General features: G+C 33.2%; 1 pseudogene; it reads left to right on the top strand.

Annotated features, from left to right (window-relative positions):
* The first annotated feature begins 23,042 nt into the window (after window positions 1-23,042).
* LOC126886998 (heat shock 70 kDa protein cognate 4-like) lies at window positions 23,043-68,296 on the top strand (annotated as a pseudogene).
* Window positions 68,297-72,089: the final 3,793 nt, after the last annotated feature.

Raw genomic sequence — 72,089 nt, 5'->3', positions numbered from 1 at the left:
TTTAGAAATAAGCAAAATTCAAGTTCAGGACATCTCAATCGTCAGGTATTTGACACTTTTTTCGTTAATATTATAACTATAGTATTAGTCCATTAAAATGTTACATTTAGGTTGCATTTCTTAGAGGAGTCAATTTTATTTTTTTAGTATGTAGGAGGGTTCAGTATAGAAGCTTAAGTTCAAGTTTTTGGGGTCGCCACCCTTGTCCCCCGGCCGCCATATTGGAAAAAGGGGTGCAAAGGGCTTTTGCGTTGTATCTCCTAAACTAGCAATCCTACAGAAAATTTCATTATGCATAAAATGTAGCAAATTAAATTTTCTACAATTTTATATCTATTACTTTTTATCGTCAAGTGACCAACAAAAAAGTTATGCACAAAAATATGAGAATATTGTGTAAGAAGTTTCCTTTTGGAGGTTATAACTTTTTTTCCGTTCATTTCACAATAAAATAACATCATAGCGGTTTTGTAGAGGACTTTTCAGTGAATAATTTTCACTATAAAGTTGTTTAATTTTATTTATTATCTAGGTTTTACAGCGCTCCAATCTTGACCAGATTCTCGAATTCTCATAGGAATACAATAAAAAAAATACTTTTCTATAGTCGAGCGGCAGCAATCGTTACGCCGACCGCGAAAATCAAATTTAAGGTGAATGACCAATTTTGGTCTATTTTTATGTTTTCGAGGTCGCTGAATCCGAATATGAAGTTTATTTTTATCTAGATTTGGTGGAACATGTTCAAAAATCAGATTTTATACAAAAATGCCGAAAATAAGTTTTGATGATTTTTCAAATTTACCTCGTTGTATCCTTGGTCGCTGTAAATATTTCCTTTTGAAAATATTACTGTGTCATCTTTGAAGTATATGTAACTAACAATGGAATTTGTCCAAAATGTTTAAACACATTAAAAAAGGAGTTGTTAGTTTTTAAACATTTTGTCATCATATTTCGTTAGTTTCATGTTTAGGTACTTAAAAAAGTTGAGAGACAAATTTTTTAGTTTATAATTTTAACCAACACAACAATAAAATATAATTCATGAAGAAGTTTTTGGGAAAATTTTAAGTCAAAATATACAATAGGAAAAAAGTTATGTTACTTCATAGACAAGCGGCACACCCCAAAAAACGGTTGTATCTCGAGATCCTGACCACGGTGTGGTGAATGGCTAATTTTGATCATACTTTATGATTTTGATATCAAAAATTCGTTTTTTGCTCTTCTTAAGAATTTTGCGTTTTGCGGTTGCGTCATTCTTCTTCTGAACCGGCAAACAACTTCTTGGGTCTTTTCTATATAATGCTTAGGGTTATAAGTTTTATAGTGGGGAGAAAGGTCCAAAACAGATTAATAATAGCATAGGAATGTTAAAATCATAATAAACTGTATGAATAAAAAATATGTATAGATAGAAAAGTAAACCTAACTTTTTTTTTATTGTATCCCTATGAGCATTCGAGAATCTGGTCAAGTTTGGAGCGCTGTAAAACCTAGATAAACAAATAGAATTAAACAACTTTATAGCGGAAATTGTTCGCTGAAAAACCCTCTACAAAATTGCTATAATGTTATTTTATTTTAAAATGAACTGAAAAAAAGTTAAATCCTCCAAAAGGAAACTTGTTAAAAATTTTTTACATATTTTTGTTTATATCTTTTTTGTTGGACACTTTACGATAAAAAGTAATAGAAACAAAATTATAGAAAATTTAATTTGCTACATTTTATGTTAAATTAGATTTTCCGTAGGGTTGGTAGTTTACGAGATATAGCGCGAAGCCCCTTTGCACCCCATTTCCAAGATGGCGGCCGGGGGACAAGGGTGGCGACCCCAAAAACTTGAACTTAAGCTTCTACTGATTCCCCTTACACATTAAAGAAATAAAATTGACTCCTCTAACAAATGCAAGATATGGCTTAAAAAATTAACATTTTAATGGAGTATATATATTATACGTATAGATTTTTCTGCGCGGGTCTTTAATTTTTAACAATCTAGTGCGAAATATGCGATTTTTTCGAATTTTTTGCTTTCCATTAAAAAGGTATCTACTTATCTTCTTCACGCGCTATATCACAATTATCCGACGTTTGCGATCATCATTGCGAAGAAATAAACAATACTGTATACAACTGTACGTAATTTAGATCTACTGTGTATATGTACATATTTCATATTTTTGCAATTACTTATAATGGAGTTTATCTGTAAGTATTTTATTAATTTTTACCATATTCTCCGGCTAACCCGGATTTTCGATAACTCGGATCGGCCGCGGTCCCGATTAATCCGACTTATCGAGGTTCCACTGTAATTCCATGCAACATGGAATAATTCTGCTCAGTTATTATATGCTAAAGCAGAATAAGAAAATTAAAAAAAACTTACTGCGAATTTATTTTTGTTTCACTATTCTTGCTTGGACTGTAGACTTTTAGTAAGAATTATTATTAAACTAGCTGACCCGTCGAACGTCATACCCCCTTAGAAATATATAAACTTCTGTCAAAGTTCAATAAAAATTTTTTAAAGAAAACAAAAAAGAATTAATAACATTAAAAATAGTATGTAATAAAACATAATTAATTTAGTTATTTCTCATACGCAATGTTTTATTTGCGGTGTGCAAATCTACAACGATGGCGGTTTTCCAACGCTCGATTAATTTGCGATGTCCGTAACATTGACACTCTTAAGTTCCAACAACTTGTGATTTGTTTATCATGTACAGTAAGGGACCTTCTTACTGTATAATATAATATGTATCAAAAGATGTATATAATTTTAAATAATTTCAGTTGTTACAAAAGATATTGTTTCTAAATATGCAAACAAAACGAAGGTTGATTAATGCAGTTTTGTTTGTGTAACCTCGTAGAGACGCACGTATAGTTTTACTTTTCAAAGTCCAAATTATAAGGAGATATAAATAGCCCACAGAGGGATTGATAGGATTATTATTATTATAGTATTGTTATTATTCAGATCGTTACTATGCTAGTAAGCCGTCCTGCGAGAAGGGTGTCCTAAAGGACCACCCCGTGAAACAACATCTTAGTAACCTTATGTTGATTGATGTTGTAAATCGTATATAAAGTTATAAAGTTAGAGTCAGTGTTTCAACTCGACATTTCAACCCCGCAAGATTATTATGGCAATCTACCCACGTAACAATAGCAACATAACAATCATCATGGCAAAAGCCAAGGGTGAATTGGGATACACAGCATCTCAGTAAACATCATATTAAAAATAAACCTTTTAATAATTAAATGCCCGTGGTAATGTTTGTTTTTAATAAATACGATTAACCTAGTTTTTGCATCGATGCATGCTAGTATTTGATACAAGGTCGAGTTGCAATAATATTCAGTGGGTGTTTATTAACAGTCAGCACTTTTGAATCACGTTCACCTTGGCTTACCAAAACAGTAAATAAACAATAATCGACTTTAATTATATTTTTACGAGAACAGATAAATGAATTAGCAGTTGAGATTCCAGGGGGTAACATCGATTTCAAGTAAATACTATACCACCAGTTACTTTCTGTGATATATTTAACGTGTAAATAAATGTATTAACAACGAACGATATTTACTACATCAACCCTCATAGTCGGGGTAACCACCCCTAAGTATCCAGGGTGGCTCAGAAGACAGGAGCCACCATATGGCGATCTAGACCAGGGAACAAACAGGACTGGTAGACGGGATGAGTATAGAAATGGAGAAAAACGTCAATGTTCCGGCACCTCGACCACCCTAGACAACAGTGTGGTACCTACATGGAAAATAATGGAGACGTCAGGCTTGACATGGAGCTGAATGGAATGGAATGGAGACGGAACTACCATATGGAACATCGTGGGACAATGGAAAGTGGACAGTAGTACGGAACGTGCAGCGAGAACTTTTGGGTGATACGAACAAAGACGTTTAAAGTGGTAAGTCCATATTATCTATTTTTATGGTATTTCCTGATTCGTATAAAGTATAAAGTATAAAGTAATATTAACGTAATTATAATTTAAGACGCACATTACCTTTTAAGTTTTACCTATTTCTACTTAATTATTCTATTTTAATTTCCTTATGATACCAATATTTACCAAAATATACAGAATTTTTTTTTAACCCTGATATTAGTTATTATAGGACGTAATGATACATTTTTATTTGATACTGATTTTTATATGATTTTTTTATATATTTACCAACATATTTTATCTTTGCTGATTCTTATCCATTTATTATTGGACTACTGATTTTTATTACATTTTTATTGGTCTACTGCTTTTAATGGTGATTTATATTGAGTGATATACTGAATTTTTTTTTATGGCAATTTACTATATTTTTTACTATTTTTGACATAATATTTTTCATATATATTTACTATACCTCGTAAGACTGTCAAATTTATGCATTCGTTACGGGTACAAGAATAAGAAAATTATGAATAAATGAGTAGGAACAAAGTTACTTGGGAAGACTTCGTCAAAATAGTTGAGGAGATTACGCAAGAAGTAACAACGCAAAGCAAAAGGGTCTTGAAGAAGAAAGTACCTAAATCTAAGGATATACAAGAAGAAGTAACGACACAGTTAATTAAATTGTATAACAAATTCACACATTTAACGAAGAAAAATTGGGAAGCGCTATCGGACAAACAAAGAGAAGCGTGCAACAAATATTTCGGAAAAATAAGAGACAAAGTTATACGCTCATTTCAAGCTGTAAACTTAAGAACAGTAGTTCCAAGTTCAATACACCAACCAATCGACAAGGAAATAGAGGAAGAACAAAGCGACGAAGAAGTAGAAGAGGAAAAAAGTGATGAGAAGATAGAGGAAAAAATTGACGAGGAAATAAAAGAGGGAAAAAGCGACATAAAACAAGATATAAAAATATTAAACATGGCTCTGACAATCAACGAATTTTTGAATATTGCAAGCAAGGTATTGCCCAACGAGTTTGATGGAAGCGCAGGGAAACTACAACCATTTTTAGACGCATTAGAGTTACTTGGAAAAATAGCAGAAGGACATGAAGAAACAGCAATAACATTAATAAAAACAAGATTGACTAATAAGGCTAGAAACCTGATAACCACAGAGGATACGATCCCACTTATAGCAGCGGCACTGAAGAAGGAATTAAGAGGCGACAATCCGAAAACGATAATAGACAAGTTAGCAAAGAAAAGGCAAGGAAACAAAGATGCAGCAGTGTACGCATCCGAAGTAGAGGAATTAGCGGAACAGTTGAAGGTAGCATACATAGCGGAAGGAATGCCATTGGAGCTAGCGAAAAAATACACAACGGAAACAGTTGTAGCAACAATGAAGCGAAACGTTAATACGGATAGAGCAAAGTTAATACTGGAGGCAGGTAATTTCACAACACCGCAGGAAGTAGTATCTAAATTTTTATCGATTGGTACGACAGAGGAAAACACACAAGGAAGAGTGTTCAATTATAGGACGAATTATGAAAATAGGAGAGGACAACAGCAATACCGAAGAGGATACCATAACAAGTACGACAGAGGAAGAAGAAATAACTTCGGACAACGGAACGAAGGAGAAGAAACAGGAAACCAACGGAATTATTCCAACAGAGGATATAGACAATTCAACAACCAAACATACAGAGGAAACCAGAGACGAGGACGAAACAGAAACGTAAGGCTACTTGAGTTAGAAGACAGACAAGAGGAAACAGAAAACCAGCAGTTGGGGTTTTGAATGAACGAAACAAGGAAAGTACACAGTCAGAAGTGGAATATAATATTTACAACTTCGACTTAAACCTAACGAATTTTGTACAAATGAAAACAGGAATCCTAGAAAACACAAATACCTTTATCATAGACACAGGAGCTGATATTTCAATACTGAAATGTTCACAAGATTTTATGAAGGAACATGTGAAACCAAACACAAAAGCGAAAATAAAAGGAGTAACTAAAGGAGAATTACAAACAATGGGAGAAGTTGAAACAACGCTAGAAGTAAGAGGATCTCGATTTGAGCATATCTTTCAGTTAGTGGAACCTAGCTTTCCTATTCCAACCGACGGAATCATTGGGAGAGACTTTATTTCAAATTTTCAATGCATACTAGACTACGCTAACCTTAAAATGCACATTAAAGAGGACAACGATTGTTACATTAGTACAAACATTTTGGATAATATAGATAATGACACGATAATAATACCGCCTAGATGTGAAATTTACAGAGTTGTAAAAATTTTTCAAACGCTGAAGAACGACAGGATAGTGGAACAACAAGAAATACAACCAGGAATATTCATAGCGAGAGCAATTATTTCAAGTAATAATCCGTACATCAAAATTTTGAACACAACCTACGAAACAGTAAAAGTAGAGACAAACGAAATCAAAACATTAGACATTAAATTATTCAACATATATAGACTGATCAACGACAGCAAGGATAGGAAAAAGGAATTACGGGAATCATTGAAGTTAGACATTCCAGAATACATACGCGATAAGTTAGTATCTTTATGTGAAGATTATTCAGATATATTCGCCCCAAGGCATGACATGCTTACATGTAACAACTTCTACGAGCAGAAACTGAGAGTTAAAGACCAAACTCCGGTATACATTAAAAACTATAGGACACCTCATGCACAAACAGAGGAATTAAACCGGCAAGTACAAAAGCTGAGAGACCAAGGGATAATAGAACCGTCTACATCAGAATACAACAGCCCAGTAGTACTGGTACCGAAAAAGGCGATAGATGGAAATAAAGCATGGAGATTATGCATAGATTTTAGACAACTGAACAAGAAAATAGTCACAGACAAATTTCCTTTACCAAGGATAGACTCGATACTAGATCAACTAGGAAGAGCAAAATGGATTTCAGTTATAGACTTAATGTCAGGTTTTCATCAGATACCATTAGAAAAATCATCGAGAAAATACACATCGTTTAGCACAGAAAATGGAGCATTTCAATTTACCAGATTACCTTTTGGATTAAATGTAAGCCCAAATAGTTTTTCAAGGATGATGTCAATAGCATTTTCGGGATTAACACCGGACAAAGCATTTCTTTACATGGACGATATAGTAGTGATAGGAATATCCGAAAAACATCACCTAGACAACCTTAAAAAGACATTCGAGACATGTCGAAAATTCAATTTGAAACTTAACCCAGGAAAATGTCAATTTTTTAGAAGAGAAGTAACATATTTAGGACATGATCTTTCTCAGGAAGGAGTATCACCAGACAAAGCGAAATATGCAACGATTGAACAATATCCGACACCTAAGACAGCGGAAGAAACAAAAAGATTCGTAGCATTTTGTAACTATTATAGACGTTTTATTCAAAATTTTGCTGAAATATGCAGACCACTCAACAGATTATCAAGAAAAGGAATAGAATTTTTTTGGTCAGAAGAATGTGAAAAGACATTCAATAAGCTTAAATCATCTCTGATGAAGCCACTGATCCTAAAATATCCAGATTTCAATAAACAATTCATCCTAACAACAGACGCATCCAACGAGAGTTGTTCAGCAATTTTAAGTCAAGATTATAACGGAATAGACCTACCAATAGCATACGCATCAAGAAGTTTCAATAAAGGAGAATGTAATAAACCTATAATCGTTAAGGAATTACTAGCGATTCATTGGGGAATTAATCATTTCAAATGTTATTTATATGGAGCACCAACATTTTTAGTCAAAACGGATCATAAACCACTAACATATTTATTTGCAATGAAAGAACCAACTTCGAAACTTACAAGAATCAGATTAGATTTAGAGGAATACGATTTCGAAATAGAATACATAACAGGGAAAAATAACTATGCAGATAGTCTTTCAAGAATAACATTACATCAACTAAAGAACCTATACATAGACAATACCCATATATTAGCTATAACACGAGCTCAAGAGAAAAAAAGAAGGAAGCAAGGCAAACGAAGGCAGAAAGAGAACTCGCACTACAGCCAGAAGCCCACAAACAAACAGTAAGAAAGGTACTAAACAATTTAGAGGCGCATAGACTACCAATTTTGTCTTTTGGAGCAGAACTAATCTCACCAAGGCTGAGCATTAGGGTCAAAAACAAAATAAAGTGCAGCAAGAGCATAGCCACAGGATTCAATCATTTCGATTTAAACCAAACGTTGGCACAGCTTGATAAGCTGGCGGTAGAGAATGCAGTAGGTACGTAAAGTAAAAATATACATACGTAAACGATATTATTTTTAAAGTGTGCACAATTGAGGAATTTATTAAACAAGGAAACAAAATATTAAAGAATGTTGAAATATACATATGTGAAGTACCAGAAACAATAGAAGATGACAAAGAAAAACACAGGCTAATAGAAGAATATCACAATCATCCGATGTTCGGAGGACACTTAAGGAAAAATAGACTAATAAAGAGGCTAAAAGCAAGATTTAGATGGAAAAATTTGGAAAAAGACGTAAGAAAATACGTTAAACAATGCCATGAATGTCAAATTAACAAACCGAATAGAACACATGTCAAAGAAGACGTGATATCGGACACTTCTTCGAAACCAGAGGACACAGAATACATAGACACGATAGGTCAATTCACTAGAAGCAATGGAAGCAAGGAAGACAAAAAAGAGCGGCAAGAAGAAAATAAGCCCAAAGCAACACCACAACACTTTGAAATAGGAGACCTAGTCCTGGTAAAAAGGGAAGAGAATGGTAAGTTTGATAGTCTTTATGTAGGCCCTTTCACAATAACAGAGGTAAATAATGTTAATTGTAAGATCAGATCGGAAAACAATAAAATCAAGGAAATACATAAGAATAGATTATATGCTTACAATCCGAGAACACCGTGAGTGACAAGTGAAACGGGAACAGTGTAGATAACGAACATTTTCACTTTTATTTTTTGTATTTAATTAGTATTTATAGGAAAAATGTATATATTGTACTTCGTAAAACGCAGCAAGTAATTAGTGGTACTATTAGAAAAATTTTCTTCCTTTTCCGTAGTCAGAAAATTTTCGGGGGAAGGGGAAGATGAATTGGGATACACAGCATCTCAGTAAACATCATATTAAAAATAAACCTTTTAATAATTAAATGCCCGTGGTAATGTTTGTTTTTAATAAATACGATTAACCTAGTTTTTGCATCGATGCATGCTAGTATTTGATACAAGGTCGAGTTGCAATAATATTCAGTGGGTGTTTATTAACAGTCAGCACTTTTGAATGACGTTCACCTTGGCTTACCAAAACAGTAAATAAACAATAATCGACTTTAATTATATTTTTACGAGAACAGATAAATGAATTAGCAGTTGAGATTCCAGGGGGTAACATCGATTTCAAGTAAATACTATACCACCAGTTACTTTCTGTGATATATTTAACGTGTAAATAAATGTATTAACAACGAACGATATTTACTACATCAACCCTCATAGTCGGGGTAACCACCCCTAAGTATCCAGGGTGGCTCAGAAGACAGGAGCCACCATAAGGGCACGGGAAAATGTAGATACTTGAAATCAAATGGCAAATCTGTTGGAATCCTCTGAATACGCGGGATAAAGATATCCTATCCCTTGAATTTATCCTTGGTGATTGTGGCCCCGCAAATTAATAATAAATTTATTTGAGAGTTACACTGAGAAGGTAAAATGACAATACTTGCAATAAACGCCACTACTATTCTCGATGTATAAAGGCCACTACTGTTCTCTAACATAAACACCTATATTCTATATTACTTTAGGACTGTATGTATCTTTTGATTCTACATCATATAAAATTAAGAAAAAACAGTTTGAACAAAAAAATAAAAAATAATTATGGGGGGGGGGGGCAAGCCCCTTTTCACTTAGGTTGGTCGTATTAACTCAGAAACCTTCCCGGGTTCATGTACAACAACTTTGATGAAGGTTATCATATGATGACCTTATTCATTCATTCCATGAATTTCGTCGATTCTCGATAATCACACCGCCGCCGCCGATTAAGATCATCATACGATCCAATGCATAGTTTGCGAGTCTATAAGATACATACATACTTACATACATACATACATACATACAAACATTCATTTTTATTTATATAGAAGAGGCAAATTTTAGATGGCTATTAAAAAATAACGGTTGGTGACAGCAAAGTGAAAATTTAGGACTTTATGTACCTTTTAATTATACATCATATAAAATTAAGAAAAAACAGTTTATCCAAAAAAAAAATAAAAAATAATTATGGGGGGGGGGGCAAGCCCTCTTTTCAGTTAGGTTCGTCGTACCAACTCAGAAACCTTCCCGGGTACATACATACATACATACATACATATAATACATACATACATACATACATATAATAACATACATACATACAAACATTCATTTTTATTTATATAGAAGAGGCGAATTTTAGATGGCTATTAAAAAATAACGGTTGGTGATAGAACCGTGAAACTTTAGGAGTGTATGTATCTTTTGATTTTACACCATATAAAATTAAGAAAAAACAGTTTGTCCAAAAAAATAAAAAATAATTATGGGGGGGGGAGCAAGCCTCGTTTTCACTTAGATTGGTCGTACCAACTCATAAACCTTCCCGGGTTCATGTACAACAACTTTGATATCATCATATGATCAAATGCATAGTTTGCGAGTCTATAAGGTACATACATACATACATAATACATACAGGGTGGAGCATTAGTGTGACAAAGTCCAATTACTCATTTGTCGTAAGAGATACGAAAAAAAGTTATTTAGGTAAAAGTTGGGGCACACATAGTACCATAATTTAAAAATATTTTTAAATATACAGGGTCGTCCGTATTGACAGGGTGACACAAACATATGTTTTTTTTAATGGAACACCCTGTATATTTTTACATTTTTGGATTTTCTCGATGTTTCCTTTCTTAAAATATATGGTTTTGTAATATTATACGAGGTAGTTTAAAAGTTAATTACGTTTTTTTGTTAATTTCTTAGCAAAATCTACACCCTGTAGAATTTTAGTGATTTGACATCAAATTGTTATTTTATGTTCAAACGATTTTTAATATAGTCTACTATTGTTAAACATTAACAGTATAGCGAAATGTTTAATTTTAGTATACAGGGTGGGTCGAAACTCGGAATGAGTATTTTCTGAGTTTTCTTAAATGGAACACCCTATATTTAAGTATTGTAATGAAATGATATTTTATGATACTTTTTTATTTCTTAAGCATTCCCTATACCTAAGTGCTTTAATTTGTAAGTTATTCGTGATTCTTTAAGCCAAACATTAATTGTAAGAAAAATTACGTGAAATTTTATTAGGTGGCTGTGAAAATATTTAATCAAAAATAATTTTTGGAAAAGAAAATACATCATAATCTAGTCTGATCCTTAATTTAGTACTATTGGATGAAATATCCAAATAAATTTGTAGTTACGGTTGTTGGTGCGCAAAATATTAATAAAAACATACAATATTCTCCCTAGTCGGCTATGACACTAAATTTCCTTAAAAATTTGACATTATACTATTTTTATAGATCCAGTTGCTTTGTTACCATTACTAATATGTATTTTTCTTATGAGAAACTGATTAATAAGATTTTGGTGCTAGTGGAATATAACAAAAATGTGCTACTAGCAATAAGAATTTTTCATCAGAAATTCCCTGATAGACGACAACTACAAGAAGAGAAACGTTTAAAAATATACTAGAACGGTTTCAACGGACTGATCATTTAGATTATGATAAATCTGCTCGAATAAAAACTATTGTAAGTGAAGAAAACAGCAATTAAATGTAATCCTTAGTGTCACTAAGGATCTGCATATTAGTACAATCGTTCTTACAATCTAAGTATCTAGTCTGTTGAAACCGTTTTAGTATACTTTCAAAAGTTTCTCTTTTTGATTGTCGTCTATCAGGGAATTGCTGATGATAAATTTTTATTGCAAGTAGCTAATTTTTGTTATACTCTCCTAGCACAAAGCCATTTTAATCCGTTCCTCATTAGAAAAATTAATATTAGTAATGGTATCAAACCAACTGGAACTATATAAATAGCATAATGTCAAATGTTTAAGCAAATTTTGTGTCATAGCCAACTAGGCAGACTTTTGTATGTTTGATTCATATTTTAAGCACCAACAACTTTAACTACGAATATATTTAGATATCTCATCCAATATTAATAAATTAAGGATCAGGCTAGATTATTATATATTTTTTTTCGAAAAATTACTTTTGATTAGATATTTTCACGGCTACCTAATGAAATTTTACGTAATTTTTGTTGCAATTAATGTTTGCTTAAAGAATGACGAATAACTTACAAATTAAAGCACTTAGGTATAGGGAATGCTTAAGAAATAAAAAAATACCATAAAATGTAATTTCATTACAATACTAAAATACAGGGTGTTCCATTTAAGAAAACTCAGAAAATACTCATTCCGAGTTTCGACCCACCCTGTATACTAAAATTAAACATTTCGCTATACTATTAATGATTAACAGTAGTAGACTATACTAAAAATCGTTTAAATGTAAATAGAAAATTTGATGTCAAATCACTACAATTCTACAGGCTGTAGATTTTGCTACGAAATTAACAAAAAAACTTAATTAACTTTTAAACTACCTCGTATAATATTACAAAACCATATATTTTAAGAAAGGAAATATCGAGGAGAATCCAAAAATGTAAAAATATACAGGGTGTTCCATTTAAAAAAACATAAGTTTGTGTCACCCTGTCAATACGGATACCCCTGTATATTTGAAAATATTTTTAAAATATGATACTATCTGTGCCCCAACTTTTACCTAAATAACTTTTTTTCGTATCTCTTACGACAAACGAGTAATTGGACTTTGTCACACTAATGCCCCACCCTGTATACAGTGCTAGTCAAAAGTCCGTACCCCCCCTCGTATCTTTTGAACGGTTATACCCTAATAGTGAAATTTGGAGGAAGGAAATAAACGGACGTAAGCTTCTTAACTAGTTATGACAGGTGACGTAATAGTGACAGATGACGTTACAGAGCCACTGTGACCGATAATTTTAAATAGGACCTTATGGTAAGTGATACCTCGTTTGAAAGGTATTTAGAATACCTATTCAGTCATACTAATTTTTTTGAGTTTAGGTTGATTTTGATTTTGGTGAATAAATTAAATAAATATAATATTGTAGTTTCGAATTTAATTAATAAAAATTCAAATGTCCGCCTATGAATTTTTTGGCAAAAAAGTTGACGTTTTTTAATTCTCTAGTAGTTTTTACGTCAACGTCAACCTGTTTGACAAGTAATCATAGGCGGAATTTTGAATTTTTATTAATTAAATGCAAAACTACAATCTTATATTTATTTCATTTGTTCATCAAAATTAGCTTAAACTCAAACACAATTAGTATGACTGAATAGGTATTTTCAATACCTTTCAAACGAGGTATCACTTGCCATAAGGTCCCATTTAAAATTATTGGTCACAGTGGCTCGGTAACGTCATCTGTCACTATTACGTCACCTGTCATGACTAGTTAAGAAGCTTACGTCCGTTTATTTTCTTCCTCCAAATTTCACTATTATAGGTATAACCGTTCAAAAGATACGAGGGGGGGTACGGACTTTTGACTAGCACTGTATACATTCATACATACATACATACATACAAACAAACATTCATTTTTATTTATATAGATAATAATTAACAAGAGAAACAGTGCTTCTTCTAATAAAAGAAGCACTGTTTTATGATCCTGGCAGTACTTACCCCAGTACTTGGGTCTAGGAGGTACACAGGGTTAGCGTGTAGGAGTGCTCGCCGTGCAGATGGAAAACTCCTCGTGAAAGCATCTCAGTGAATTTTGCTTCGTTCTTTGTGATGACTTTCGCAAATGAGGTGGGTTTGTTAGATTTGAATATTATCCGCCAGATACAAACTATGCGGAGGCATCCAGTTCTGTTAAGTCCATTTTAAGGTGGCTGTCAGTGTAGATTTGAGTTACACCTTTCAGGACGACCATACAGGTGAGAGTGGATGGATGGGTTGGGTTTTTCATTGTTGTTTGCGCTTGGGTGTGAGCGTGGTATGAGGATTCCTTAGTGTATCACGAAGGTTCTTTATCTCTACATGGTTTATAGGGTGTAGGGTGGAGAGGTGAGCTCACCACTGATAAGTTTGAGTGGAAAGGGATTTAATGAAGGATAATTGATTTGCCAAATCCTCATTCCTGACGAACTATAAAATACGTATACTTCTTTTGTAAGATAAAATAACCAAAGTTTATATTGGTTCTATCTTTAGAACATATCAACAACAATGAAGTATGCACAGCATATACCTCTTACTAGTTTCTGTTTTTATTTTGCTTTCCTTAGCAATATTTATTTTCCGTGAGTCACCTTTATTGAAAGATTTTTGCAAATTATATCTAATAAATTATAATAATTAATTGTTAATCGTATCATAATTTCTTATCACTGTATCTAAAAGTTTATCAATTCGCTTGGAATTTCAAGGTAAGTAAATACAAGGTGTACAATAATATTAGTCTTGTTTGTTATGTTATTAGTGTAGTCAATGGGGGTATTTGGTTCCGATTTCCATCCTAATACATCAATTTACTTGATATTTTCACGACAAGTAAAACATAGCTCAAGAAACAGAGTCTACCCTATGCCAAAATATACTTTTATCTTAGGCCTTCTCGGAAGTAGAAATTTTTTTGGTCAAAATAACCCCAGGACCTAATTATAAACAAAAAATGTTTTATAAAGATTTTTTTTAAATTACACACTTTTTGGGTTATTCGGGATTGAAAATTTGGCATTTTCATTGAAAAATGATTATCTTTTCGAACGTTTTTTTGCGAATAGCTTAACTATGCATCTAAAAAAAAAGTTAAGTGTATACTTAAATTGTATACTTACCTGAAGTTTTTTTCTTTTTTTTTTCTTTTGTATAGGCAGTACTGCCTGTTTTTCTTCAACGGTGCCAACGGTTATTCGTTAGCCTGCCCCTAAATTGTCGTTCCATCTCTTTCTTGGGCGTCTTATACTTTTTTTGCTTAACGGTGACTTGTCCCTGGCTGTTCTTACTATCCTTGATTCAGACATCCTGCTTATGTGTTGATTCCACTCTTCTTTTCTGATCTTTACCCAGGTATTTATATTGTCTACCCCATATATGCGTCTGATCTTCTTACCCTATCCTGTAATCCTTTTAAGCAATTAAACAATCCTTCTTAAGATCTTCATTTCGTTGGTCTCCAGATGTCTTTGTATTTTGCTTCTGTCTGCTCTTGTTTCGGCTGTGTAAGTCATAAACTCGCCTAATAGCTGACTTATATATTCGGGCCTTTGGTTCCACTCTTAGGTGTTTGTTTTTCCAAATTGTGTCGTTTAGGCATCCGGCCGTTCTACTGGCTTTAATTATTTGGTCTTTTACACCTCTTCTTCGATATTGTTGTCGGCTGATAGATTAATTCCTAGGTATTTGAAAGTCATTACCTACTTGTTGTATAATTTGATTGTCTAACTCCAATTTGCATCTTATTGGTTCTTTTGGCTATTATATTATTAAGCTTTTTGTTTTTGGGCTGATATTTTCATATTCATTTCTTTTGCGTTAATGTTGAATTCGTGTAGTAATCTTTGTAGGTCGTCTTCGCACTCTGCTAGTAACATGGTGTCATCAGCGTAACATAGTATTTTTTATCTCTCTATCGCCCATTTTGTGAGCTCCTTTTATCTTCACTTGCTTTATTATTGCACCCAACATTATGTTAAACAATAGATGACTTAGTGAATCTCCTTGCCGGATTCCTGTGTTTGCTTCTATGGGTTCTGTTATTACAAGCCCAATTACAAGACGAGAAAGTTAAGGAATCAGTTCAAAGACAACTGAACGAAAATTTAATTTGGGAAAATATTGGTGAAAATGTCGATGAGGGCCTAAATAAAATCGTAACAACAGTAAAACAAATCTGCGTGAGAAATTTACAAGGCAGGCCAAAGCTAAAAAAGCAGACTTGGATGACAGATGACATATTGAATTTGATGGAACAACGGCGACTAGCGAAAAACAACGAAACACTTTATAACAGCATACAAAAAGAAATTCGACGCAGAATACGAGAAGCAAAGAGTCAACATCTAGCCAAACAGTGTCATGACAATGAAGAACTTGAAAATAGATACGACACGTTTAACATGTATAAAAAAGTGAAAGAAGCGGCTGGTATCTTCAATAAGAGACAAACTGCATTGCTACAGGATGAACATGGTAAAGTAATATTTGAAGTAGAGGACAAACTTAAAGAATGGGAAAATTACGTCACGAACCTATTCGAAGACGATAGGAGTAGTTCACCTCCCGATATTAATAACTGCGACGGACCCCTAATAACACGCTCTGAGGTTATAAAAGCCATACAATCATCAAAAGATGGCAAAGCGACTGGTCCTGATGAAATTCCAACTGAAATATACAAGCTTATAAATGATAGCAATGTTTTAGAGGCTATAACTTCGTTTTTCAATACCATTTATACCAGCGGACAACAACTACCTAATGGTTGGTCTAATTCACTGTTTATAGCTCTACCTAAGACAACAGCAAAAACCTGTGCTGATTATAGAACCATCAGTTTGTTAAACCACTTATTGAAAATTTTTCTGAAGGTAATACATGGTCGTATCTATAATAAATGCGAGGAATACCTAGATGACACACAGTTTGGTTTCCGTAAGGGGTTTGAAACGAGAGAGGCACTGTTTGGAATGAACGTACTTGCTCAAAGATGTCGAGATATATCTGTAGACATATACTGTTGTTTTATTGACTTCCAAAAGGTATTTGATCGTTTAAGCACTCTATATTGATCGAAGCTCTAAAAGACATTGGCTTGGACGACCGAGATGTTCGAATAATTGCAAATTTATATTGGAATCAAACAACATCAGTTTTAGTAGATGGTGTGAAATCACAGGCTCTTAATATTAAAAGAGGAGTACGGCAGGGATGCCTCTTGTCACCCCTGCTTTTCAACGTTTACTCCAAAAGAATTTTCAGAAAAGCACTTTCTGGAAAAACAAGAAGGAATATTTGTGAACGGTGAAGTCATCAATAATTTGCGATATGCGGACGATACAGTACTCCTAGCTTCTAGTCAAGAAGATCTGCAAACACTACTTGATAGTGTCGTTGAGAGTTGTAGGGAGGCAGGTCTGGATCTGAACATACGGAAAACCAAAATACTCGTAATAAGTAAACAACAGCATATAAAACCGTCTATATATGTAAATAATACCAAACTTGAGCAAGTTGATAAAATCGTTTACCTTGGACAGCAATTAAATTGTAACGCAGAAAGTCACGGCGAAATTAGATCTAGGATAGAGCAGGCTAGAGCGGCTTTTAGAAGGATGTCCAAGGTGTTATCTAACAGAGACCTAAAATTGGCATTGAGGATCCACCTACTTCGCTGCTACGTGTTCTCGGTCTTACTTTATGGTGTCGAGTCCTGGACTGTGAATAAAATCGATCACAATCGCCTTGAGGCTTTCGAAATGTGGTGCTATGGAAGAATTTTAAAAGTTTCCTAGGTGGAGAAGATTCGAAACTCCACAATACTAGAACGTCTCAGCAAGACTACTGAGATCATAAAAAGCATCAAGCAAAGAAAGCTGGAGTATTTCGGACATGTAATGAGAGGTCTCAAATATAGGTTGCTACAAAATATCATGCAAGGAAAAATAGCAGGCAAACGCAGTCCAGGACGAAGAAGAACCTCATTGTTGAAGAACTTGCGAGATTGGTATGGTGTTGATACAAGTATGCCATTTAAGGTGGCAGTGAATAAAATTAAGATAGCTATAATGCTAACCAACGTTCTGAAAGGACATGGTACATGAAGAAGAAGGTTCTGTTATTATTCCATTGACTTTCATTTCTATTTTATTTCTTACATATATGTTTTCTATCAGTTTTATGATACCCAGTGGTATATTTTTGTCATGTAGTCTACTGCTACTTGTCGGCTTATAACATTCTCGCCATTTTCCGACTTCCAATCGCCACTTCGTCCGGTTGTTCCATACGTCCTCTTCTATGGCCCTTTCTCTCAGCTCTTTATTTATTCCTTCACTCCAACTTTTTCTCAGTCTACCTCGTTTTCTCTTTCCTTCTGGTTGCCATTTTAATACTTCTTTTGGTATTCGTTTATACCCATTCTTTGTATATGTCCGAACCAGATAAGTTGTTTTGCTGTTAGGTCATCTGTGATTGTTCGTTTGATTCCCATTATTTCTCTTATGCGTTCGTTGGTAATCCTTTCTCTTCTAAATCTTCCTGCGGCTCTTCTCCAAAAATCCATTTCCGTTGCTCTCAGCGTTGCCAGTGTTCTTTCTTTCAGTATAGTAGGTGTATTACATATTTTAATTGTATTCTATCAAATGCTTTCTCTAGGTCTATGAAACAGAAAAAGGCTAGCCTATTAGGTCTGGATCCCGCGTATGAAAAAAAAAAGTTGATTAATAGCAAGATTGATATATGGGAACACTGGAACAGGGGAAGTTTTAATTGTGGAACAGGTTAAAAATTTGGAACGGTCAGACCACGAAAACGGCACATGTATTTTGTCCGACAGAACAGACTTAAACTCTCCGAACAGAGATTAAACTCTCATGCAAAAATCAGACTGCCATTTATCACCAAATGAGCGTTTTTAATGAGTGGAACATGTAGAATATGTCAAATGACAAGAAGTATGACAGGTGATAAATAGCAGTCTGATTTTTGCATGAGAGTTTAATCTCTGTTCGGAGAGTTTAAGTCTGTTATGTCGGACAAAATAAATGTGCCGTTTTCGTGGTCTGACCGTTCCAAATTTTTAACCTGTTCCACAATTAAAACTGCCCCTGTTCCAATGTTCCCATATATCAAAGTTTATCCGACTAGACACCCTTAAGCTATTAACACATTTTCAGCTTGCTATTAATCAACTTTTTTTTCATACGCGTGATCCAGATCTATATTATATTCTAATGATTTCTCTGCCATTTGCCTTCACAAAAACTACATCGTTACATGATCTTCCACTTGAAATTCAGTTAAATTGTGTTTTTGACTAGGAAAGTGTTGTGGTAGTTCTTACTTTCATTCTATATACAGTATGTCCCTGTAAGTTGTATCCATATGGAAAACTTTTTTATTATTAATTTTACGAAAAAAAGTTATTCCTTATAAAAAGCTCTGCATGGTCCAAAACCTAAGATTTAACCATCAAATATCAAATTTTTTGAATATTATACGAGGTATGTCAAAAAGTTTGAATTTCACTCAAGAGTAAAGTAGCTTTATTTTTCGTAATATTGGAAATTGCTATTATGAAAAGTTGTTTTTAATTAAAAACTATATTCTAATATGCAATTATATCCTTCTAATTGAAAAAAACTTTTTTTTGAGAAATTATGGATAACTGTCATTATTTTTTTCAGTTATTTCAATTCTGATAACTCTTTTATTATAAATTTTACGAAAAAAAGTCTTCTTCTTCTTCTTCTTCTTCTTCTTCTTCTTCTTGTAATAGGACTATGTCCTGTTTCTTCTGTTACAGTCTTTGCTGCGATCCGGAGCTCCAACTCTCGTACCATCGTTTTTTGGGTCTTCCTATGGGTCGCTTGGTGTTGGGCTTCTGTGTTTTCGCCCAATGCGCCATACGTTCAGGGTCCATCCGATCTACGTGGTCTCTCCACATGCGTCGTCGCGCTCTTGTCCATCTCACTACGTCTTGAACGCCTAGCTCTCTCAATATGTCTTCGTTTCGTATTCTACCTCTGAGTGTGATACCTCTTATGGATCTTAGGGTTTTCATCTCTGTTGTTCTCATTATTTGTTTGGTCTTTGTTGTCTCGGCCCTTGTCCCAGCTGCGTATGTCAGTACGGGTCTAACACATGTCTTATAAATGCGGACTTTGCTTTCGGTGCTCATATATTTATTCCGCCAGATTATATCCCTCAGGAAACCAGATATTCTCGCTGCTTTCGTTGCCAGCTGTTTTGATTCTTGCCACAGATGCCTGTAGCTAGATATTTCCACACCTAAGTATCTGCAATCCATTACCTGTTCGATTATATGGTCGTCCACTACTAATTTACATCTAATTGGGTTCCTGGATATTACCATTGATTGGGTTTTCTCTTTGGATAGTGTCAGGTTATATTTTTCGGTGGTTATTTTGAATTTTTGTAGTAGGCGTTGTAAGTCATCTTCGTTTTCGGCTATTAAGATTGCATCATATGCGTAGCAAAGTATTCTCATGGTTCGGTTACCCATTTTGTATCCCTGATTCATTATGTTAACACTACCTATAACTTCATCCATTATTAAATTAAATAGGCATGGACTGAGGCTGTCCCCTTGTCTAATGCCTGCATTGATTTTGATTTCTTCCGTGAGCCCGTGTGTGGTTTTAATTCGTGTTTTGTTGGATCTATTGAGCTCTTTGATTATGTTTCTATACCTCTGACCTATGTTTTTCTTTTCAAGGATAGTGAGCACGTCCTTTAATCGTACTCTGTCGAATGCTTGTTTCAGATCTACAAAGCATGTGAGGCTTGTCGAATTCTATTGATTTCTCAACTAATTGTCGCATTATGAAAATAGCGTCTATTGTAGATCTGTTTGGGCGAAAACCCTGTTGTTCTTCCGATACAACGGCTTTCTTATATAGTTTTTGGGATAGAATTTTTGTCAATAGTTTTGATGTAGAATTGAGTAGTGTAATTCCTCGGTAGTTGGTAGGATCTGTCTTTACGCTTTTCTTGTAGATTGGTATTGTTATACTCTCTCCATTCCTCTGGTACTGTCATGTTGTTTAAATTTTTTGGAATAATGTTGTTATCTCTTCTATTATTTTGTACCTCCGTATTTAATTAATTCATTTGGTATATTATCCTGATCTGGTGATTTTCTATTTTTTGATCTTTTGATTGCTTCGTTTACTTCTTCTTGGGTGATGTTGTCATTCTCTGTTTCTTCTTGGTGAATGTTTTGTAGGTCATTTCTTTGTACTTCATTATTATCGTCGTTATCGTCTTTGTATAGATTCTCGAAATGAGTTACCCATTCTTCTGGTTTTATTGCGTTAATTTGTAATTCTTCGGTAACCGGCTTCTTCCTGTTCCTCAACATGTTCCATACCTTCCTTTGACCTCCTCGTAAATCATGTTCCATGTCATTTGAGAATTTTTCCCAATATATTTGTTTTAGATCTTTGATTCTGTTAGTTGTTCTATTTCTTTCTGATTTATATCTTTGATACTCTTCTGGGGTCCTATTGTTAATATATCTCACGTATGCATCTTTCTTCTCTTTTGCTAAATCTTTGACTTCCTGTGTGAACCATGGTTTTTGGTTTCTGCCGCTGTTTAAGTCAATCGTTCTTTCTCCAATGGCTTCTTTTGCACTACTAGTTATATGATTTTTTATTTTTTCCCATGTTTCGTTTATATTGTCTGTGATTTCAATAGGGCTAAGATTGATCTTTTCCTCAAGTCTATTTTGGTAGAGATCCTTAGTACTTTCGTCTTGTAGGGATTCTATGTTGAACTTGGTGATGTAGTTAGGTGGTTTCTTTCTCTCTATTATGTACGCGTGACGGTACTTAAATATAACCATTCCGTGTTGCGTTCCGACATTCGCAGACGTCATTGTGCGTACGTCAAGTACTTCCCGTGGGTGAACTTTTCTGTTGGTTATCACATAGTCAATCATCGATCTGTGGCCCCTTGTGTTAGTGAATGTATATTTATGTTGTTCTTTGTGGTCAAAGTATGTATTGTTGATACGCAACTCGTGTGCACATATCTCTATTAGTGAATCTCCGTTATCATTTGTTGGTGCTTCGTTGAACTTGTGCATTATTCCTTGGATGGGTGTAGTGTATTTCCTATTCTTGAGTTGAAATCTCCCAACAAGAATATTTTTTCTGTTTGTGGCAATCTATCTAGGGTCTCTTGAAGTTTTTCGAAAAAAAGTGATTCTTAATAAAAAGTTCTGGATGGTCTAAAACTTAAAATACAACCATCTTATATTAAATTTTATCAATTTTATACGAGGTATGTCAAAAAAGATACATTTAGATCAAAAGTAAAGTACCTTTATAGTTCAGAATATTTCAATTAGAAGAATGTAATTACATACTGAAACATAGTTTTTAATTCTAAATAACTTTTCATAATAACAATTTTCGATATTGTGAAAAATAAACTTATTTTACTCTTGAGCGAAATTAATATTTTTTGACATACCTCGTATAAAATTGATAAAATTTGACAAAAGATGGTTGTATTTTAGATTTTAGACCATGCAGAACTTTTTATTAAGAATCACTTTTTTTCGTAAAATTTATAATAAAAGAGTTATCTGAATTAAAATAACTGAAAATAATGTTAGTTATCCATAATTTTTCAAAAAAAAAAAAAATTTCAATTAGAAGGATGTAATTGCATACTAGAATACAGTTTTTAATTCCAAACAACTTTTCATAATAGCAATTTTCAATATTGTGAAAAATAAAGCTACTTTACTCTTGAGTGAAATTCAAACTTTTTGACATACCTCGTATAATATTCAAAAAATTTGATATTTGATGGTTAAATCTTAGGTTTTGGACCATGCAGAGCTTTTTATAAAGAATAACTTTTTTTCGTAAAACTAATAATAAAAAAGTTTTCCATATGGATACAACTTACAGGGACATCTGTATATTTTGGGGTGCTGAATCCGAATATGAGGTTTGCGGATAAAATTTCGTAACGCAACATCGAAAAAATCGCGAAAAAAGTGAAAAATTGCTGTTTTTTCCTGCTTTTTGCTTAAATCTCGAAAACTTTTAACTTTTAGTAAATGGTCTGTTAACAGAAATTAAAGTACTTAAAATTCTCTACAAATACCACAATTTAGTTTTTTTTTCAGACTAGTCGTTCCGTCTGAAGTGCGAGTTGAAAATGGGTAATTTTCAGCGGTTTCTGCAAAACCCACTGTTTAGGTAGGAGAAATCTTCAAATCTTATTGGTTTATTAAAAAAAAAAAAGAAGAAATGGTTGTTAGGGAAACGAATCAACGTTAAATTTTGGAAAAAACGCAAAGTTCCTTTATCGAATTATTTACATGTGGTTTTTTATTTAAACTGTTACGAACGGCGCACACCACCGCATAAAAACGACGCAACGCGTACGAGTACGAAATTTCAATAGCTCACAAATCACAAAAACTTGTGGATAGCACTGCACACACAGACATGGAACTTGTCTCAAGACGGGTCGCAAAGCCTCTATACCTCTCATCTGGCTGCTCAAAAATTCCTAGTGGACCAATTCCTACATGTGATGAGTGGTGGTGATACTACTTTTCCATTGTTTAATTAGCGGAAACTGAAATATCTTAAAGTTCTGCAGAAGAACACAGACTTGCAACCAACCATTGAGGCTTTCAAAGACCCTAATGCACATCAAGATGAGATTGCCAGAGCAGGAAACATGTTTCTCATGGCTCTATATGGAAAAAAAGAGACCAGTCTGAACGATTTAAAATACAGACAATACGTATATTCATCATACAAAAATAAGACCAACATTGCCTCATTACTCCCTTCCGAAGCTGCTGCACGAGAGCATTCACTGAGAGTTTACTATATCAGGTGCAGCAATGGTTACCCTTATATCAAGCCACACCTAACGAGCAACAAAAAGGTCCAATTGAGAGGGGGTGGAAAAAACTACTAGTGGTCTCGTGCCAGTGCCAACCACTTTGGACCCTGCACCAAAGTCAATACTCCGGTATATTTCATGTAAATGTAAAAAGGGCTCTCAACGCAATTGTGGATGCAGGAAGGCGGGCCTCCGTTCGTGCCCAATTTGCACATCATGCGAAGAACTGTGTAACAACGTTGAGCCCCCGGAATACAGCTCTGACATAGACGTAGAAGAAATCTAAGAAAGACACAAAGGTATGTAGAATTTCACAAGTTATTTTGTAGTCATTCATCTCTCCTTGATATATGGTTACAATTCAGTATCTCACCATCTCTTTTATTATCCAGGAGAACGACCCTGACGCTGACGATGGAGCAATCAGACCCTGAGCCAGGATCCGATGCCATCGAAGAACCTCAGTACAATGCGGAAGGTATGTTTAATCTCACAATCTATTATTACGATCTGAAATTACTTCTTGTTATGAGATAAAGATGCCTTATATTAATTACATTAATTAATTAATAATTTTAATTGCTACTCATAAAACAAAACAAAATTTAATAAACTTTTTCCATAAAACATATTCTCAGAGCTAATTCATTATATGTATTACCTTTATTTTGTGGCTTCTAGTATTTCTCGTTGTTTGCTTTATCCAGGACAAACAGGGAAAATAAATATACTCAAAAACTCATATAAATTTTATAACTACTATTTATTTTCAAAATTGGAAAGAAATCCTTTGTAAAAGGTATAACATTTTTTTTATTAAAAATCCCTTAAAAGGGCTACATCACAACAAAACGTTTTCGATTTTTATAAAAAATCATCATCAGTGTTCGATAAACTGGATGCTAGCTGAGTTTATCGAACACTGATGATGATTTTTTATAAAAATCGAAAACGTTTTATTGTGATGTAGCCCTTTTAAGGGATTTTTAATAAAAAAAAAAATTTATACCTTTTACAAAGGATTTCTTTCCAATTTTGTGATTGATGGTATACAGCCAACTACAGGAAAACTTTTTCTTTTCCTTGTGGATTTTACTATTTATTTATATACTATACCATAAATTAAATAAATTAAAATGTATGCTAAACTTTTTTTGTTGTAAAATTTCTTATCTAATCATAAAGAAAAACCTTTTATTCTATTATCTCTTTTGTGAACCAAATTCATTCAATTGAATCGGTAGATTGTTCTTATTATTATTATAAAAAGAAAACAAATTTTATTTTCCATTTTTAAATCGATTACTTATATCTTCTATCAATTTATGAATGAACAATTTATGTTGTAATACTATTAAGTTGACGCGGCTTTCAAAAAAAAAACAAATATGGTATGTAATACAGAACAACTCTCTCTTTTCACAAATAATCTGATTAACCTTTGTCGACGTCCTTATTTATTCTACTGTATTGTGTTGTCCTAGTTCTCCCATGACGTGCTCCTCTGATTCTGCCAAATGTGCTTCTCCTTTTAACTGTTTCAAGCACTCGTTCGAATTCTCTCCACAAATTAACATCTCCGACTCGATAAAAAACAATATCAATCTTTAGAATCCAAAAATTTTTCCCTCAACTAGGCACCTCGTGCAAAGTTTATACAGGGTGTCCCGAAAAGATTGGTCATAAATTATACCACAGATTCTGGGGTCAAAAATAGGTTGATTGAACCTCACTTACCTATATACAATAGTGCACACAAAAAAAGTTACAGCCCTTTGAAGTTACAAAATGAAAATCGATTTTTTTTTTCATGTATCGAAAATTCTTAGAGATTTTTTATTGAAAATAGACATGTAGCATTCCTATGGCAGCACATCTTAAAAAAAATTAAAGTGAAATTTGTGCACCCCATAAAAATTTTATGGGGGTTTTGTTCGTTTAAACCCCCCAAACTTTTGTGTACGTTCCAATTAAATTATTATTGTGGCACCATTAGTTAAACACAGAGTTTTTAAAACTTTTTTGCCTCTTAGTACTTTTTCGATAAACCAGTTTTTATCGAGATATTTTGAATAATTGTCGAATCCACCACATATTTGTATATGGTTAAGTACGATTATCGGGACATCTTGAATATTAGTGCACCCTAATATGTCTGTGTCTTGGAGAAGCTTATTGAAGGAGGCCAAGGCTCGATTTGGGCTGTAGTGCCATTGGATGGATGGAATATGTCTATGTAGATTTTGTCATTGGATCCGACCATCACTTGTAACACCGTTGCCGTATCCTCTATTTTTTCATACTATCACGTTACATTTTTTTGTGATATTATACACGAGCGGAACACCCTCAAAAAAGCGCTTAGTTTTCGAGATACTGACCACGGAGGGGTGAATGGCTAATTTTATTCATACTTTATATTTTAGAGGTTGCTGAAAACGAAAATGAGGTTTATTTTGAATTTTATGTGGAGGAACATTGTCAAAATCGAAATTTAACCTAAAAATAAAAAAAAAAATGAAATCACGTTTTTTGCGTTTACCTCGCTACAACTCTGTTCCATTTTAATATTTTTTTCTGAAATTTTTACAGTATATACCTACCTCTAACATTTCTGAAGACAAAGGTACCTGCTTCAAGTTTTTATTCTTATCATGATAAAGGTTATGAATTTTTCAAAAAAAAAGGTGCGGATTTGTGCATTGCAAAGTTTAATCGCAAAAGTTGTGTGACGAAGTTTAAAATTTAGCTTCTTAATCACGTTTATTTGAAAGTAGAGAGTACAAAGAAGTTTTCTGGTAAGTTTTAGATCAAAATGTTTTATAGAAAAAAAAAATAGTGCAACTTTTAATGTCGACATTAGAAATCCCCAATATAACGCTTATTTTTTGAGGGACAGACAATCTATGTCTAATTTCTCACCTTTAGTACTATCCTTGGATTATAAGCTTTCATTTGACACCTCATTTGTCATTCTACCTAGTATAATGACGGAGAAGTAAACGTTCTTATTCTATTATTCTTGTAGGTAGTAAATTTAACATTGATTGAAATTATGAAAGAAATGGCATGGCAACACTGTGACGCACAAACATAGGATTCAGCTGTGCGTTACATGGGTTCACTAATATCCAAGATGTCCGATTATCGAGACCTGTTATAATCTGAAAATTTATTTATAATGTACATTTTTGGGTATAATTTGAAAAAGAAGCCACATCTCGATAAAAGGTGACTTATCAAAAAAAGACTAAGAGGCAAAAAACTTTTAAAAACACTGTGTTTCACTAATGGTACCACAATAATAGTTTAATTGGAACGTACACAATCATTTGGGGGGTTTAAAGGAACAAAAGCCCCATAAAATTTGTATGTAAATATATTAAAAAAGAAGCCGCATCTCGATAAAAACTCGCTTATAGAAAAAATACTAGGAGGCAAAAAAGTTTTAAAAACGTCGTGTTTAACTAATGGTACCACAATAATGAATTAATTGGAACGTACAACAAAAGTTTTGGGGGGTTTAAAGGAACAAAACCCCCATAAATTTTTTATGGGGTGGACAAATCTCACTATAATTTTGTTTTAAGATGCTTCTCCCATGAGAATGATATATGTTCATTTTTAATAAAAAATCTCTGATAGTTTTCGATATATTGAAAAAAATCGATTTTCATTTTGTAACTTCAAAGGGCTGTAACTTTTTTTATGAGCACATTTGTACTAAGGTAAGTTAGGTTTAATCGAACCATTTTTGACTCCAGAATATCTGGTATAATTTATGATCAATCTTTTCGGGACACCCTGTATAATACTGCTACCCGTTACTTACATAACCCAGGCAACCAAGCAGTGGCGGCTCGTGGTAATTTAAGGAGGGTGTTCAATTAAAGAATGTAATTATACAAACGGTGAATAAGCGCCGCAGGAGAAAAATTTTTGGGGCCTCGCCAAAAGATGTTCTGTAAAATGAAACCTATCTTTGACCCGATTAGTCAGGATGTCACACACTTTTTTTGTTTTGTGCAGAATATGATACCTACTGAATGATGGCGCTTCTTCGGTGGTGAAGGTGGAGCCAGAAGTTACGAATAATGAAATGGCTTTGTCAAAACTGTTTAAAATCCGTTTATTTTAACGGCATCCAAAGACCGAGATTGAAATCATAGTTTTATTCTTTGAAAATACTAAACATGGAAAACAAAATAAAGAATGTAGTTTATCACACCCACATAATCATTAAGTTTTTCTATATTGTTCAACTTTAAAACGATGTTTAAACTTTTTGTTTCTTATTGCACATTCTTGTACCAAGTTTATCTCCGGCCAAGTTAGTCCATTCTTTTTATAAGAAGTCGATTTTCAAAACTATTTGCATTTTCTTTTATAAACTTCACGGAATAAGGCTCCACCATCCTAAAAAAACTACCTACCAATATTGTATTTAATAAAATCCCACAACAGAAAATGCCAAACTGTGAATCGAAACGCTTCGCCCCGATCTCTGTGTGCAGTGCACAAATGGTCAATGTTTTAAGATAGGAGAATCCCTGGTTCACGGATTTAAGAGCTCTCGTTCTTCTATAGGGTTACTGTATAGTGGCTGGGTTCAATTTGAATTCTGCACTTACCACGTGCATTTAGCGTAGCGGTGTTGTGCAAACAAATTATGTGATTAATAAATACAGTTATATTTTAATTATACTATGATATTTATGAGATTTAAGAAAAAATATTTTAATGATATTTATGAGATTTTTAAAAATATGTATTTTAATGAAATTTGATTGGGTGTTCACTGCACAAGTGAACCAATGGAGAAACCGCCCCTGCAACCAAGTGACGTCAAGAACGTTGAGGAAACGTCAGTTTTTGGTTGAATATATAATATATACACGTGTTTGAAGATTACGTAGTATAAACGTCTTTTGTAGGTGATTTTAAATACGTAAGATTAATGACGTTAAAATACGTCTTAAAAACACGGTTTCATTTCAGGCAGCCCAAGTCTGACGTCACAAAATTGGGAGGAGCTTAAAGACTTAATGCTTATGACTCCAAACAATATCCATAGACAGTTTTTCATTTATTGTTTACGTGCTTTGTGTGGTGAAATAAGACTTTTCATTTAGATATTTAGTTAAAGAAATGTGTTAATTAAGAGGTTTTCATTTATTTTTCTCAAGTGAGTTAGTTTAATGCAATAATTCTTCTTGAAAATTGTTTGAGGTTATGGTTTAATTTGTTTTGGTGTTTATTTTCTGTTAATGAACTAATTATTGTTTGTTATCGAGTTTAATTAAATTAATTTGTTAATAAATTATTTATTAGTTTATATGTTGTTTCAATTTTGACACAGTATGTATATATAAAAAGTGAAAATTCTATACAGGTATGTTGTATTGAGGGTATTGTAATTCTATACATTTTAGAGAGTCTTCCATTTGGTTTTACTTTAAGATTATGGGCTAAATTTAAAACGGTTAAATGAAAAATTGCAATACCAACAATGCCCATACGAATATTTATCTGTGTATCTTTAAAAACATAAAATGAAAAATAATCTAAAAAACGACATAAAAACTACGTTTTTGATATAATGTATTTAAAAGGTGATTGAAATGACGTCAATTATGGTGGGACAAATTCACGTGACTTTCGACGTCGAAAAAACGTGATAAACTGACGTGGTTTGGTGATAATTATGACGTTTTTTCAACGTTTTGTAAACGTTATTTGGTTGCCTGGGAAACTGGAATCTTTTCGGACACAAGGAGTTTGGACTTCACGACTCGGTCTCGTTTTCGTCTCACACGATTCTGCTTCCACGGTCACCAAATTAACACACTTTGCACAAATACACTACTTTAAAACCGGACTGATATCTTTCGATGGTAATTACACAATGATTCCTTTTTTCTCTCATCAATTTTAAACTCACCACTCCATTCTCCTTCTATCGCTATCATAGCCAATCACACGCATTCACCAAACATCATATCCCTAATTTATTTTCTTAAGAAAAATTAGTATTGTATACAAAGATTATTTCTTCTTAATTAATAGGAGATATTAAAATTATTTTTATTTACAATCTAAAAAACCCTATATCCTAAACTAAACAAAAATGTTCACTATCATTTCTTTCTAGGAAACCATTTAGAAGGCATTGTCTATTGTTAAATCAACCTCGGTATACATTAACTTTCTAAACAACCGTTGTAGTCCGTTCTTTTGAAATTTATAAAATGTTCGTAGAAACTCTACCACTAAAATTTTAGATACTCTTCTGCGAAATACTTCTTACTGCCAAGTTATTTTATTTACAAAATTTGACCATATACATGGTCATGAAAATCTACGGTCTCGTGGTCTTTGATATAAAATTATTTTTTAAATTCTCTCCATAAAAATTATTTAACACTATATTGCAATTCTTATCTCTCCTTTAGAACTGACAACACCTCTTTTATTTTCCAGAACAAGCAAAACATGTATCGGAACTCATAGCCACCGGAAAACCACATCCAGGACCTTCTAAAAGACAACGGTTCATATAATTTTGTATTATATAGCATTTTGTATTATAATTTGTAATATTAATAATCACGATATTTTAAATTTTATTTTGTTAGAGTCCTTGTTTCTGTGATTGGTACTGAATTTGTACAATTTCGACAAATTTAATCATTTGTGCAGAATACTAGGAGAAAATTATCAAATGACAGCATTCTAATAAAAATAAAGTTTTGGAATGTAAATAGTGGATTTTGCAGAGTTCGTTAAAAATTGCAAATTTTTAACTCGTATGTACTTTAGACCGAACGGTTTGTCTGGAAATAAATCTAAATAGTGATATTTGTAGATAATTCTAAGTACTTTTATTTCTGTTAACAGATCATTTACTAAAAGTTAATAGTTTTCGAGATTTAAGCAAAAAGCGGGAAAAAGCAGAAAATTTTTGCTTTTTTGCGGTGTTTTCAATGTTGCGTCACGAAATTTTGTCCGCAAACCTCATATTCGGATGCAGCATCCCAAAATACATGTAGAATGAAAGAAATCAGAACTACCCCAAAACTTTCCCATTAGGGGACTCCTAGAGCAGGGGTCACCAATTAGCGGACCGTGGTCCGCATCCGGACCGTGAGCTACTTTTGTGCGGACCGTCATTAAATTCAGAATATAGCGTTTCGCAATTTTGAAAATGTTTGCCATGAAATTGTATATTATGTTTGACTCAACTTATGTGTGCGAAGCCGCTTTATCCAATGAGAATCAGTTGCACCAAACTCACTCCAAACTTCAGATAGGTTGTACATAATAAAAAATGTCATTCTTCTCACTGATAATTTAATTTTGTAAAGAGTTTTCCCTTTATTGTTATATTTATTATAATCATTAATTTTGAATTTAAGTAAACTGTAATATAAAATTATTGTCATATGTGAGTTTTTTTATATTCATTTCCTCTCTACTATATGTTAAGTGGGAGTACTTTTAAGGTGTGCAGGTTTTCAGATTTAATAAGTTTGCAACAAACAGCTTTCATTGAAACTAATGTAGAAAAGATAACAAATTATTTACCATTTCTTACTAAGTATGATTATTTATTTTAAATTTCTGTTTTAATAACTGGATTTCAAGAAAGTTAATATATCTATGTACAAAACTGAAGATGTCTAAAAACTTGAGAAAGACGTTATTAACCCTTAAACGCCCAACCTTTTATAGGTTCCATGTAAGCCCAAGGGTGGGTAAAAAATGTCCACCTCGAAAATAGCTAATATATTTATTGAGAGTTGTTACAAATGTTAGAAAATGAATTAAACAGAAGAAATGGAAAGAATCTTATGCATAGTAAACACAGCATCTTCTAAAATTTTAATATAAACGATGTACAAACCTTACAACAAAATTACGATGTACATCAAAATTAACATAACATTAAAAGCCAGTAATTCAGATTTGTCGATTTTTTTGACATTCTTCCTTTCGTCCTCATTAGTGTGGCGAATAATTATGTCGATTATGTAATTATATGGTCGATAATTATGTGCATTATGTTTTTGCCGACGAGAAATTATATAGAAACCTTTACCCAAGGGTGGACTTTTTGTGCCCACCCATATTTTGAATTCAAGATATTACTTTTATTTTTTAAAATATCGGTAGAACCAAATTAACATTCGATAAAGGGTCCTCTTTTTAACAATAAATAATTTTTGAAAAATTTCGGGACATGTAATAAATATGTTATAAGGGAATACGCATTAGGTGGACATTTTTTATCCACCCTTGGGCGTTTAAGGGTTAACATCCAAACTATAAATTCCTAACTTTTAAAATATTCTCAGTAACTATTTACAATACTTCTATGTTACTGATAATAACATCAAAACAATACACAATGAATTTATATTTTATTTATTGTACCAGGAAAGTATTCAACTCTAAAGAGGCCAAAAACAATCGGATATTATTAGGTTTCCTTTCCATATTATGTTGTGAGGCCGCTTCCGAATGACAAATTTTCTGATTCGACTTTTTTTTGTGGATTCCTGTTCAAAAATGTCCCCTTAAACAAATCAGAAGGGGCCCGGGATGCCGGGCAAAACAATATTTTTATACAAATTCAAAATTACCTTTTTGTCCCAGAAATTGGATTAAAAAAAGGTTCTTGTCATTTTTTTCAAAAATTGATAGTTTTCGAGTTATAAGCGATTTAAAATCTGAAAAATGTGAAAATACCTACGCATTTTCAAGGTTTGAAAACTCATATGTAAATTATTAGTTTTCAGGTTGCCAAGTGCCTAAATTGAAGTTTATAAATTCAATTTTAAGATTCTAACGAGTAATCGGGGCTTACTTCAATATAGACCGTTGTTTTTAATTGTTAATTATGCGAGTCAACTCAACATTGGGAACTTGCACAAAAAAATTTTTTTGCATAAAATTGTTAATTTATGTTTAAAAATGTTATATTCAAAATATTACGTCTTAACAATGAATAGTGTACGTACAACATCTGATCAAAGTTTCACGCCTAAAATTTCCGTTTCAAACAACTTCAAAAGCGCGAGCTTGGGTCTACGTCACAGGCCACATTTATCGTTTTCGTCCGTTTGCTTTGAATGCAGTTTGCCATTGCCATTTGTGCGTGTCGAATAACTGTGATGTTTGCTCGGTATTTATGTTATTGTATTTAGTGTAGTTTAGTGTATTTAGTGTGTAATATACTTTATCAAAATGGAAAACAAATCTGCGCAATATAAGTACTGTATAGTGCCTGGATGCACCTGGATGCATCAAAAAGTTCTTTTTTATGAAATTACTTTTGTCGTTTCTTGTGTTGAAAAAAGAAACAAGTAACTTAAAAATAAACAAAACTTAGTAATAAAAGTAAGAGTAACTAAAAAGTATTGGTGCTACTATAGTATGCGGTCTACAGTCATGTTTCTACTATAGCTTGCGGTCTACCGAGGGATGCTGTGTGAGTATACCTTATTCCACGAACATACGCCTGTTTTGGATTACTTCGACAACGAATATTTTACTGTGCAAAATAAGAAGAACGAAAGTAAATTGCAAATTACATTGTTGTTTATTGGAATAATTATTAGCGCCATTTACTTTCGTACTTCTTATGTTGTACAGTAAAATATTCGTTGTCGAAGTAATCCAAAACAGGCGTATGTTCGTGGAATGGCCCATATAAGCTGAGATGATAAAGATACTAACTTGTAAAATTACAATAATGATTCTTCTTATTTATGCGTATTATTAACTTTGTAAAGAAGGGTTTTGTTGGCTATCGGTACGTCTGCTAATCACCATAATCTTTTCTCAGAAGGCTTTGAACACAATAATGAAAGGCTCCAGTAGGTACTAATAAACATTACAATCAAATATAATAAACTTTATAAAAATTTAGTTTCTTTATTATTATGCAAATTACACCGTAATCTTTTCCAGGATATACGAAATCCTTCGATTAGAGTTAGGTAGATGAAACCCACGGGGAAAACCGTTTACTATAATACATATAATGGTACCAATTTCAGTTTGAAACTAAGCTGATTGGGGAACTACTTACAATATATAAGATGAACATAAATAATACGTAGGAATTTTCAATTAAAGACGATTAAAATGAACTGTTGTACTTAATCGCTTTCTTTTGAAAACCCCTCGTGAGTAATAATACTTATACGTTATAAACACATTAGTAATTTCTAAAGATTTATAAATTTGACTTTAAAGTAAATAAACTGATTGTAGAACTACGCAAGAATACAAATAATAGCTGGTAATATCCATTTAAATACGATTAAAATGTAATACTCCCGTAATACCTAATCGTAGACGTAGATGGCTGTGGCCTCTGACGTCAGACCAATAGAAGGACGTTCAAGAGCCTCCTAAGATATTTGAATTTTATAGCATTTTCAAAGCGCCGTAATTAGCGTACGGGTTAAAAATATTTGTTTTTTTCGCATGCAAGCGTTTTAAGATCATGTTACCTTATGTTTTTTAATATTATTTTAATATTTAAAAATTTATGCAAGTTCTCTATTTATGGTGCGTCTCTGTCGCACTTACACATATACGTACTGATGCAAAAAGTGCCCGACTTCACATTTATTAAAATTTTATAATTTATTATTAACATATTTTATCTTAATGATTTATTTATTTATTCAATTAATTATTGCCAATGTGCTAATTAAATACGCCAATAAAAACAAACGGTCGAAATTGAAATAAACACCGATAACTCATCAGAATCTTGAAATTGAATGTTTAAACTTCAATTTAGGCACTTGACAACCGCAAAGATAATAATGTACACTGAATTTTCAAGCTTCAAAAATGCTTATTTTCGCATTTGTCAGATTATAAATCGTTTAAAACTTGAAATCTGTCAAGTTTTGAGAAAAATGACAGAAAATCCTTTTTGTTTAAGATGATCAAAAAATGCTAAAACCATATTTTCGGGAGCAAAAAAGGTGATGTTTTGGATTTATTAAAAAACTGTTAAATACAATCTCCGCCTAAAAATTTCGCACTGAACCCTTCTGATTTGTTTACCGAATTGGAACAACCAGACAGGTAGTGTTAACTCCGGACCCCGGAAGTGTCATAGGTTTTCGAAACGGACCCTCAGGAAATATAATTGGTGACCCCTGTCCTAGAGTAAAAATGGACTGAATTATTGAAGTCTCAGCCGTGAAATCTCTCTAAACTGCCCTGTTTCTATTTTAGAAACTTAATTGCTGAAAGTATTCATTTATAATTACCTCTGCTTGTTTTGGTAAATATTTTGATTAAACTAACTTGCCGAAAATCAAAATGCGTTGTTTCTTTCAGATGGCCCCCGCAATTGGTATTGATTTAGGAACAACATACTCCTGTGTAGGAGTTTTCCAGCATGGCAAAGTTGAAATTATTGTCAACGATCATGGTAACAGAACCACACCATCATATATCGCCTTCACAGACACAGAATGTCTCATTGGAGATTCTGCCAAAGACAAGGTAGACATAAACCCCAGTAACACAATTTTTGGTAAATTTAAAACTTTTGTTCATTTAAAAGATCATATTGTTACAGTTATTTTTAATCAGTTTTTCTAAAGCAACAAACAATGCATATTTGACAGTGGCGTATCTACGGGTAGAGAAATTTAGGAGGTTTATCTTTTTTATGTCTTTTGGTTGGTGTTTCATTGGAAGTTCTCCCCTAAGGCAAATTTCCCCTCCCAACGCAAATGTCTAGATCCGCCACTGATAGTACTGATACTTGATAACAACTTGATAGAACTATTCAACAATTCAATAGACTTTTTTACATCGAGTTAGAATCCCAACTCTGGGATTCTATTCTAACTCGATGCCTTTTCATCTTGTGACGCATGCGCATGACATGAGCGCATGAGCCACTGTGTCTTTCGTACTGTTTTGATTAACAATTGAGAGGTTGGGCATAGGTTAGGTTTAGGTTTGTCAGAGATATTTTTCTTTATCTTTTACTACTTTACTATAGGAGACGCGAGTGAACCGTGAGAATGTATATAATAAAATAAACTGTATGTATAAGAAAATCGGCATTTTTAAAGTGCCGATAAGATCATGAATCCTCACAACACAAAACTAGGTTTACCCATTAGATTTAATGTTCTTCTTTTTCTTCTTCTTTTTGTATAGACATGACTCTGTCTGTTTTTCAATGTGCCTCTAGTAAGTTGTCGTTCCATCGTTTTCGTGGTCTTCCCACTGATGGTCTTCCTATTGGGGAACCACCTCTCGCTGTCCTGACTACCTTATTTGTTGCCATTCGGCTTATGTGGTCATTCCATTCTATTTTTCTGTTTCTTACCCAGTTATTAATGTTATCCACCTTGCATCTCCGTCGTAAATCTGTACTTCTAGCTCTGTCCCATAGAGGGTTTTCATCTCCGCTGTTTCGAGCAATCTTTTTGTCCTCTATGTGTCGGGTCGTGTTTCTGCCGCGTTTGTCATTATTGGTCTGATGACTGTTATGTAAATTCTACCTTTCATTTCTTTTCCGATATTTTTATTTCTCCATATTGTGTCATTCAGGCAACCTGCGGCTCTGTTGGATCTATTCACTTGATCTTCCACTTCTGTTTCGAGTTTTCCATAGCTAGATAGTGTGATGCCTAGGTATTTAAACTCCATCACTTGTTCTATTATCTGACCGTCCAGCTCCAATTTACATCTTATTGGATCTGCTGTTATAACCATGCATTTTGTCTTTTTTGAGGAAATTAACATGTTAAATGTTCTGGCGATTATGTTGAATTGATGCAGCATACGTTATAAATCATCTTCACTTTGAGAAATTAGTATTGCATAGTCCGCATAGCAGATTATTTTAAGTTGTTTTTCTCCCATTTGGTATCCTTTTTTGGTTCTTACTTTTTTATTATTTCGTCCATGATCAGGTTGAACAATAAAGGACTCAATAAATCCCCCTGTCTTATCCTATTGCCGGCTTCAATTGGGTCAGTTACTTCATCTTCCACTTTTACTTTTATTCTGTTGTTCTGGTAGATATCTTCGATCGTTTTAATTATTCCTAGAGGTACCTCTCTCGAGTATAATAAGTGGATAACGTCCCTTAATGTGACCCTGTCAAATGCTTTCTTAAGGTCCACGAAACATAAATATGCCGGTTTCTTGTATTCTAACGATTTCTCTTGAACTCGCCTCATTATAAATATAGCGTCAGTGCATGACCTTCCCTATATTTAATGTTCTCAGAAGATATTATGTCTTCGGATGGATGTTGATAACTTTAGGTAAAGTTCTTTCACAATATTAGTATTTAATTTATGCAGAATTTAAGAGAATCCCGCTGATAAAGTCGAAGCCATAAAGGGACTTGCCTCTTAAGGTAAATAGTGAAAAGGGCCGGCTTAAGAAATTTTATCTGATCTGATGATATGTACTTACAGTTGACTTGGCTATAAGCCGGTCCTGGCAGCTTGGGTATCTGTGATGATCATACAACAATAGAGTATTTACAAGTATTATCCAGTTTTACAGCTGTTATTAAAATAACTTATATAATGAGACACTATATTTGTGGATACAGTATACACTCATTGAAATTTATATTATAAACGATATTTAAGAACTAGACTAAACACACATAATAGCAGCATTCATATAAAAGTGTGTAGGTAAATAAGTAATTTCCTAAAATTTTATATCTGATGCTGGTGTTGTCAGTTCTTCAGTGATTTTTGATACATGTTCTAATTAAATTTAAATATAATGGAAAATTAAAAAAAAGTCGACTATCTTCCACATCAGAACAGAACATTCAGAATTAAACTCTAGCGAAATCTTATCATTTATTTTTCCCAATACATATCACAAATTATCTGCTGATTTTATGTGGCGTCACTATCCCCAACTCCCGACAAATTTGAAGAGCGCTATTCTTATTCATGAGCGAGCGAGATCCGACACGATTGTTTTCCGCGCGACTAGGGCACAGTACTAGGGCTCGCAAAACAGCCGACATTTATTGTCGTCGCCAACAAAAAATCGGTGTCGGATAAATGTAAATAGCTCCATATAAAATGCTCTGCTACTGGCACCTCCGATTAAAATACGGATCCGACACACGACAAGTGTGAACGGACTGTAAGAGATATTTCGAGATTTGTCGATGACTTCTCGAACATTCTACATTAAGTGAGGATATACTCTAAGTTGTGTTTTTATCTATATAGGTGCTAAACGTCTAATTGGACGTCGCTTTGATGACGGTGCTGTACAGTCTGACATGAAACATTGGCCTTTTGAAGTAGTAAATCATGCCGGTAAACCAAAAATTAAAGTTACCCACAAGGGCAAAGAGAAATCCTTCTCTCCAGAAGAAGTCAGTTCCATGGTCCTTACAAAAATGAAAGAAATAGCAGAAGCATACCTAGGGAAGAACGTCACAAATGCTGTCATCACAGTACCTGTTTATTTCAATGAGTCACAACGTCAAGCTACTAAATATGCTGGACACCTTGCTGGACTTCAGGTACCTATGTTTATTTTTATAAAGGTTCAGTTATAGTTGTTCCATTATATCTTTGTACAAACGTCATGATTCATTTGCAAACAAATGTACTGTCAATGAAATAATTAGGAAAAGGCTATTATCGGTGAACGTATTTTATAAACTTATATTGTACATTTATCAATAATTATGTTATAATATCTAATCTATCTAACTTATACTATAAGCAGCGAGCATAAGTAAGCGTTAACGAACAGCTGTCAGAGGAAATTGAAATTAGATGTGGGGTGAGACAGGGATGCGTATTGTCGCCAGTTCTCTTTAATGCCTACTCGGAAGAGATCCTAAAAGGATAGATCTTGAGGGTGAAAGAGCTGGAATAAAGGTGAACGGAGTTACGATTAGCAACATTAGATAGGCGGATGACACTGTCGTCTTAGCCGCAAATATTGAAGATCTTCAGAGACTGGTTAACAGAATAGCGATATATATATATATATATATATATATATATATATATATATATATATATTGCATTTGCGTCCCTCGTGGCTTCCGTATAGTTTTGACTCTTCGTGACTTCCGATCAATATACATCGTGTATATTAACAAGATTAATTTCATACAGTTAGCGCTCGCTTTGGCATCCGTTATACTGGCAACAATGTACTTATGGTATCAAGTAAAATATTTAACCTTGGTTGTGTTTACGTGAGAATTTAGTTGAAGAACCCAGACAAATTCTATTTATAACTTTTGCCAACTAGGTGGTTTGCTCGGATATACGATAAGGATTTGCTGTAAATTCTTTGTTTTCGTTTTTATACTCTTATCAGGTTAGAAAAACTTATTATTTCTTGGGTGTAGTTATGAATAATGTATTTTCTAGACTTTAAAATTTTCTATTTATTTTGATGGAAGAAGATTATGGATTTCGGAAGATTTCGATGGAATAAGTTATAATGTAATATACCTAACAATACCACTATATACCCTTGACAAATGTTTTTTTTTTTGAGTTAATAATTGTTTGATGAGCCTTTCGATAGGTTAGGTTTATTCTTAAATTTAATTTTGATAAATTATCGGTGTTGTTTCTCTCTCTCTCTCTCTCTCTCTCTCTCTTTCTCTCTCTCTCTCTTTCTATCTCTCCCTATCTTTCTCTCCCTGTAATACTTTCCCTTATTATGAAGTATTGGGCGCTCTTGCGTTTCTTAGCCAAAAATCAAAGATGGCTGATTCGCAGGATTAGCGCATCCTTTTCTGTTTTATTCTTTCGAAATTTGCTATACAAGTATTTTCCATTGCTCTCTGTTTGACTTCTCTCCATCTCAACGCCAATTCTTACATGATCTCTTGTTACAGTTCTTCTCCAGCTATTAATATTTTGATTTTGGTTAATTCTGATATATCGCGTGTGTTCCAGATTTTACTTAAGAGGAAACAGTAGCGATCAACAGGTAGCGAAAACGCGTTCCAAGATTGCGGCTGTAATTTTGAATATTTTTTCGAAATATTTGGCACACGTATTCGTAATATAATAAAGAATGACGGTACAGAGCCAATTTGAAAAATATATTAATATGTGGAAATTACTCGGTTATTAAATACAATATTAAAAAAACGAGCCTGTACCGCCATTAAGAAGAACAAAAAATACACTTTCTTCAAATAAACTTTTTTATCCGATGCCTAGATTTTGTGTAATTTTGGAACTACTAAAATTTTTTATTTCATTAGTAGTTCCTAAATGACACAAAATCTAGGCATTGGATAAAAAAGTTTATTTGAAGAAAGTGTATTTTTTTGTTCTTCTTAATGGCGGTACAGGCTCGTTTTTTTAATATTGTATTTAATTACAGAGTAATTTCCACATATTAATATATTTTTCAAATTGGGCTCTGTACCGCCATTCGATATTATATTACGAATACGTGTGCCAAATATCTCGAAAAAATATTCAAAATTACAGCCGCAATCTTGGAACGCGTTTTGGCTACCTGTTGATCGCTACTGTATCACCTTAATGCATTATATGATTATATAATGAGTGCATATTGTGCCTTTACTATCTTTTTTTCTACATCTGCTCTACTAGCGCCTTTTTTCCATAATCGATCCCAGATATGTAAAGTTAGCTATCTCCTGTATTTGTCTTCCTTGTATTTTAATTTTAGTTTCTTGGTTGCTGTTTTTTTTTTAAGTTTGGTTTTTTTGTCTTTATCTTCAGACCCATTATCTTGGAGTATTTTGCAAGCTTGTCGATCTTCTTTTGCTTATGGCTACTATGTTCGGTTAGGGGACAAATGCCATCTGCGAACTACAAATCGTCCAACTAGTTATGCAATTTCTATCTAATACCTGTTTTATTACCACTTATTTTCTGCATGATCCAGTCCGTTATTATTATAAATATTGTCGGTGTTATTGCTCGCCAATTCTCGCATTTATTGAAATCGCCCTTTTTTGGTATCTTAATAGTTAAACCCACGTTCCATTTCTGTGGGAGCTCCTGGTCGGCCTATATCTTGTTAAAGAGTTTGTGTAACATTTCTACTGATTCGTTTGCGTCCGCCTTTATTAAATCTATCGGTAGTTTGTCGCTTTCAGCGGCTTTGCCATTTTTTTAGTTGATTTAGTGTGTTTTGTATTTCTTCTTTCGTAATTTCAACTGTTCTAATGTTTATTTCCTGTATTACATTATCTCCGTCTATATCTGGTGTTTGGAGTATATTTCCTCGCTGTGTTCTTTTCATCTTTGTATTATTTTATGTTCTGATTTAATTATATTATTTCCTTGTTTATCTTTGATTTGTTTATTACTGTTTAGTGTTTTCCCTGTCAAATTTCGGATGATATTGTACTGTATTTTCAGGTCGTTTTCTTGCGCAACTTTTTCTGACATTTTTACCATATGATTTACGTAGTATCTTTTGTCTTTTCTGGCTTGATTTTTAACCGCTATATTTTTCTTTGTATTTCCTTTCTACTGCTTTTCCTTCTTCGGTTGCTTCTTTTTGTAACATTTTTTCTTTAAGTTTCTTTCTTTCTTCTCTTAGTTGCAATAGTCCAGAAAAATAAGGTTTTTGTCAGGACACTTGCCAGCCAGGTTGCAAATGGTTTTTTTGGAGATATACCTATTACATTATAAATACAACCATGCCCGTCACAATTCGGACGAGAATTTTAGTCATTAACAAATAAGTGTCAAACATGACAGTTTTTTCGTTTAAATGGCTACAGGTAAAGATAACGTAATTAAATATCATACTTAGATTATTCATCTTTTAGTAGATAAGCAAAGGTTTAAAATGGAAGTTTTTGAGTTTTGTTCTGATTATTTGTGATTTCAGAAATTGCAAAATAAAACTAAATTTCGAAAATAAAGAAATTGCTATAACTTTTGCAAAAATGAACTTAAGACTTTGATATTGCATGAAATGTTGAGTCAAACAGTCCACATAATGCACAAAAAATTGCAAGACGATTTGTCAATTAGTTTAAATTGCATTCGATTTGTTTATCACAACGAGCTTTTTTTGCAATGTTGTTCAGAAAATAATAATGATACAGTAATTCTGTGGAAACCACAGGAAAGAAGAATACTTACATTTTCAACTTATTTAAAAAATCAATAAAAAGTCATATTTACCATTCTGAAAACATTTTACGAAAGTAGAATCATTTTTGGCTTATAAAGAATTTGAATAACCATATTAACTTATTGACTAAATCTGCGTTGGGATTTGAAAAGCTGATATTTTTACACGAATTTTCAAAAAAAAACTTTTCGCCTAGGTTAATTACGAGGAAATTTAGCCACTTTTATTACTTATTTAATTTACAGTTACTTCTATATACATAAAATTCTCCTGTAACAGTGTTAGTTATCATATTCCTCCGAAACGGCTTGACCGATTTTTATGAAATTTTACACATATATTCTGTAGGACTGAAAATAGATTGTAATCTATTATTTATACCTATAAGTTATAAGGGGGGTTACCCTCTGCCACTTTTTTATTGTTTTAGAAAACATTGTCTACCTTAATTTTATAGTGTGTACCATTAAAACTATATATACAACCCTTAATTTTCACCCTTCTATCACCAAGACCCTATTTTTTAATACCCTATTTATTTACATCTATAAAATTTTCCTGTCGTAGTGTTAGTTACCATAATCCTCCGATACCGCTTGAACGATTTTTATGAAATTATATAGGTATACTCGAAGGTCTTAGAATCATAATTATCGGCCCCATAACGTTTTGTATTAAGCGCAACATATCTTTGAAAAATAAATTTCATTTTTTGAGTGCACGGATTTTAATAATTCCCCTCCACCGACCATGAGTCGAATTCTGTGGAGTTATTTTTAAAGATATATTAACCACTCTGTTCAAGTTTACTCAATCTTTTAGATATAAACTGTATACATGCCTTGAACTTCAAAATAGTGCTAGTTAGCTTTCTTAATTGTTAGGAACAAACTAGCTGTGAATTAAATAAAAAAAGTAGCTAACTTTGACCGTAATTAACCAAGGTGAAAGTTTTTTTACATTTATGTAAAAGTACACATCGAAAACAATGTGATAACTACACTGTATTTACTACAGGGGTATTTCCTGTACACCAACAATCAGCAAAATATACGGAAGAACCTTAAAAAACCGAATAGAAGACGAATACAAGAAAATGGAAGCAGAAGAACAAGCAGGATTTAGATCTGGAAGATCTCACTTGATCACCTTTTTGCAATCGCACAAGTCATGGAAAAGAAAACAGCGATTAACCAAGAGATTCATTTCGTATATTATATTGATCTGAAAAAGGCATACGACAGTGTACCTTCGGTAAAGTTATGGGAGGCAATGGAGGATACAAATATAAACATGTGAAAACGAAATGTGAAAAGTGAAAACTACCCCTAACTGTAAAAAATTATAAAACAACATTTCTAACTTTAATAATGTCTACATTTGGTTTTTATTAGGTACATAATGATTGTTGTATGCTTTAAGATATACTTAAAACCACCCTTGTTAGAGCTATATATAAAAAATTTACTTATCCTAAAAGAATCATTTCAGCTTGCATCGATTTACATAAAAATTTGGGATTAGGATCATATCACCCTGTACTTCATATTCTATATCATGCTTAAGGGCGTTGATTATTTTAGGGGTGTAACCTACCCATAGGCGCCCATACACACGGGCAGGGGGGGGCCGTGCCCCCCCCCCCTAGCTTTTCGGGAAAGAAAAAAATTAAATTTATATTACATAAACGTATTTTTGTCAAAACAATATTGGATAATTTTGAGAGATAAATTGCAAACAACATATTTATTAATAAAAAAAATTCACATATTGGGTAGTTATTAATAGTTTAACAGAAAATCTTTGTGTCTGCGACAGTGGTCTGTATGGAATGTGCATAATACACATTTCCCACAATCACGGTATGCTACTAACGAAAACATTGAAAGAGATTAGAGGCGTGGGAAACATATACACTGTAATTGACACCCAAAATTACAAATTAAATGAATCATTTATAATACTGCAAAAAAAACCATATCAGCAAGAAATCCGATCTCTGATCGATAATCACTAATGAGCCATTTGTCTTTAACAACTGGTATAAAATAGTAATTATATTTTATATTTTGAAAAAATTCATACTGAAAAATAATTTTTAAAATTTATTGAGCATAGTCAAATTTTAGTTTGCAAAAGTATTTTTTTAGTAAGTAGATTATTTTTAAAGTGTTCATTATGATGAACAGAACAATTTTATTTAAATGAAAAACAGGCGATCTTTCATGATGCATGAGTGTTATATACAGGGTGTCCCAAAAGTAGCGGAAAGGCCGAATAATTCGCGAAATGAACATCGGATCGAACAACTGAAAAATACATGTTCAATAATTTTCAAAAGTCTATGCGATGACACTAAACAGGTCCACCACTTCAACCCCTGGGTGTGGAGCGGGGGTAACCTTAAAATCTTAAATGGAACCCCTAATTTTTGTTGCAGATTTGGATTTTCGTTGTAAAAATAAGCAAATTTTATTCGAGCCATTTTGCGAATTGTGGATAGATAGCGCTATAATCGGAAAAAACGGTATATCGTGATACCACAGCAAAATTATAGGAACGGTCTAATATCTCGAGAAATATACTTCCAAATAAAAACTAAAAAACACGTGTTTAATATTTTTCAAAAATCTATAGAATGACACCAAACAGGATTTTTCATTCCACACTCCGGAGGTGGGGTGAAAGTTAACTTTAAAATCTTAAATAGGAACCCCCGTTTTTTCTTGCAGATTGAGTTTCCTCCTCAAAAAATAAGTAACATTTATTCGAACTTTTTTAGAATTGTTGACTTGACGGATGGCGCTATATTCGGAAAATGCGATTTATTTGCGCCATCTATCAACAATTCTAAAAATGTTTGGAATATGTGTGCCTTATTTTTCATAAGGATTCTATATCTGCAAAAATAAAGGGGGCTCCTTTTTAAGATTTTAAAGTAAAAACTTGGTTCGACACATACTCATGGTTAGTCTGCTCGCCAAAGTTGAAGGGAAGGCTTTGCAAGCATTGTATTCTTTTCAAACGGGTTTTAAAGAGAGGCCCAACTTTTGTGGTACCCATGACATTTCCATTTAAAAACTTGGTCTAGTGTTTAAATGTATGAATAATTCCTCACAACAGGGTTCAAACTAGGTTTCTTAGGTGGTTTAAACTACAGTAGACTCCCTCTATAACGAGAACTGAAATGGTGAATTAATTATCTCGTTATAAGCGGATCTAGTTATATCAAACAATAATAATAATGAAATTTTTTGATGCCTCTTACGTAGTTTATTATGTGTCGATGGTCAACCTGAACAGTGAACAATGAGACTTCGCCGCCATAGATTGTAAATTTCCTATAGTATTCAATATCGGTCGATAAACAGGCAGATGTTTATTACAGGTGGCCGAGTTTATTATAGCACTGGCCTCGATAATAAGACAGACGTTGGGCATTTCTATGTACAGGTAGTTAAGGCATTTTTATTTATTTATGACCATTACAACGCTAAAAACAGGTAAAGACAAGTATTCTTCGATTTAAATTTTCCTCGTTATAACCAAATATGCCTCGTTATAGAGCGTTATAGTTCAATAGGGATTTCATGGGACACCTAATGTACCTCGTTATAAGCGAAACCTCGTTATATCTGTGTTCGTTATAGAGAGAGTCTACTGTATATATTGTCATCCGAAATATACAAAATGTAATGTGCAACATCTTCACGTTTGGCCCCCCCCTAAAAATTTTTATATGGGCGCCCTTGAACCTACCTCTTATTGACAAAAATTTTATAAAAACATTGTAAATTTTAATATGGGTAAACTTTGGTTTTGATGGGTTAAATAATGATTGTTTATACTTTAGGATAAAATATCATATTTCAACCCTTAAAAACCACCCTTAATAACATCACAATTTTTATAAGTAGATAATTTAATAGATCTATACAGAAAAAAAGTAGAATTAAAGAATTACAAAAACATTTATTTACACAAAAATACGAATTTACAAATATGTACAAATACAAATAATTTTTTAGTCATCTTCCAGTATATCAATCGATTCTGTGGTATTATACATACATTGAAAATTATCCATGAGCGGACTATTCGATATTTCAAAAAAAAATCGTTTTTTGAACATGGCTCCTTCATTTTTGACGATAAAAAGTTTTTTCAATAATAATTCTGTAGGATTTTTGACGAGTTCTAAGACCGTGAAAACTAAATTCTGTAAGATCCCTTAGTTTTTAATTGGGGTGAGTTTAAAAGACTCGAATAAGGGGGTGTTTGCTCGTAAATAGAGGCTTTAAATAGCTATAGTATCTCGCTAACTGTTCACTGCAATGAAAATCTATGCACAAGAGAATTTTACTTATTAAATAATAAGCGAAAATTTAGTAGTCCAAAATTTTTTTCGTATCTCCAGTATTTTCGGAGATATTTTGAAATAAAAGGTGACAAATAGGAAATTGCAAAAAATCAATTTTTCTTCAAGTCAAATTTTTCTAAAATTAGGCCTTTTAAATAGGTCAAACTTCTTGGGTGTATTGATAATACGAATATAAAGGGAATTACAGAAAGGTGAAGACCAATTTTTAATCAGTAGGGTAGTTAGGGGGTTGTTTTCACTGATGATTTTTTCATAGAGAATAGCAGGTACAAACCTTTTTTTGATCACAAGTCGCTTAATTGTCATTCTAGGAGGTTCATATTACTATTTTTTGATAGGTCTAACAGTATACCTACTTAAAAATATTATTTAAGTTTAATTTAATTTGTGTTACTAAAAGATGCATTTTTGATATATACAGTTTTTTTGATTAAATGCATATTTTTCGAGGTATTCTCAAAAAACCATCTAAAAAAGTCGATTTTTTCGTCGAAAGACTGTTACTTTCAAGCGCGATTAACTCGAAAAATACTAGATTTACGAAGAAAATGTAAAAAACATTTTTTTTAGAATTCATTTTTACATCGATTTACATGGTTAAAATATAATAAAACATTCCCGTCTCCGAGATGGGGTGGCAACCACCCCAAGCTTTTAGCGTACAGCCGCATGATATAGAAAATGATCCTTGGACTATTCCCTACCTTCTGTGAAAATTTCAAGTAAATCCATGCTGGACGAAAAAATTGCGAGCCAAAATGCTTCATTTTCTCGACTATAGAAGGAGGAGAAACAATCAGTAAATGTAACGAATATAAATACCTGGGTATGAAAATCACGAATGATGGAACACTGGACGGAGCCATTAAAGAACGAAATACTCAGGGCAGGAAAGCAATTAGGCTCCTAAACTCAGTAATCTGGGACAAGCAGATAAACAACCAAAACAAGAAAAAAATGTATAACGCCGTCGTGAAAAGCATTATAACATACAGTTGCGAAGTATGGCATATGAAGCAAAAATCAAAACAAATGTTAGATGTCACTGAAATGGATTTCTGGAGCAGAGCTGCAGGAATATCAAGAAGAGAACATGTCACCAATGAACGGATACGAGAAATAATGAAGGTCACAGATACACATAAAATAAATGACGAAATCAACGAAATACAACTACGATGGTTTGGTCACGTACAAAGAATGCATGAAGACAGAATCACAAAACAAGTGCAAAACTAGAAACCACAAGGTAGAAGAAGAAGAGGTAGACCGCGAAAAATTTGGCAGGCAGGAATAAACAAAGCCATGGATGAAAGAGGTCTGCAAGTAGATCAATGTGCGGACAGAGAGGAATGGAGAACGGGTATCGGAAGACGGAGAAGGTTATAAACCGATAATACAATAATAATGTAAAAGTACCAGGTTTTTAAATCTTAAAGTCTAGGGATGGTGCATGGCGGTTGTTGAACAAAAAACCGGGTTTCGGTTATACCGTTTTTTTTACTTACGGTTTAACCTGGCGGTTATAATCGGTCAAATAACCGGTTGTTCCAAAAACCGGTTTTCGTTTTTTTAATCAAAAGCAAATACTCAATAGGTTATAATGTTACATTTATATTGCACTTTAGTTTGCTCAATTTTCCTCCAGAAAAATTCCCCAACCAATTCAACCTATAAAAATTTTCCCAGGCGCTTTCAAATTACCCTAAAAATGGGCCAAAGTACCCCAATCTCTGATTCGTCGCTCGTTGTAGACGGCTTCGGCGTATATTGCGTTGTGAATAATTGGGATATTCTCAAAAATGATGATCCTACCGATCTACCGGAATGTCCCTTGGATCTATCAACTATCAAGTTTAGAAAAATATTCAAATGACTTATATTTTACTTAAAAATTAATTCGATAAACCAATTCATTATTTATGTACTTCTCTATTGCCATCAAAAAATTTCAGTAGGTAATATTTTTTAATACGTTTGTATAATACCTACCTTTTATTTCCTAATATTTAAAAATTACATATTGGAGATTCCTAATCGTATTTCGGTACATATTCACATTTCATACAAGAGTCTCAACTCTCAAGTACTCAAATATAAACAATTTTTTAGATGATAGTTGGAATATCGATTTCAAGCAGATCACTTACTTTTTTATGTAAATATATTAACATCTGAAACTATATACCTATTCCCAAAATTGTTTCATAAAAGCTGATGTGACAATTTCGTCCAGTTCTCTATTAGTAAATAAAAGTTGAATTACGGTTGTTTGGATTAATTACTTATTACTTCGCATATTATTTATAATACACATGATTGAGATCGAAGATAGATAGAAATTTCTTAATTTTTCTCTAAATAAATTTTTTTTCCACAGGTAACTTATTCGGTTTTTCGCCGGTTATTACTTTAAAAAGAAAAAACCGGTTATAACCGGGAAAAAAAACCGGTAAAACCGATAACCGGTTTTAGGTTATAACCGGTAGGTTTTTCCCATCCCTAAGTCGATTAATTTAGTTTGCAGCCAATACTTACAAAGTTATTCAAATTGTTTATAAGCCAAAAATGACTACTAAAATATTTTCGGAATGATAAAAATGACTTTATATTATTTTTTTAAAAACTTTGAAAACATAAGTATTCTTTTTTCATTCTGTTTCCACAAAATGGCTATATCATTATTATTTGATGAAGAAAGCATGCTTCATCATTGTAAAGAAAAGCTTTTTTTATAAACAAATTGAATAAAATGTAAACTAATTGACGAATCGACTTGAATTTTTTTGTGTATTATCTGGACTGGACATAGACTATTTGACCCAATATTTCATGTAATATCAGTCTTAAGTTTATTTTTGCAAAAGTTATAGCAAATTTTTTATTTTCGAAATTTAAGTTTTATTTTGCAACTTCCGAAGCAACAAATAATCGTACCAAAATTCAAAAACTGACATTTTTGACCCTTATTTGTTAATAACTAAAATTATCGTCCGAACTGTAACGGACATTTTTGTATTTATAATGTAATAGGTCTATAGTACCTATCCAAAAAATCCATTTGCAACCTGGCCGGTCAAGTGTTCCGAACGTATAATTTTGCCTTATTTCCCTGGAGAACAATGTGTCTCCGGTTATCCATTTTTATTCACTTTTTTTTTTCATCCCTATAATTTCGTTTGCAGTTTTTGCATAATGTCCTTGAAGTTCTTCCATATTTTTTCCACTGTTTTCTCATGTTGGGAAACTGCTGTTCGGTTTAATTTCAGTCTTTTTGTGAATTCGATTCTTGTGTTTTCTTGTTTAAGAGCTTCCACATTGTATCTTCTTCTTGTGTTTACTTTTCGGTTTTTGTCTTTGGCTAATTTCATCTTTATTTTGGCCCTTACTCGCATGTCTTTGATATGTTTAATTGCAGACCAAATATTTGACTTTTGTTTTCAACCAGTCGTATAAGATCAATCAGCTCTGATTGACTATTTGCAAGAAGGGATGTGCCATCTGCGAAACGTAGGTTGTCTATTTTATGATTATTTATTGAGATGCTTTTTTCCCATCCTTCAAGTGCTCCTCTCATAATATGCTCTTCATATATATTGAATAATCGTGGAGATAGTATACATCCCTGTCTGATACCCTGTTCTGGATGAAATTCGTTTGAAAGTGTGTCAAGCACTTTAACTGATCCAATAGTGTGTTCGAATAGTTCAGTTATAAGCGAAATAAGGTGTTGGGGTACGCCTACTTCTTTTAGTATAATAAGTGTCTCCACTTGACCCTGTAGAACGCCTAACGATAGTCTAAAAAGCATATGTACAGTGGAATATTGAATTCCCTAGATTTTTCGATTATCTGTCTTATATTCAACAGGTGTTCTCGAGTACCTCTACCTTTGGTAAATCCAGTTTGTTCTTGTGGAATTTCTCTTTGAAGGAATGTTTTTAGTCTCTCATTGATTATATGCAGTATTATTTTACTGGCATGTGATATAAGAGAAATAGTTCTATAATTGTAGCATTTACGGAAGCTGCCTTTTTTATGAATTGTTGTTATTGTAGATTTTGTCCAGTCTTCAAGCCATTGTTTAGAATGTCATAATTGCCATATTTGGTTACAGAGTAGATGAAGTAATTTTACGCCAGTTTCTTCTGTGGCTTTGAGTATTTCTGCTGTTATCATATCTGGACCTGGTGCTTTATTATATTTGCGCTTAATGATCGCTAGTCTTACTTTATTTTCAAGTATATCAGGTTCTTTTTCTACCTCATCAAAGATTTGGTTAATAGGTTCTTGGGGTTAATCATGTTTATATAGGTCCCTGCAATTCGATCTCCATGTCTCTGCTATATTTTCTCTGATTGTTCTCAGTGTTCGAGTGTTGTCTTCTATGGCCCAAGTTCTGGCTTTGAATTATTTTGTTAAGTAGCGTATTTTTCTAAATAGATCTCTCGGCTGATTATTCTGATCATGTCTCTCAATTTCTTTGCATATACTTTGATAGTACAGTTTTTTTCTGCCTTGCATCTTCGCTTTACTTTTTAATTGAGGTTTCTTAAACTAGGGTTTTCCCTTTCACTATGCATACCACTTTGACAAAGATTTCTTCTATTCTCAATGATCTGAAAGGTTTCATCTGTTATCCAGTGTTTCCGTTTCACAGGAGTATTTATCTTTGGATGATCAGTTGGTGTTGTTACACAATGTTTAAAAGTCTCCCATATTTCTTGTGATGTTCCGTTACGAATAGAGGGCATTATTTTATGTACTTCCTGGAGAAGTTCGTCCTGCTTTTTTTAGTTCTACCTAATGATCTATCTGATTCTATCTATGATACAGGTGGTGACATTATAATTGATATATTATAGTATGAGAATAGAAAAATTATATTATTAAAAATATTGTAATAAAAAATTCTATCTATATATCTATAAGCGAGGTTCCTACAGCCTCTGCTACTTCTCGCATTTCGACCGCTATCTTTTTCTGTCCATCCATTCGTCTTCTTTGATGGCTTTATCTCTCATGATGTATTCTACATGTTCTTCCCAGGTAACTAAAGGCCTTTCCCTTCTTCTTCTTTGTTGTGGTATGCAATTTAAAGCTTTCTTTGGCCATTTATCTTCATTCATTCGTTTGACGTGACCATACCACACTAGTTGTCTCGTTTTAATTCTATCTACACTGAAATCTACAGTTTTTGTCCTCCTTCCTGATGCGATCTTTTATATACCACACGCTCTCCTTAGATAATATATTTCTACTACCTACTTCTATTCTCTTTTTATCTTTTTTGCGATCTGCCAAACTTCTGCTTCATAAGTCAAAATAGGCTCTACCAAGGTACGATAGATTGTTGTTGTTTGTCTTATCTCTTTAGACCATAGTAGAGAGCTTAGAATGTTTACCGCTATTTTGCCCTGCTGTGTTCTGTTTTCGATGTCTCTTTTGCCTTCTTTAGATAATATAGATTCAAATTATTTATATTCTTTAAATGTATTTGTGGTTCTAATTCCTAAATCTGGATCTTCTAATAAAGAATTAAGAATTAAATTCTAACACTTCTATAATATGTTACAATTGAGCAATTAGACCACCAGTTTCGGCAACTGGTTATGATAAATTCATCAATTTTAATGAACATACTTTTCATTTGTTTTTATTTTTGCAGTAAGAAATAAACTGTTAATTATACAAAGAGAATATCATTAATCTGTCACAATAATTGTTTTAAAATACTACAATAATCATTTATAAAAATATCCGAAGTTTCAATACCAACATTTGAGGTGGCAACAGCGTAGTAGAAGCCATGAGGACATAAACTGAAATATACGGATTCCGCGACAACCTTAAAATGAATAAATATATATTTGGACGTCATCAAAACCGTTAAAGTGATTTTATATATACAGCAAGCGAACGTGGCGCGCCTGACGGCAACTGCCCCAAGTAATGTGTATATTATTATACAGATAACGTGTCTGAGGACATCCGGCCAATATTTTGTTCAGGCAGTGTAGGAAGTGGTACCTTTCACCTGCGATAAATTTTAGAGAAAATCCTCGTGGCAACCGTATATCGGAGTCCACGAAGACCTGGACGCCACGAGAGACTACAGTTTAACATGGGGGGACGTCATGAGATGCTAAATATATATATATATATATATATATATATATATATATATATATATATATATATATATATAGCCAAAAATACGGTCTAACAATGAACATCAGGAAGACAAAATTTATGAGAATATCTAAAACTCAAAGAAATAACGAGAATCTCCTCATAAATGGAACAATGTCGAACGAGTAGACCAATATGCATATCTTGGAACAATGAGCAACTCCACAAATGATTACTTCCAGGAGATTAAAATTAGAATTGAAAAGGCTAGGGCGAATTTGAACAAAATGAGAAAAGTGCTCTGCCCAAGAGATCTAAAGTTAGAGCTAAGAATAAGGTTGGCTAGGTGCTACGTGTTCTCGACTCTGTTTTACGGAATGGAAACTTGGACCTTGAATGCCGCATCAATGAAAAAACTGGAATCATTCTGGTTGTAAGTATATAGAAGAATTCTGGAAATATCATGGACAGAACACGTCACAAACAAAGAAGTTCTGAAAAAGATGAATAAAGAAACGGAAGTCTTAAATACAATCAAAACCAGAAAATTGGAATATCTCGGACATATTACACGTGAAGAGAGATACAACTGGCTCCAACTCATTAAGCAGGCCACGCACCGAATCGGCATAGAGCGATCGGCTCGGCTAAGAGCAATTGGCAGATTTTGCTATACATATATATGTATAGCAATATGAATAAATAAGCCACCGCGCACCGCCTATAAGAACGTTCGACAGTCGAACGGTGCGCGGTGGGTTATTTTTTCCATGTGTAGCAAAATCTGCTGATTGCTCTTAGCCGAGTCTATCGCTCTATGACGATTTGGTGCGTGGCCTGCTTTATGCCGGGAAAGATTCAAGGAAAATGAAGCATAGGGAGACGCAGAATATCGTGGCTGCGCAATCTGAGAGAATGGTACGGATGTACATCAAACAAACTTTTCAGAGCAGCCGTCTCCAAAGTCCGAATAGCTATGATGATTGCCGACCTCCGTCACGGAGATGGCACTTGAAGAAGAAGAAGATGTTATAATATATTTAACACAATATAATTTTATAAAATAAACACCATATAAGTTATAAATTTCAATAATCGACCTACCTTCAGTTATACCAACCGCATAACGTCCTATAACACTCCTCAATGTAATATATAAACTCATAACAGAAATTTTAACCGATAGATTGACGACAAAATTCGACGTATAACAGTCGAAAGAACAAGGGAGTTTAGAAAGGGATTTAGCATAATTGACCATTTATTCAGTATGAAAATCCTTAACGAACGAGCAACTGATGAATACCACATTCCTCTATATATAGCGTTCATAGATTTCTAAAAGGCTTTCGACAGTATCGAATATTGAGCAGTGAAAAGTTCTTTGATTAACAGCAGAATTGACCACAGATATGCAGACCTAAACCAATATTTATAAGGAAGCCAAAACAACAATTAAAGTATACGAAGGAACATAATCAATATAAATAAATAGAGGCGTGAGACAGGGTGACACAATATCACCGAAACTTTTCAATCAGGCACTGGAAGATATTTTTAAAAGATAAAAGTGGGAAAAAAATGTATAAAAATTTGTGAACGCTTGAACCATCTAAGGTACGCTGATGACATCGTATTGATAACCGATACAAAAATAATTGTTTGAAATGATGAAAGAACTGGACATAGAAGCTGGAAAGATAGGTCTTAAGAGGAAACAGTAGCGATCAACAGGTAGCGAAAACGCGTTCCAAGATTGCGGCTGTAATTTTGAATATTTTTTCGAGATATTTGGCACACGTATTCGTAATATAATAGAGAATGGCGGTACAGAGCCCAATTTGAAAAATGTATTAATATGTGGAAATTACTCTGTAATTAAATACAATATTAAAAAAACGAGCCTGTATCGCCATTAAGAACAACAAAAAAATACACTTTCTTCAAATAAACTTTTTTATCCGATGCCTAGATTTTGTGTCATTTTGGAACTACTAAAATTTTTTATTTCATTAGTAGTTCCAAAATGACACAAAATCTAGGCATCGGATAAAAAAGTTTATTTGAAGAAAGTGTATTTTTTTGTTCTTCTTAATGGCGGTACAGGCTCGTTTTTTTAATATAGTATTTAATTACAGAGTAATTTCCACATATTAATATATTTTTCAAATTGGGCTCTGTACCGCCATTCATTATTATATTACGAATACGTGTGCCAAATATCTCGAAAAAATATTCAAAATTACAGCCGCAATCTTGGAACGCGTTTTGGCTACCTGTTGATCGCTACTGTATCACCTTAATATGAATTACAGCAAGACCAAAATCATAACAAATACAGATGAGGACATCACAATGAGGATCGGACAAGATGAAATAGAACAAGTTTACGATTATATATATCTGGGTCAAATTATAAAACTTAACAAGGAAAACCAAACAGCAGAGATCAAAAGACGAGTTGGGATGGTATGGGCGGCATTTGACAAACTAAGCTACATCCTTAAAAACAAAAGATATCCACAACATCTTGAGACCAAGGTATACCTACAATAAATGCGTACTCCCTGTTTTCACTTATGGTTCCCAAACGTGGACGTTTACAAAAGCAAACATGGACAAAATCATAAAAACGCAAAGATCAATGGAAAGGCAAATGTTGCACATAAGACTAATGGATAAGAAGATAAACGAGTGGATAAGAGAGAAAACCAAAGTTAGGGATGTTAGACAAGAAGTTGTAAAATTAAAATGGAGAGTTGCCGGACACAATAGAAGACAAAAAGGAGACCGATGGAGCAAAATTCTTATAAATTGGAGACCGTGGGAATATACACGAAGCGGAGGAAGGCCCCAAATGAAATGTGCAGATGATATCAAGAAGCACGTGGGCTCTAGGCAGTGGCGGCCGGTGAGGTAGTGCCATGGAGCCATTTTTATGCAGAAACATATTCTTTTTATCTTTAAACCGTTTTAATGCCCGTTCATTTTTTTGTGCGTATTTCTTTTCTTTTTATAAATTTTATAAAATCTGGCAACTTGTAACGGTCACGTTACTAACTTAACTCTTTAATTATTTTTATAATTATTTTCCTTCGCTCTCCCATTTAAATTCTCTAATTCCTCGTATAGGACCACTGACGTGACGTCATACCTCGGTGATGGAACATACTCCACCTATCGAGAATTATTTCGCGTTCGGTGAGTTTGACGTCGTACTCTTGGAAGGAGAGACGAATGTTCATCACTTGACCTGTGACCTGTGGCTGTAGGTGAAGTTGGTTGCTACCATAGAATATTAGAATGGCGGTTGGTTTTTTATTTTATAACATCAGTGAAAAGAAAAAAAATTACCACAAATGGTTTTCTACAGTAGGGTGGCATGTGGGTAGAACAACCCCTCTTGGAATCGGAATAGAAATCACCGCCATTTGGGAGAAACCCTACCATGAAGTCATAGACCTTATTTGACCACCTAGAGAAACCACTACAGCCACAGTCAAGTCATCATGGGAATACGTCTTTTTGGGAACAAGCTATGGGAGCGTTCCAGCTCAATTTTCGTCTTGGCACCTGGGCCTACAGGAGTCATGGGGTCGCACCATCCTGGTGCATCATTTTCTAGGATGCAACCTCAAATTTGTTTGGGAACATTTAGTGAGGTGTTGTAGTAACTATTGGTTTTTTTTTATATTTCAGACTATCTGTTAAATACACTATGTTTTTTTTCCAGATTTAGGTTACCTCTGGTTTTTTTTTGACATATTTGTATATTAGATTATTTGGTTCCCAAACTTTGTATCTATGGTAACTTCTTGTGCACAGGAATAAGCCTAGAGAAAATTAGGTTTTTAATACTTTATTATTGCTTTGATATTGGTTTATGTAATTCGGGTAAATTTATTTTGTAATATTACTTGCTTGTTTCCCAAATATTTTACTGTTATTCGCTTTATTCCATTTGTTCGGTTAATTTAGGTCATCGTTGGTATTTATCTCAACTTCATTTCTACTTTAGTCAATTGTATATTTAACTTTATTTATTCATTACTGTATTTTCCCTTAGTGAGGCTTGGGCCTATTTATTTGTAGTATTTTCATCTTTGTCAGTTTCCTTTAGTTGTACGTAGCAGGCGTACTATAACCATTTGGTAGAAGACTTATGTAATTTTGTACCCTATATGTTAGTGAGAGGTACTTATACCTGTAATTTTGTAACAGATAACATTATTGTTGTTATCTTAGAGATAACTTTTTGTATAACTTATGTCATTTTAGAGTCACATGATATACACTTTGTGTAACTCAGAGATTGTCAAAAATCTAGTAGTTATTTTTAATAAATATGTATTTATTTTGTATATCAATTATTTTATTATTCCTTTATGTTCATTATTACAGGTTTGATATATTTAATATTTGACAGCAGTATAAGATACCTGGGAAAATGATCGAAGATCATTTTCACGGCGCCCATGATTTGTTAGATTTATTTATTTTGTTCGTCTTTAGCAATTATCCATCTTCATTAAGTTTCAGTACATTATTCTTATTTTATTATTTCATCTTTTAGTCATCATTACTATCTATATAGAGCTACTGTTCTTCGACAGGCATGCAAACGAGCCGTATCCATCCTTGAGTGTCAAGTGGTTTTCTTGCATCTCTTGCTAGCCAACTCTATTCAGTGCCTCTGTCTCTTCCCACTTCTACTTCTATCCCTTCTAATTCCCCTTTCTTCAGTACTACTGCACTTTAGTAGTATTTTTTTTTTATTTTTCCTATTGCGGCTTCTCAACGTAGAAGTCACTTCACCCTTTTCTTTACACACACCCCACATTCTCTTCATTTTTATACCAGTTCTTTTTATTACTTACACTGTTACTAATAAACCAAGTATAAAAGTTATACTGAGAATAAATCAGGTATAGGCAAAATCACTACCAATAAACATGGAATAACTTAGGTATAGGTTATACTTGGTATAAGAATTTAGTCTAGTTTATACCGACCCACACGCTTGTTTAAGTTTGGTATAACCTATTTTATGACTGTCAAAGTCATCAGAGACAAAAATATATTATTTTTTTGTATTTGTTTTGTGAGTAGATATATAGGTAATAAAAAAATGTATTTAAGAGGCAGCTAACGAGGAAGTTGATAATTTAATTAACATGATGAAAAATACACGAAAAAAGAAAACTTTCAAAGAAAGCATAAATTCCTTTTCAAAGAATGCAGAATAAAAATCTGGTTTCCTTCAGATGATGTGAGGTTTTTAGAAAAATTAATAGGTGATTCACTTACTGTGAACAAGCGAGGAGGAGGCTTGTCCTCCACTCTACAAGAATAATAATAAGGTCTTTATTTTCTATAAGATGTAGAAAATTTCTCACGATATTCTTCAAAATATGCTGAAATTAGCGTATTTACATTGCATTTATAAGTAAAATAAATCAATTTGTTTACTTTTTCTTGACTTTTCCATTTAATACAACATTCTCTTTTATTTGAAGCCATTTTATGAAACACTCAAACTCAACATACAAAATCAACATACGAAATAACGATTTATTAAAATATAGCAGACAATACAAAGTTCTAAAAAATGACGGAATTTGGTTTGTCAGTTGTAAAGAAAAGTCAAAATTGACATATTTCACCCGTTTCATATCGTTGTTTTATGCATTTGTGTAGAAGATTGCGCCGTTGCCAAACTATTATTTCGGAATAAAGTGGGAATACTTATAACTAACTTATACCGAGTTTATTGGTAACAAATTATTTTCGTATTATATCTACCTTATACTTAGGATAACTATTCTAGATATAAATACGGAATAACCTTAGAATACGAGTGTTTTATTAGTAAGGCAGTAAGTCTTTTTTTTTCCTTACTTCTGTTTCACTCCAACAGAAGTTTTCTCATTTTTGTTACACTGGCTGCCCAATGCGTGGTGCCAACCGTTTTATGGTTCTAAGACAGTAGTTCTTTTAGTTCAATTTTCTTTTATTGGAATTTTCTGTTTTATTAACTTTTTGATATCTTTGTATACATGTTACTTCTGATTTATTTTTGGTCTTTAAAACTTTACGAATACTAAACAGGTAGACTTATGCTGCTTTTGGTTTTGATTAGTTTATTTCGATACCTCATTTTTAGTTTTAGTGGTACAGCTCATATGTTAGTTTGGATTTTGTATTTTTATTGGAAACTTATTTATGTATTTAGATTGAGTATACATAACTGACATTATGTTCTATTAGTTAAATTTTTATTCCTTCTACCAATGGTAGTGCGTTTGCGCGTACAATTAATCGTTGAATATATGCATATATTTTTTTTTCTAGTGTGGTTATATTTTACACCTAACTAGAAATTATTTTCAGTATTTAGGTATTTTATTTACTTTATTGATTTGATTATTTATATATTTTGCTGGCATTTTGATTTGTTGGTGTGTCGCTAATATTTTCTCCATATGTATCTTTGTCTTACAAACTTTAGATTATATTTTATATTTGTTATTTTTGATATTTGGGTTGTTTGGTAAGACAGGCACACACCACAAAGCAATATCGGTCCACAACATTAGCTTCTATACATGATACGTTGAATTCGCATGGTTCGGATGATTACAGATGGTCATCCAAATTTAATTTCTTTAATTGGTAGTGTTAAACATTACAATGATAAATTGTATAGTTAAGTAGTTCCGTTATCCATCTCAGCTCCTAGTTTTGTTAATTTTGAGAATAATATATCAACATGGGTACTATATACCGCTTATATAAATCAGACAGATACTTTAGGTTGAGATTTTAATATAAATTCTTTATTAGTTAGGAACATTGATTCTATTTTTCTATTAAGCTATAGAACAATCTTCAGAAGAAGATTACCTTAACAGTGTTGTTCAAGCTAAACTCTTCTTCTGTTTGTGGTTAGCTTAGCTCAATCTTTAGTATGGTTATAAATTTTAGTCTGATATTTTTTTTGTCATCTGATAATGCATGTACCTACATACATTGCTTGATTTCATCTTTGGCTTTGTTGTTGATGACTTTTAATTTATTACTTATTAATTTAATTATTATGTAGTACTTTATGTATGAGTTTATTTTTTTTGGTATTAGGTATGGTGCATTTTAATTATTATTATGAGTCAATATTATTAATTGCTAATCCTGTCGGGATTATACAATTAATAAGAACTTCACTTGTATTTTTGTCTAGTTTTTGCACACCTAACCCCTAAGTTAGAAGGGTTGTTGAGTATTATATATTTATATATTTGGATAGGTAAGCTCATACAAGTACTCTTGTTTAATATGGATATTATTATGGAACTGTATGTTATGCACTACTTATCTCAGGTTATGTGTTATATTATTTGGAATATTTGATTACTTACTAATTTTTTTGATCATATTTATATCTTGTTATTGAATTTGCCATATCGGAAAGATGTTGTGGTTTAATTTGTTATTAGGTTACTCTATTGACATTTGTCTCCAATATCTTAAATACGTTATAATAATTCAGACCCTTATTTCCTATACAGTATGATTCTGGAATTAGTTTGGAATTTTGATGTATACCTATATGAATTCTTGAGTCTTTCATATTTTTTTCTTATGAACCAGTCTATTAATGCTCAAAGTTGGTGAATACGTGGGTTCGAAGTTCAGCAGTTGGCCATTGCTCTCCGATTTCGCAATCTATGTCTTTCATTGCAGAGTAGACAGATGTTTATCTATCATAATATTTCTGGTCAGGAAATGCCTGCAGCATGTCCTAACTATTCTTGTCTAATTAGTCCAATTATTCCAGTTACATATTTACAATTTGATAGGGAAGTATTTAGTTTATATTTTATCTCGTACTTCATAGTATGTTTGTTGTTGACTATCCCTATACGCAGTAGGTTTGTTAAGTCAGTATTTGGAGTGTTTAGACAAATGAGTTGTTCATCAGAGTATATTCCCACTTCTTTCCTTAGGCATTAGTTGCTATTCAGATTCTGGAATATTTCCTGAATAATTCCACGTATGTGAGAGCGCATAAATCTGCAGTTTTAATTTAAACTTGTTGCTCGTTCTCGTCAATTTTTTTTTCTTATCACTTATCCTATTTTTTTTTTCCTATACCCTATCACATATTTTTTTTGCCTATCACTTACCATAGTGTCATAGAACTTACGAGTTCATCATGTATTCTTTTTCTTTCTTACTTATTCTTACGTTATTAGTACTTTATCTGTGTCTGGTTATTCTCATACATCTGTTGTAGCAACATGCTATAGTTCGCGAATACCAGCATGAATTAAGTTATGTATTTTCTAGAATACTTTAGTCAATACACTTTAGGTATTTATCTTACCCTTGATTTAGTTTGGTTACCTCTCTGTTACTTAGTCTGTTAATAATTTTTTTTGTGACTTATTTTGATTACTTAGTTTGGATAGGTTCATATTACCGGATGAGGGTGTATGTAGACCTAATTTATTTATTTTGTTCAGTATTAGTTACCATTGGATCCAATAATTTAGTTTATTTAGTATTAGTAAGAATTGGTCCATAAATTTGCCTGATCGTTCTTCTTTGGATATACTCCTATATAAATCTGGTGTCCATTGATAGTCCGATTCTGGATAAGTGTCCGATTCTTCATTTATTTTGTGTATTTGGTTGGATAGGTCCGTATTACCGGATGTGGGTGTACGTAGATCTGTTTATGTGGTTTAGTATTGGTGTGAATTGGTCCATAAATTTGCCTGGTCGTTCTTCTTTGGATATGCCTTTTATGAATCTGGTGTCCACTGATAGTTCGACTTTGGATTAAGTGTCCGATGTCACATCTATTTTGGTTATTGAGTTTTGGATTCCTTTGGTATGTTTATTATTGGTATTATTTGGCATTAGTGAGAGTTGTTCCATAAATCTTCCTGATTGTTCTTCTCTGGATATACTATTATGAATCTGGTGTCCATTGTTAGTTCAATTTTGGATTAAGTGTTCAATTCTTTACTTATTTTAGTTACTGATTTTTTTTATTCACTTTGGTACATTTACTTTTGATATGGTTCGAATTGGCTCACACCTTTCCTGGTTGTTCCGTCCTTGGATATATCCTTTATAAATCTGATGTCCATGGATAGCTCAATTTTGGTTTTAGTGCCCAATTCGACACTTAGCATTATTATGAACTTTAGTACAATATTTAGTTTTGTTTTGATTTTTTAAGCAATATTATGTTAATATTTGGTAGCAGAGAGTAACATAGTAACATTTTAGTATGAGTTTGAGTCATGTATTGATTTATTTTTCCTTGACCATTAGTTTATGCTTAGTGGTAACCTTGCGAATAAACGTGGATTGTTAGACTATTGTAAATTTAGTTGTTAATATTTTGAAGTTTAGGAAAAAAATTTCTTTGATAAATTTTTTTTCCCGAGTAGAAGGGGATTGTAACGGTCACGTTACTAACTTAACTCTTTAATTATTTTTATAATTATTTTCCTTCGCTCTCCCATTTAAATTCTCTAATTCCTCGTATAGGACCACTGACGTGACGTCATACCTCGGTGATGGAACATACTCCACCTATCGAGAATTATTTCGCGTTCGGTGAGTTTGACGTCGTACTCTTGGAAGGAGAGACGAATGTTCATCACTTGACCTGTGGCTGTAGGTGAAGTTGGTTGCTACCATAGAATATTAGAATGGCGGTTGGTTTTTTATTTTATAACATCAGTGAAAAGAAAAAAAATTACCACAAATGGTTTTCTACAGTAGGGTGGCATGTGGGTAGAACAACCCCTCTTGGAATCGGAATAGAAATCACCGCCATTTGGGAGAAACCCTACCATGAAGTCATAGACCTTATTTGACCACCTAGAGAAACCACTACAGCCACAGTCAAGTCATCATGGGAATACGTCTTTTTGGGAACAAGCTATGGGAGCGTTCCAGCTCAATTTTCGTCTTGGCACCTGGGCCTACAGGAGTCATGGGGTCGCACCATCCTGGTGCATCATTTTCTAGGATGCAACCGCAAATTTGTTTGGGAACATTTAGTGAGGTGTTGTAGTAACTATTGGTTTTTTTTATATTTCAGACTATCTGTTAAATACACTATGTTTTTTTCCAGATTTAGGTTACCTCTGGTTTTTTTTGACATATTTGTATATTAGATTATTTGGTTCCCAAACTTTGTATCTACGGTAACTTCTTGTGCACAGGAATAAGCCTAGAGAAAATTAGGTTTTTAATACTTTATTATTGCTTTGATATTGGTTTATGTAATTCGGGTAAATTTATTTTGTAATATTACTTGCTTGTTTCCCAAATATTTTACTGTTATTCGCTTTATTCCATTTGTTCGGTTAATTTAGGTCATCGTCGGTATTTATCTCAACTTCATTTCTACTTTAGTCAATTGTATATTTAACTTTATTTATTCATTACTGTATTTTCCCTTAGTGAGGCTTGGGCCTATTTATTTGTAGTATTTTCATCTTTGTCAGTTTCCTTTAGTTGTACGTAGCAGGCGTACTATAACCATTTGGTAGAAGACTTATGTAATTTTGTACCCTATATGTTAGTGAGAGGTACTTATACCTGTAATTTTGTAACAGATAACATTATTGTTGTTATCTTAGAGATAACTTTTTGTATAACTTATGTCATTTTAGAGTCACATGATATACACTTTGTGTAACTCAGAGATTGTCAAAAATCTAGTAGTTATTTTTAATAAATATGTATTTATTTTGTATATCAATTATTTTATTATTCCTTTATGTTCATTATTACAGGTTTGATATATTTAATATTTGACAGCAGTATAAGATACCTGGGAAAATGATCGAAGATCATTTTCACGGCGCCCATGATTTGTTAGATTTATTTATTTTGTTCGTCTTTAGCAATTATCCATCTTCATTAAGTTTCAGTACATTGTTCTTATTTTATTATTTCATCTTTTAGTCATCATTACTATCTATATAGAGCTACTGTTCTTCGACAGGCATGCAAACGAGCCGTATCCATCCTTGAGTGTCAAGTGGTTTTCTTGCATCTCTTGCTAGCCAACTCTATTCAGTGCCTCTGTCTCTTCCCACTTCTACTTCTATCCCTTCTAATTCCCCTTTCTTCAGTACTACTGCACTTTAGTAGTATTTTTTTTTTATTTTTCCTATTGCGGCTTCTCAACGTAGAAGTCACTTTACCCTTTTCTTTACACACACCCCACATTCTCTTCATTTGTATACCAGTTCTTTTTATTACTTAGTCTTTTTTTTTCCTTACTTCTGTTGGAGTATATCTTTCTTTTTACTTTCACTCCAACAGAAGTTTTCTCATTTTTGTTACAAACTCGGTAGTGTAATACAACGCTCGCCACTCACAGCGGACGCCACTAAAAACTTAGATGGCTCTACTGAAAAGAGAAAGATTTTACGGGCATTCTATATAAGTGACAGAGATAGAGCTATATTGCACTTTTAATACACGTTTAAATGAGACTATTCGTGCCTGGCTCGACAAGGAAGAACTAATATTTTTTACTATGATCATAGTGAATAGTGGATCGTAGATCCAAAAAGATTCTCGTACAGGGTAGTACATTATATTTTCGAGCTTCTTTACACGCTCGCTTGCTCGTTTTTGTATTATTTATAATTATTACATTTTTAATTATTAAACTTTTTATATATTTTATTTTATTATATATATATATATATATATATATATATATATATATATATATATATATATATATATATATATATATAGATATATATATATATAATGATGTTGGATAATCGAGTACAAATATAAAAATAAATAATCAAAATCATTGGCTAATACTCGTAAAGTGAATGTGAATTTAGTTGGAAATATATAAAATGATGAAAGGGTCATCATTCCATACATTTCTGTGCAACTATAAACACCGGTGTTTCGGCCTATTTGGGCTTCGTCAGTATAGTGTAGCAAGTTAAAAAAGTTGTTTGTAAACTTGTAAAAGGATTACTACAGGAGCAAGGTTACCATTTTTGGTCAGATTGTTAGAAGACCCGCAGTCGCAAGGCTACAACTAACATTGCCAAGGAGGTAAGGCTACCTGAGGAAATACAGGTAGCCTTACCTCCTTGGCAATGTTAGTTGTAGCCTTGCGACTGCGGGTCTTCTAACAATCTGACCAAAAATGGTAACCTTGCTCCTGTAGTAATCCTTTTACAAGTTTACAAACAACTTTTTTAACTTGCTACACTATACTGACGAAGCCCAAATAGGCCGAAACACCGGTGTATATAGTTGCACAGAAATGTATGGAATGATGACCCTTTCATCATTTTATATATTCCCAACTAAATTCACATTCACTTTACGAGTATTAGCCAATGATTTTGATTATTTATTTATATATATATATATATATATATATATATATATATATATATATATATATATATATATATATATAATGTAAAAGTATCCGTACCTATTTTTTTTTAATTTCTATCTTATACCTTTTTTGACAATATCGTGAACCAGTCACTAAAAATTTAGGCAGCTGCCCGAATTCTGGCACTACCTACTTAAAGTGATACGTGCCGCCACTGGCTCTAGGTGGATAGACTAACTGTAGCGACAGACAGAGAAGAATGGAAAAGGATTGGGGAGACCTATGTCTAAAGATGAACCGAAGAAGGGTAATTAGACAGTTAGATTCTATATATAATATGATATTATCCATAATCCGTAATGTTATTTGATATTTTATTCGATTATTACTTAGCAATCAATTATTCCTCATGGTAAATTTTTATTGTACTAATGTACTAATTTAAGAACAAATAAATAAATTTTTGTGCATTTTGACCAAAATACGTGACTATTATCATTCGAATACGAATATTACGAAATTCGTAAGTTTATCATTTTGTTCAAAAGCCTTAATAGGCGAAGCAACGAAGCACTAAAAAGCCCAAAACCTAGGAATTTTGTGCAGAAAGATGAATCGTCATGCAACTTTTTGCATTCGATTCGAGAGAGTGTCAGGCAATTTTGTGAACTAAATTTACTGAACACGAATTTCATTATGATCGAAAAATTCGTGTTCAATACTTTTTAAAAATATATCCAGTGACACTAAACATGACCCCCCACTCCACCCCTGGAGGTGCGGTGGCGGTAACTTTAAAATCTTAAATGAAAGCACAATGAGATTGCACATTTTGATGGCTTACATAAAAATAAGCAACTTTCATTCGAGACATTTTTCAAATTGTGGATAGATGGTGCTATAATCGAAAAAAAGATTTATCGTGATACCATAGGTAAATTATAGAAACGGTCTAATATCTCGAGAAATACACTTCCAAATAAAAAAGCAAAAAATACGTGTTCAATATTTTCCAAAATCTATCGAAATACACTAAACACGACTCACCCTCTGGAGGTGGGGAGGGGGTAACTTTAAAATTCAAAAATTCTAAAAAATGTTTCGAATAAATGTTACTTATTTTTCATGAGGAATCCAAATCTGCAATAAACCATGGGGATTCCTATTTAATTTTAAAGTTATCCCCCACCTCTAGGGGTAGAGTGGAGGCTATCGTGTTTGATAATATTCGATATAATCTTGCAAAATATTAAACATGTATTTTTTGGTTGTTTATTTGGAAATGTATTTCTCGAGATATTAGACCGTTTCTATAATTTACCTGTGGTATTACGATAAATAGTTTTTTTCCGATTATAGCGCCATCTATCCACAATTCGAAAAAATGTCTCGGATAAATGTTGCTTATTTTTACGTGAGCAATCCAAATCTGCAGTAACAAATGGGGGTTTCTATTTAAGATTTTAAAGTTACCCTCACCGCACCTCCAGGGGGTGGAGTGGGGGGGTCATGTTTAGTATCATTCCATAGATTTTTGAAAAATATTGAACACGTATTTTTCAGTTTTTCTATCCAATCATCATTTCGAGAATTATTCGATCGTCCCAGGCGAGTTCCACCCTGGGTACCAGGTACCTCGGAGACCATAGCCATCATGAAATTCGTATTCGGTGACCTCCAAAACCCCTTAAGTATAAAAATTTAACTCATTTCCTTCAATATCTCCTGAGTTCTAAATTTTTCATTTCTCTTCTCTTCGAGATGCACTTTAAAAATGCATTTTCTCATGCACAAAAATTTTTGCCAGAGATCAATTTAGTTCACAAAATTGCCTGACACTCTCTCGAATCGAATGCAAAAAGTTGCATGACGATTTATTCATTTTACTGCACAAAATTCCTAGGTTTAATGCTTCGTTGCCTCGTCTATAAATTAACAAAAATTCAATTTTGTTACAGGTTTTACGTCTTATTAGTGGGCCCGTTTGTGCTGCCATTGCCTATGGTTTAGTCATAAAGGGACAAGGTGAAAGAAATGTCCTCATTTTCGATCTGGGTGGCGGTACCTCTAATGTATCAATCTTAACCATTGAGGATGGTATTTTTGAAGTCAAATCAGTTGCTGGAGACAATCATTTGGGAGGTGAAGACTTCGACAACAGAATGGTCAATCATTTTGTTGGAGAATTTAAGAGGAAATACAAAAAGAACCTTACCAGAAACAAACGTGCCCTTCGTCGTTTGAGAGCAAGCTGTATAAGAGCTAAGCACACTCTTTCCTCATCGACCCAAGCTAGCATTGAAATTGATTCTCTCTTTGAGGGTATTGACTTCTACACCTCAATCACCAGGGCTAGATTTGAAGAACTCAACGATGATTTGTTCAGATCTATCATAGAACCTGTAGAAAAGGCCATCAAGGACGCCGAGATGGACAAATTTCAAGTGCACGAGATTGTATTGGTTGGTGGATCTACCCGTATTCCAAAGGTACAAAAACTGTTGCAAGATTTCTTCAATGGCAAAAAATTGAACAAGTCGATTAATCCCGATGAAGCTGTGGCTTATGGTGCAGCCGTCCAAGCTGCTATATTACACGGAGATAAGTCTGAGGAAGTACAAGACTTACTGTTGCTCGATGTCACTCCACTTTCATTAGGTATCGAAACTGCTGGAGGTGTTATGAATGCCATCATCAAACGTAACTCTTTCATTCCCAACAAACAAACTCAGACATTTACTACCGACTCTGACAACCAACCCGGAGTACTTATTCAAATATATGAAGGTGATCGTGCCATGACCAAGGACAATAATTTCTTGGGTAATTTCCAACTTACCGATATCCCTCCAGCGCCCCGAGGTGTCCCTCAGATCGAAGTAACCTTCGAAATTGATGGAAATGGTATTGTCAACGTCACAGCTATTGAAAAATCCACCAACAAAGAAAACAAGATAACCATCAATAGATGTTGTCTTCTTAGCAAAGAAGACAAAGAAAACAACAAAATTATCGACATGGAGAAATGTAATATGGTTATTGTTTGTTGTGATACTAACGAATTAGCTGACAAGGAAAAATACGAACACAAAGAAAAGAGTTCGAAAATACCTGCAACCCCATCATCGTCAAGTCGTACCAAGGTGCCGGACCCACAATAGGGATGTTCACTAATTTTTAAATATAGTTAAATTCAATAGATTACAAGGTATATAAAAACGTAACAATCATAAAACTGTTTAAAAATGTATATTTTTTAAGATAAATGAGTTCATAATGTTGATTTTCTTGGAGGCTAGAAAAACGGTACCCTGCAACGAGGCTACGGTCTGTGACGTCAGCAGTCGTAACGTCTTTGATCGACGACTAGTTTTGTATACTTATTTACTCAGTGTATTTGAATGTGCGCAGTTTTTTACGTATTTAATTATTAAAAATAAAGCCAAATAAGTGGTGTTTTGTTCCTGGGTGTGTAAATACATCAAAAAACAGTTCTGACAAGATTTTTATTACCGTTACAGCCAATTTAAAACAGAAAAAGGAATGGTTTGTTGCAGTTAGAACTTAAAATAACTAACTTAAAGAACTAGCTTAATAAAATAAACATTATAGAAGTTTTCCAGAGACTTTCGGCCCTTGGTAATAATGTAATTGTTCTTTCTGCATTTACATTTTTCAAAAATACTTATTAGTTTTCTCAGGATTCGAAAAAAATTAATGAATTTAAATAGCATTGGACCAAGATTTTGCACCTACCCCTTAAAGAGTAAATTAAAAAGTTTCGGGACCTCAAATTTGTATTCCTTAAACTGGGATATTCCTAAAAACGGGATTCTAATAATACATACAGTAAAAGTAAACCTTGAAATAACTACATGTGGATGTAGGTATGACTTTATATTATATTAAAATAATTAATAATTTAGTGAAAAGATTGGTTGAAATGAAAATGTATAATACCCAAGTTCAAAAATATTTTTTACCTTGGAACAGTTGTCAACTCGAAATACGAAACAACCAAAATAAGATCTAGAGTTGAAAAGGATATAGCAACATTTAACAACATGCGACATAATATCTCTCCCACTAAAAATGCGGCTGCTAAAATGTTATTATTTCCGGTTTTGCTATATGGCGCAGAGGCCTGGACAATAATGGAAACATTAATGAAAATGCTAGAGGCATTCGAGATGTGGGTGTACCCACGTATCCTCAAAATATCCTGGGCGACCCACACCAACGTACAGGTATTGCGTCGAATGGGAAAACAAAAAGAAATCTCTTTTACAATTAAGAAACGAAATCTTAAATATTTCGGTCATATCATGAAGCATGATAAATATCGTATAATCCAGCTGATAACGCAAGGTAAAATAGAGAGCAAACGCGGACCCGGAAGAAAAGACACTCATGACTTAAAAACTTACGCCAATGATTTGGACAAAAATCGATCGAGTTATTCAGAAACGCCTCAAATGAAATCAAAATTGCCATGATGATAGCCAACGTCCACAACGGACAAGGCACATGAAGAAGAATAAAAATATTTTTAATACACCTAACCAAGGTAAAGTAATAACCAGCCAATGAATGTATACAATATGCATGCGTACAATGCATGCATACAACTTTCTCTATTTTTTTTTGTGGAGTATTAAGCATTTATTTTTTTTAGCTTAAAGAAGACATGGAAAATTATATGGAATATACACTCAGTAAAGCTGTGGTAGATTTATTTTTTTACAAGATGCCAATAAATCATACACCATTGTTACATCTACACTACAGTCGGTAGTTTATACGAATCGGCTTTCTGAAAACCTTCTTCCATTTTATTTGTTTATTTTTGTAAAACCCAAAATATTTCCTTACAAACAGTCTTTCCACTTTAAACTAAACAAATTCACTATAAAACTCCACTTTAACCCTGATAAAACAAGAAGAGAACACAATAAAATGACTTGAAACGTCAAACAGGTAAACAGTAACACTATGAGAATGGCGCGCGCTTGGGGTATGCAACTAGTGACGTCAGGCCAATAGAGAAGCGTTCTTGAAATTTAAAATAATGCTAGATTTCTAATAAAGATTTTTTATAGAAAGGCTTTTTCAATTTTGTTGAAATTTTGGACAATTATTCCTAGGGTGTTTCTTAATCGTTTTACATGTTTGAAATGACTTTTTAATTTTTTGTGAACATCCCTATTGCAAAAAGGAAACGTATTCAGGATAGCGGTGGTAAACAGACACCATCCTGATACTCAACTAGACAAGGTCCAAGCAGACCTGATCATCAACAAACTGGAACGAGCAGTGAATAAGGCTCTTATTGGAAGTCAGAATCAACTTCTGCAGTTCCATAAAATATCCTTTAGCTCAGGGACCCTGTGGGTAAACTGTGCTAATGAGTATACAAAAATATGGGCTACTGAGGTAGTGAGGACAATGGAGGGCCTGTGGGAGGGAGCAGAGTTAAATGTGGTGGATCCCAATAACATGCCCAAGCTCCCCATGGTCCTCACCCACGTCCCAGGGAAAGAGGCTGATGAAACAATTATCAGGGCCCTGCTAAGGAAGCAAAATCAAGACCTTAAGACGGAAGACTGGTTGTTGAAAAGCCGGAAGCTTGGGAAGGACGTGCAAACCCTAGTCTACACGATCGACGAGAACTCTTACAAAGCATTAAAGGCTGCTCATTTCAAGGCATATTACAAACTTGGAAAGGTATCGTTCAAAACAATCAGAGGGCTCGATGGCTCCAATCAGAATCCTGCAAGCGAACCTCCAGCATAGCAAGGTAGCTTAGGCAGAACTTACTCTTCCTATTAGAAGGTTAGATGCAGTTTTGATAGAAGGACTCTGTTTTTTACCTGTATATGCAGTATGATGCAAACGTATAGAATAAATTTATTATTTCAGAAACAGACGAATTTAAAAAAATCTTGAAACACGTATTAACACAAATATTAAACATTTTGTATCTATCTGAAATACCATATTATTCAGTAGAAGAGTTTCTTAATAAGAGCTTACAGCACCCTTATGTACAAGTAGTAGGTATATATGTTTATCTATATTTGGGTGCCATATATATGCAGCAGCTTAAAGTTTTTAGTTCCTAATGTAGATTATGCAATTTGCAATTTATTTAAATTTTGCAATACATATATTGTTTTTATTTTATTTCATTATATTTTATTTATATTGACGATTAAATCGTAATTTTAGTATCAAATTGACTTCATTTCGTTATTGTATATAACAGGTGTTGTACTCGATCAAGTACAACACGCCAAGATGATGCAAATACTAAAAGAAGCAGGAATTAACAACCAAGATCTGAAAATAATTAGAAACCTTTAATGGAATCAGACTGCAAACCTCAGAGTTGACGGTGAACTCACCGAATATGTCAAAATCATGCGTGGAGTGAGGCAATGCTGAATTTTGTCCCCCCTAATTTTCAATCTTTACTCTGAAAGAATATTTATCGAAGCTTTGCACGAAACTGAAAAAGGTATTCTACTAACATTTAAAACATTTCTGAAGTGGAAACTTCTTTAGGGACGTTGTGCGATTTTTGGATAGGGGAAAAAGCATTGAATGCGCGACCGTCATTGCGAGCGTCATCGCCTATGCTATATATTATATGTATGTATATATAAAATGTGTAGAGGTAAATTTAAAATAAATGTAAAACCTATTTTAGGATGGGGAAAAAGGATTTATTTCGCGACCATCATCGCGACAGTCATCGCTTTGGCGAAATAAATTTTGTACATATATGTATAGGTATAACAAGAATAAAAAACCGCTAAACGCCGTAAAAATGAGTGGCGCATAAAATATTCCAGCTACAAAAGATCTGATATGAATATTACGTGGCGCGAAAATGGATTTTCATTTGATGCAAAACAAAATTCTAGTTTTATTTTAAAAGATTTTTCCATAATATTTGCTAAATTTGAAGTAAACGCGCCACAAAAGAGTAACTTTGATACAGTTTGAATTTTGAAACTCTTTTGTGGCGCGTTTACTTCAAATTTAGCAAATATTATGGAAAAATCTTTTAAAATAAAACTAGAATTTTGTTTTGCATCAAATGAAAATCCATTTTCGCGCCACGTAATATTCATATCAGATCTTTTGTAGCTGGAATATTTTATGCGCCACTCATTTTTACGGCGTTTAGCGGTTTTTTATTCTTGTATCAGGAGTTTTTCAAAGTTATTTATAAATTAAA

This window comes from Diabrotica virgifera, chromosome 6 (genome assembly GCF_917563875.1).
Source record: "Diabrotica virgifera virgifera chromosome 6, PGI_DIABVI_V3a".
Taxonomy (NCBI): Eukaryota; Metazoa; Arthropoda; class Insecta; order Coleoptera; family Chrysomelidae; genus Diabrotica; species Diabrotica virgifera.
The sequence above is the reverse complement of the archived record's forward strand: the minus strand, read 5'-3'. Positions and strand labels throughout refer to the sequence as shown.